Below are 72,089 nucleotides of genomic sequence, written 5' to 3'. Positions count from 1 at the left end.
ACTGTGGAATCAATGATTAACGTGCCGCGTCAATAGCGATTTTGACGGGTCGTTACAGTTGGTATCCGAGCTTGAGGTCATAGGGAACCAGAAATTACATTATTGTGTTTAACTGGTAATTGTTAGGATGCATTAGTGAGTCTGGACTATGACCATATCTGTTTTTCCTGATTTCTGCTTATTATTTGGTCAAAAACATTATATGTGATATATTTATATGCTAACGTAATTATTGTTTCAATTATGTGATAGATGACTTCTTCTAATCCTATCATTTTGTATGACTCGGAATCGGACACTGAATCTATTCTATCCACAACTGAAAAGGGCGTTCCAATACCTATTAAAGAAGAAATTGTGTTAGCCGGGGAATCTCAACTCCCGGTAAACCCAGAGGAGGTTCCAGCTCCACCCAGCTTTAGTTTTCCGGAGCCACAGTATCGTTGGCATGGACCCATGATCCCTGGAGTAAAAGAGGATCGTCCATTTCTAAACAAATATGGACATTGGTCCAGATATACCGCCGACGGGCGGGTTGTGCCGATTACGCCTGGCAGATTTCGGTTCATGATCACCGGTACATATTCTTGCAGTTCGTCATCATATTCTCCTACACATGACTCAGACAGTTCGTCATCAGACGAGATCAGTAAGGAGGAGGATTTCGCTAATGAAATAAAAGAGATCACTAAGGAGAAATTCCAACTTGCTATAGATAATAAAAACAACCACAATAATAAAATGTCCTTAATTATTAAAAAAGAACAGGACCATTCGATCCGTAACCACCCTTATTGTATTAAACCCACTGAGGTAACGGGTACCTCAAAACCCCAACTAAAAATAAAATACACTGCCAGAATGTCTGTCGGACCATGTGCACACAAACAATTGGCAGAGAGAACCAAATGGGAAGAAGTTTCTGATAGTTCTGAATGAACGACCTCGCAACCATAAATCTTCCATGCGCTATTTTATTGCTTATGTGTGCTACTCTATCTTGTTATGTAAAATAAGCATATGTAAAATATCAGTATTGTATGGTATTGTATTATTTTGGTTTATTAATAATAAATGCATGGAATGATTATTTGTATTATTACTATTTCTTATTATTATTATTATTACATAATAATGTAGTAACTCGCTATAATTTTTTATAGTGGAATATTATTAGGATTTTAGTAGTTAATTCCTTGTACTAGCTATTATGTATGAACTTAACGGGTAGGTAATACCCTAGAAATAATTATAAAATGCTAATAAGAAGAAAAGGCTTTTATAATAATTGGTTCATATTATTAATATGCTACGATTAACTATTGACAACTCATTTTACCGATAATATTCTATATGATTAAATTATATCTGTTGTGTTTATTGAAGAAACATGTCTCAAATGTCGGATGCTGAGTTTGAGCAACTAGTCGAGAAACGTGTGAATGAAAGAATTGCTGCAACCGAAGCAGCAAAAGCAACAGCCGAAGCAGCAGCCAAAGCAGCAGCCGTAAACACAAACTCACGAAACGGATGCTCATACAAAACTTTTCAAGGATGCAAACCACAGACGTTTAGTGGAACCGAGGGACCAGTCGGTCTAACCCGATGGTTTGAAAAGATGGAGTCCGTTTTCAAAATCAGTAATTGTGCGAATGGAGACAAGTCAAAGTATGCTTCGTGCACGTTGCAAGATGGTGCACTTACTTGGTGGAACAATTATGCTAAAGCAGAAGGAATAGATACGGCATATGATATCTCTTGGGAAGAACTGAAAAAGATGCTAATCGAGGAGTACTGTCCTCGAAACGAGATCAGAAAAATGGAATCTGAGTTACGTAATCTGAAGGTTATCGGCGCGAATCTCAATAACTATGAAAAGCGTTTCATGGAACTAGCCTTGTTGTGTCCTGAATTGGTGCCAAACGAGAAACGAAAGATAGAAATGTATATTGACGGTTTATCGATCAATATCAAAGGAAATGTTACATCGTCCAAACCAAATACGATGCAGGAAGCCATGACAATGGCACACCAACTCATGGACCAGATCACAGAGAGTTCGATTAAGGCACCAATTACCGAAGTCAAGATAACTGAAGGAAAGAGGAAATGGGAAGACTATAAGGGCAAAAGTACTCACCTGAAGAAACAAGAAACTTTTAAAGGTAAACAAGATGGGGCAACTGCAAGTCCAAACTATAAGGGACCCCATCCGTTCTGCAAAAGATGTTACACACATCATGCAGGTTATTGTCAAGTGGTCTGTGATAAGTGCAACAAGAAAGGACATGTGGCGAAAGATTGTTATGCCACCGTTTCTGAAGTAAAGACAAAACTGACCGATGTCAAGAAATGTTTTGGATGCGGGAAGTCTGGTCACTTTATAAATCAATGCCCTGATAAGGAGAAGAACAAAGAACCCGCGCGTGGGAGGGCATTTAATGTTAGTGCCAGTAAAGCACGTGAGGATCCTAATCTTGTCACGGGTACGTTTACCATTAATAATCAACTAGCTTCTATTATGTTTGATACGGGTGCTAATAGAAGTTATATGTGTAAAGACTTTAGTTTTAAACTAAAATGTGCATCATTACCTCTAGACGATAAATATACTATTGAATTAGCTAATGGTAAACTGATAAAAGCCGATAAAATTTGCCATGGTTGCGAAATGAATCTCGCTGGTGAAACCTTCAAAATTGATTTGATACCCGTAGAATTAGGAAGTTTTGATGTAATCGTTGGCATGGACTGGATGTCCAAAACAAGAGCGGAAGTTGTTTGCGCTGAGAAAGCAATCCGCATCCCTCGTAAGGATGAAACGTCATTAATGATTTATGGGGAGAAGAACAACTCAAAACTGAACTTTATCAGCTGTATGAAGGCCCAGAAACTTATAAGAAAAGGTTGTTATGCTATTCTGGCACACGTAAAGAAGATCGATACTGAAGAAAGAAGCATTGATGACATGCCGGTTGTAAGAGAATATCCCGGAGTATTTCCAGAAGAATTACCGGGGCTACCTCCACACAAATGTGTAGAATTCCAGATTGATCTCATACCAGGAGCTGCACCTGTAGCCCGATCTCCATATAGACTTGCACCTTCAGAAATGCAAGAATTACAAGACCAGTTGCAAGAATTATCGGACCGTGGATTTATTCGTCCTAGTTTTTCACCTTGGGGTGCTCCTATTCTGTTCGTCAAGAAGAAGGATGGATCTATGAGAATGTTCATAGATTACCGAGAATTAAATAAATTAACGATCAAGAATCGGTACCCATTACCGAGGATTGATGATTTGTTTGATCAATTGCAAGGATCAAGTGTTTATTCTAAGATTGATCTACGCTCCGGATATCATCAGCTGAGAGTGAAGGAAGAAGATGTTCCTAAAACAGCGTTCAGAACCCGTTACGGTCACTATGAATTTTTAGTCATGCCTTTTGGATTGACTAATGCTCCAGCAGTATTCATGGATCTAATGAATCGCATCTGTAGACCGTATTTAGACAAATTTGTCATTGTTTTTATCGACGACATATTGATTTACTCGAAGAACAAGGAAGAACATGAGCAACACTTAAGACTGGTACTAGAGATACTCAAGAAAGAAGAATTGTACGCAAAATTTTCGAAGTGTGATTTCTGGTTACAAGAAGTACAATTTTTGGGCCATGTTGTCAGTAAACATGGAATTAAAGTTGACCCCGCCAAGATCGAAGCCATTAGTAAATGGGAAACACCGAAGACTCCAACACAAATCCGCCAATTCTTAGGTCTTGCTGGTTACTACCGAAAATTCATTCAAGATTTCTCTAGAATCGCCAAACCCTTAACTACATTGACTCAAAAGGGAAAGAAGTATGATTGGTCCACGGAACAGGAATCCTCATTCCAGTTATTAAAGAAGAAGTTAACGTCTGCACCCATTTTGTCATTACCGGAAGGAAATGATGATTTCGTGATCTATTGTGATGCTTCACGCCAAGGTTTAGGATGTGTATTAATGCAACGCACAAAAGTTATCGCATATGCCTCACGACAACTAAAAATTCATGAAAAGAACTATACGACGCACGATTTGGAACTTGGAGCAGTAGTTTTTGCACTCAAAATATGGAGACACTATCTATATGGCACCAAGTGTACAGTGTACACCGACCATAAGAGTCTTCAGCATATTTTTGATCAAAAACAACTCAATATGAGGCAACGTCGCTGGGTAGAGTTATTAAACGATTACGATTGTGAAATCCGTTACCACCCCTGAAAAGCTAATGTTGTAGCTGATGCCCTAAGTCGAAAAGAAAGAGTAAAACCTCTTAGGGTCCGAGCTTTGAATATTACAATTCGTACTGATCTCACAAAGCAAATTCAAGCAGCACAGTTAGAGGCTTTAAAAGAAGAAAACGAAAAAGGCGAAATAAGCAAAGGGTTAGAAAAACAACTTGAAGAAAAAGCCGATGGAACCCTGTATTTTGCTGGTAGGATATGGGTACCAAAACATGGTAACCTAAGGCAACTAGTACTGGATGAAGCACACAAAACGAGGTACTCAATTCACCCAGGAAACGGAAAAATGTACCACGATCTCAAGAAGTTTTATTGGTGGCCTAATATGAAAATAGAAATTGCTACTTATGTAAGCAAATGTTTAACGTGTGCAAAGGTCAAAGCTGAGCACCAAAAGCCTTCAGGATTACTGCAACAACCAGAAATTCCGCAGTGGAAATGGGAAAGAATAACCATGGATTTCATTACGAAATTGCCAAGGACTGCAAGTAGTCATGATACTATTTGGGTGATAGTTGATCGTCTAACTAAATCAGCTCACTTTCTACCAATAAAGGAGACAGACAGTATGGAGAAATTAGCATGCCTATATTTGAAGGAAATAGTTTCCAGGCATGGTGTACCCATCTCTATCATATCTGATCGCGACACCCGATTCACATCACATTTCTGGCAGTCATTACAAAAAGCATTGGGAACTCGATTAGATATGAGCACCGCTTATCACCCACAGACAGATGGTCAAAGTGAAAGAACAATACAAACATTGGAAGACATGTTACGGGCATGCGTGATTGACTTTGGAACCAGTTGGGATCGACACTTACCGTTGGCAGAATTTTCATACAATAACAGCTATCATACGAGCATCAACGCAGCGCCATTTGAAGCACTTTACGGTAGAAAGTGCAGATCTCCTATCTGTTGGAGTGAAGTAGGAGAAAGACAACTTACTGGACCAGAAATTATTCACGAAACCACCGAAAAGATCATTCAAATACAACAGCGATTGAAAACGGCCATGAGTCGCCAAAAGAGTTATGCTGATGTAAGAAGAAAACCGCTAGAATTTCAAGTGGGCGACAAAGTCATGTTGAAAGTGTCACCCTGGAAAGGCGTTGTACGATTCGGTAAACGAGGAAAGCTAAGTCCTAGGTACGTAGGACCCTTTGAAATCACCGAAAGAATTGGAACAGTTGCTTATCGATTAAAGCTACCGCAAGAACTTAGTAGTGTTCACAACACATTTCACGTGTCAAATTTGAAGAAATGTTTAGCTGAAGAGGATGTCGTAATTCCTCTTGACGAAATACGAATCAATGATAAACTCCATTTTATCGAAGAACCTGTTGAAATCATGGACCGTGAGGTCAAACAATTAAAACAAAGCAAAATACCGATAGTTAGGGTTCGTTGGAACGCAAGACGAGGACCCGAGTTTACTTAGGAACGTGAAGATCAGATGAAGCAAAAGTATCCACATTTGTTCACTGATACTACTCAAAATTTCGGGACGAAATTTTCTTTAAGGGGGAGGTACTGTGATGACCCGAAAATTTTTGACTTATTTAAGCCAATTCTCTATACGATTTATTATTTTAACACGCTAAACAAAGTCTGTTAGATTGAGTCTCAAAATTTTAGAACTGTTTCATATATACAATTACCTTTGATTACTCTCGACGATTCATGAACAATTATATGTAAGTATATATATATGTACAAGTAAAAACGACTTTCCTACAGTAAAACCCTATTTGCTACAGTAAAAATTACTTTGCTACAGTAAAACACAATTTGCTACAGTAAAACACTATTTGCTACAGTGAAACCGTATTTTGCTACAGTACTACAGTGAAAACGAGTTTGCTACAGTGAAACACTATTTGCTACAGTAAACACTATTTGCTACAGTAAACACTGTTTGCTACAGTAAACACTATTTGCTACAGTGAACACTATTTGATGTCGACGAACTAGCAAACAAAAACAGAAAAGGCGGCCATGCGATCGCATGGCAAAAACACTGAAAACTCATGCGATCGCATGAGCTACAGTAAATCGAAAAGTACTATAAAAGGTCAGTTTTGCTCGACGATATTTTTCATAAATATATCTGTAATAAGTTTTAATTTATAATTATAATTATAATTTAAGTTTAATAATAATAAAGTATATTCGAGGGTGTTTTAATTCGGGTTTCAAACCGCTTTAAGCTAAGGAAATATTGGGTATTGTTCGGGGTATTGTTCTTGAATCCAAGGCCAACCATACAGTCGTCTACCATCATTACGTCTACGCAATTTGCCAACAATATTGAGTCTCAATATTGAACTGTGAGTTTATAGTCCCCCTTTTTAAATACTTTAAATATTTTTGGGCTGAGAATACATGCAATTTATTTTAAACGCAATAAGACACAAGTACATACAAAATTCTACACTGAGTTAAACCGGAAATCCCTTAGCTTTGGTAATTAGTAGCTGCCAGTACATAGGATATGGACTGGTGGGCGCAAATAATTGTATATGGATCCATAGGGCTTGACATCCCCGTCCGAGCTAGAGCACTAGCCTTTTAACGGACGTATGTTATTTGAGTTTAAGACACGTTGGTTTGCGTGTATTAAAACGAATGGGGTAATTATCACTATAGCGTTAAGTTTAGTTACCAGGGTGCTCTGTTACGTAGAATCTATTGATAAACTTTTGATGAAATCTTGTGGTCTATCTTTATATATGTTTATGACTCGAGCAATTGAACCTATAACTCACCAACATTCGTGTTGACTTTTTAGCTTGTTTTATTCTCAGGTCCTTAGAATGCTTCCGCTGTGATGTGCTTGTTGCCTGCATGGAGTCTCTCATGCTTTGTACAAAGTTTATTGCATTCAAAATAAAACTGCGTTGTGTAATAAATAATTGGACTGTGATGTCAACCTGTAAATTAAAGACTTATGTATTTCGGGGTTTTGCTTATACCTAAGCACTCGCCCACATGTTTATAACTTTCTATGTTTAGAAAGTCACTTATTTTAATGAATGCAATATTTTATCAAAACGTATCATATAGAGGTCAAAACCTCACTGTGGAATCAATGATTAACGTGCCGCGTCAATAGCGATTTTGACGGGTCGTTACATAAACCATTACTTGTTGTACTTAAAGTCGAGAAGAGAAAACAAAAGCATGGAGCTTTAAACTATAAGGGAAAATATAAAGCCCGATAACAACACAGAAATTACAAAGCGTGTATATCAATGCGTATAGCAATATAAAGACACGGGAGAACTAAAAACACTATAAATCCAAGAGCATAGTAAAAGTAAATAGATTCTTCTGGCGGCAGATGGAAAAGAAGAACGGCAGATATGGAAGTTAGTAGTATATCAAGAATCAAAACTGGATGGAGCATATTGACGAATGTTTTGGAAGTATGAATTAAGTAAGAAAGTATAGAAGGTGGGAGATGTGGAAAATAACAAAACGAAGGGGGTGGATTTATAGTGAAATATCAGACAGAGCAATCGAGATAGATTGCCGCATTAAATCGAAGATAATCGTAATTTCCTTAATCACCGAAGAATCAAATCTCGTATAGATTACGAAGATTTTCTTTAATCCGGAGATCAACCGTGATGACGTCAAAAGTTAAGATGAATCCCTATTTTCTTCATTTCACTCTTTTACGATAGCTTCACTCATACTCTTCACATAAACGAATTATTTTATCCATACTACTCACTGATGATAAAGCTCTAATTTTCAACTCGTATTCGTCATGGAAACATACTTATTGTCAGCCATGACGATCCCAATCAAATTTTGGGACGAAATTTCTTTTAACGGGTAGGTACTGTCATGATCCGAAAATTTCGGTCAAATTAAAACTCTGATATTTATGACAAGATAAGCAAATTGATGTGTTGCATTAAATTATTTTTATATATTTAATTATCCATTGGACTTTACCCTACGATTCACGAACAAATTATAATTTAAAACTTGACAACCTGATAAGAAATATATTACGTGATTTACTTTCTTAAATGAAAATGTTTTACGATATAATGTTTTCTATTATAAAAAAAACATTTTTAAATATATATATATATATATATATATATATATATATAAAGTAATTTAATATAATTATTTTTGAAAAACTTGATGTATATTATTTAAAATATATTTTTAAATATAAAACGTTTTGAAGGTATTAAAGGAAAACATTATTCATTTTTTTTCTCTAATTATATATGTATATATATATCGAATTAAATAAATAAATTATTATATATTTAAATATATATGAGACAGGGGTTGTGTAACTTATTTTAAAACTTAAATTTTGTTAAAGATATAATTATATTTTTAATTATAAACTATACACTTTATATATTACATTTTGAGTAGTAAGTCCTCCTTAAAAACGTTTATAATCCAACAATTGAAATCCTTAGACTTTAGTCATTTCTTGGATTCCTAAAGTCATATTAAACGAACTAGAACATTATTTTATCAATAACGCCATAATGTATTTCAATTATTTATCATGTTGATATTGATTGAAATCAATATAAGAAAACACATACGTCAATAAGTTTAAGCCACGAAACATCTATATTTTCATTGTTGGCCACCCTATTTTTTTGGTTATTGTATTGTTATGATAAATTGTAACAACCCTGATTTTTCCGTTACTTCCGTTAACCTTCCGTTAGTTATTTAACGGTGATTATTTAACTTTTATGCGTTTACGTGTATTAAATGCGTACTTGATCTTTGGAGGGTTTCGATAATTAATATGGTTTGATATTAATTCAAATAAATTTTTCGGATAATGAAATATGATAAAAACGATACGATTTTGATAATAGCTTTTTGAGCAACGAAACACTCGGGTTTATTTTAATAATTAATTTATTAATTATTAACTTTTTAAAATATTTAATTTATTGGGTTTTTAATAACATAAACGATTGGTTGCGTTTAACGATCGGGTTAGCATTCCGGGCGTTCGGTACGACTAAACGACAATTAAAACGGACCACGATTACACGGGATTGCAAAACGAGAGCCCGGGAACCCCATGAGGTGAAATGTCCCGTTCTTATTGATTAAAAACGTTCCATATTAATTGATTTCGTTGCGAGGTTTTGACCTCTATATGAGACGTTTTTCAAAGACTGCATTCATTTTTAAACAAACCATAACCTTTATTTCATCAATAAAGGTTTAAAAAGCTTTACGTAGATTATCAAATAATGATAATCTAAAATATCCTGTTTACACACGACCATTACATAATGGTTTACAATACAAATATGTTACAACAAAATAAGTTTCTTGAATGCAGTTTTTACACAATATCATACAAGCATGGACTCCAAATCTTGTCCTTATTTAAGTATGCGACAGCGGAAGCTCTTAATAATCACCTGAGAATAAACATGCTTAAAACGTCAACAAAAATGTTGGTGAGTTATAGGTTTAACCTATATATATCAAATCGTAACAATAGACCACAAGATTTCATATTTCAATACACATCCCATACATAGAGATAAAAATCATTCATATGGTGAACACCTGGTAACCGACAATAACAAGATGCATATATAAGAATATCCCCATCATTCCGGGACACCCTTCGGATATGATATAAATTTCGAAGTACTAAAGCATCCGGTACTTTGGATGGGGTTTGTTAGGCCCAATAGATCTATCTTTAGGATTCGCGTCAATTAGGGTGTCTGTTCCCTAATTCTTAGATTACCAGACTTAATAAAAAGGGGCATATTCGATTTCGATAATTCAACCATAGAATGTAGTTTCACGTACTTGTGTCTATTTTGTAAATCATTTATAAAACCTGCATGTATTCTCATCCCAAAAATATTAGATTTTAAAAGTGGGACTATAACTCACTTTCACAGATTTTTACTTCGTCGGGAAGTAAGACTTGGCCACTGGTTGATTCACGAACCTATAACAATATATACATATATATCAAAGTATGTTCAAAATATATTTACAACACTTTTAATATATTTTGATGTTTTAAGTTTATTAAGTCAGCTGTCCTCGTTAGTAACCTACAACTAGTTGTCCACAGTTAGATGTACAGAAATAAATTGATAAATATTATCTTGAATCAATCCACGACCCAGTGTATACGTATCTCAGTATTGATCACAACTCAAACTATATATATTTTGGAATCAACCTCAACCCTGTATAGCTAACTCCAACATTCACATATAGAGTGTCTATGGTTGTTCCGAAATATATATAGATGTGTCGACATGATAGGTCAAAACATTGTATACGTGTCTATGGTATCTCAAGATTACATAATATATAATACAAGTTGATTAAGTTATGGTTGGAATAGATTTGTTACCAATTTTCACGTAGCTAAAATGAGAAAAATTATCCAATCTTGTTTTACCCATAACTTCTTCATTTTAAATCCGTTTTGAGTGAATCAAATTGGTATGGTTTCATATTGAACTCTATTTTATGAATCTAAACAAAAAAAGTATAGGTTTCTAGTCGGAAAAATAAGTTACAAGTCGTTTTTGTAAAGGTAGTCATTTCAGTCGAAAGAACGACGTCTAGATGACCATTTTAGAAAACATACTTCCACTTTGAGTTTAACCATAATTTTTGGATATAGTTTCATGTTCATAATAAAAATCATTTTCTCAGAATAACAACTTTTAAATCAAAGTTTATCATAGTTTTTAATTAACTAACCCAAAACAGCCCGCGGTGTTACTACGACGGCGTAAATCCGGTTTTACGGTGTTTTTCGTGTTTCCAGGTTTTAAATCATTAAGTTAGCATATCATATAGATATAGAACATGTGTTTAGTTGATTTTAAAAGTCAAGTTAGAAGGATTAACTTTTGTTTGCGAACAAGTTTAGAATTAACTAAACTATGTTCTAGTGATTACAAGTTTAAACCTTCGCATAAGATAGCTTTATATGTATGAATCGAATGATGTTATGAACATCATTACTACCTTAAGTTCCTTGGATGAATCTACTGGAAAAGAGAAAAATGGATCTAGCTTCAATGGATCCTTGGATGGCTCAAAGTTCTTGAAGCAAAATCATGACACGAAAACAAGTTCAAGTAAGATCATCACTTGAAATAAGATTGTTATAGTTATAGAAATTGAACCAAAGTTTGAATATGATTATTACCTTGTATTAGAATGATAACCTACTGTAAGAAACAAAGATTTCTTGAGGTTGGATGATCACCTTACAAGATTGGAAGTGAGCTAGCAAACTTGAAAGTATTCTTGATTTTATGAAACTAGAACTTTTGGAATTTATGAAGAACACTTAGAACTTGAAGATAGAACTTGAGAGAGTTCAATTAGATGAAGAAAATTGAAGAATGAAAGTGTTTGTAGGTGTTTTTGGTCGTTGGTGTATGGATTAGATATAAAGGATATGTAATTTTGTTTTCATGTAAATAAGTCATGAATGATTACTCATATTTTTGTAATCTTATGAGATATTTCATGCTAGTTGCCAAATGATGGTTCCCACATGTGTTAGGTGACTCACATGGGCTGCTAAGAGCTGATCATTGGAGTGTATATACCAATAGTACATACATCTAAAAGCTGTGTATTGTACGAGTACGAATACGGGTGCATACGAGTAGAATTGTTGATGAAACTGAACGAGAATGTAATTGTAAGCATTTTTGTTAAGTAGAAGTATTTTGATAAGTGTATTGAAGTCTTTCAAAAGTGTATAAATACATATTAAAACACTACATGTATATACATTTTAACTGAGTCGTTAAGTCATCGTTAGTCGTTACATGTAAGTGTTGTTTTGAAACCTTTAGGTTAACGATCTTGTTAAATGTTGTTAACCCAATGTTTATAATATCAAATGAGATTTTAAATTATTATATTATCATGATATTATCATGTATGAATATCTCTTAATATGATATATATACATTAAATGTCTTTACAACGATAATCGTTACATATATGTCTCGTTTAAAAATCATTAAGTTAGTAGTCTTATTTTTACATATGTAGTTCATTGTTAATATACTTTATGATATGTTTTCTTATCATAGTATCATGTTAACTATATATATATATATCCATATATATGTCATCATATAGTTTTTACAAGTTTTAACGTTCGTGAATCACCGGTCAACTTGGGTGGTCAATTGTCTATATGAAACATATTTCAATTAATCAAGTCTTAACAAGTTTGATTGCTTAACATGTTGGAAACATTTAATCATGTAAATATCAATCTCAATTAATATATATAAACATGGAAAAGTTCGGGTCACTACAGTACCTACCCGTTAAATAAATTTCGTCCCGAAATTTTAAGCTGTTGAAGGTGTTGACGAATCTTCTGGAAATAGATGCGGGTATTTCTTCTTCATCTGATCTTCACGCTCCCAGGTGAACTCGGGTCCTCTACGAGCATTCCATCGAACCTTAACAATTGGTATCTTGTTTTGCTTAAGTCTTTTAACCTCACGATCCATTATTTCGACGGGTTCTTCGATGAATTGAAGTTTTTCGTTGATTTGGATTTCATCTAACGAAATAGTGAGATCTTCTTTAGCAAAACATTTCTTTAAATTCGAGACGTGGAAAGTGTTATGTACAGCCGCGAGTTGTTGAGGTAACTCTAGTCGGTAAGCTACTGGTCCGATACGATCAATAATCTTGAATGGTCCAATATACCTTGGATTTAATTTCCCTCGTTTACCAAATCGAACAACGCCTTTCCAAGGTGCAACTTTAAGCATGACCATCTCTCCAATTTCAAATTCTATATCTTTTCTTTTAATGTCAGCGTAGCTCTTTTGTCGACTTTGGGCGGTTTTCAACCGTTGTTGAATTTGGATGATCTTCTCGGTAGTTTCTTGTATAATCTCCGGACCCGTAATCTGTCTATCCCCCACTTCACTCCGACAAATCGGAGACCTGCACTTTCTACCATAAAGTGCTTCAAACGGCGCCATCTCAATGCTTGAATGGTAGCTGTTGTTGTAGGAAAATTCTGCTAACGGTAGATGTCGATCCCAACTGTTTCCGAAATCAATAACACATGCTCGTAGCATGTCTTCAAGCGTTTGTATCGTCCTTTCGCTCTGCCCATCAGTTTGTGGATGATAGGCAGTACTCATGTCTAGACGAGTTCCTAATGCTTGCTGTAATGTCTGCCAGAATCTTGAAATAAATCTGCCATCCCTATCAGAGATAATAGAGATTGGTATTCCATGTCTAGAGACGACTTCCTTCAAATACAGTCGTGCTAACTTCTCCATCTTGTCATCTTCTCTTATTGGTAGGAAGTGTGCTGATTTGGTGAGACGATCAACTATTACCCAAATAGTATCAAAACCACTTGCAGTCCTTGGCAATTTAGTGATGAAATCCATGGTAATGTTTTCCCATTTCCATTCTGGGATTTCGGGTTGTTGAAGTAGACCTGATGGTTTCTGATGCTCAGCTTTGACCTTAGAACACGTCAAACATTCTCCTACGTATTTAGCAACATCGGCTTTCATACCCGGCCACCAAAAATGTTTCTTGAGATCCTTGTACATCTTCCCCGTTCCAGGATGTATTGAGTATCTGGTTTTATGAGCTTCTCTAAGTACCATTTCTCTCATATCTCCAAATTTTGGTACCCAAATCCTTTCAGCCCTATACCGGGTTCCGTCTTCCCGAATATTAAGATGCTTCTCCGATCCTTTGGGTATTTCATCCTTTAAATTTCCCTCTTTTAAAACTCCTTGTTGCGCCTCCTTTATTTGAGTAGTAATGTTATTATGAATCATTATATTCATAGATTTTACTCGAATGGGTTCTCTATCCTTCCTGCTCAAGGCATCGGCTACCACATTTGCCTTCCCCGGGTGGTAACGAATCTCAAAATCGTAATCATTCAATAATTCAATCCACCTACGCTGCCTCATATTCAGTTGTTTCTGATTAAATATGTGTTGAAGACTTTTGTGGTCGGTATATATAATACTTTTGACCCCATATAAGTAGTGCCTCCAAGTCTTTAATGCAAAAACAACCGCGCCTAATTCCAAATCATGCGTCGTATAATTTTGTTCGTGAATCTTCAATTGTCTAGACGCATAAGCAATCACCTTCGTTCGTTGCATTAATACACAACCGAGACCTTGCTTTGATGCGTCACAATAAATCACAAAATCATTATTCCCTTCAGGCAATGACAATATAGGTGCCGTAGTTAGCTTTTTCTTCAATAACTGAAACGCTTTCTCTTGTTCATCATTCCATTCAAATTTCTTCCCTTTATGCGTTAATGCAGTCAAGGGTTTTGCTATTCTGGAAAAGTCTTGGATGAACCTTCTGTAGTAACCAGCTAGTCCTAAAAACTGGCGTATGTGTTTCGGAGTTTTCGGGGTTTCCCACTTTTCAACAGTTTCTATCTTTGCCGGATCCACCTTAATACCTTCTTTGTTCACTATGTGACCGAGGAATTGAACTTCTTCCAACCAAAATGCACACTTTGAAAACTTAGCGTACAATTCTTCCTTCCTCAATACTTCTAACACCTTTCTCAAATGTTCACCGTGTTCTTGGTCATTCTTTGAGTAAATAAGTATGTCATCAATGAAAACAATGACAAACTTGTCAAGGTATGGTCCACACACTCGGTTCATAAGGTCCATGAACACAGCTGGTGCATTAGTTAAACCAAACGGCATGACCATAAACTCGTAATGACCGTAACGTGTTCTGAAAGCAGTCTTTGGAATATCATCTTCTTTCACCCGCATTTGATGATACCCGGAACGTAAGTCAATCTTTGAATAAACAGACGAGCCTTGTAGTTGATCAAATAAGTCGTCGATTCTCGGTAGTGGGTATCGGTTCTTGATGGTAAGTTTGTTCAACTCTCGGTAGTCGATACACAACCTGAATGTACCATCTTTCTTCTTGACAAACAAAACAGGAGCTCCCCACGGTGATGTGCTTGGTCGAATGAAACCACGCTCTAAAAGTTCTTGTAATTGGCTTTGCAGTTCTTTCATCTCGCTGGGTGCGAGTCTGTAAGGAGCACGAGCTATTGGTGCAGCTCCTGGTACAAGATCTATTTGAAATTCAACGGATCGATGTGGGGGTAATCCCGGTAATTCTTTCGGAAATACATCGGGAAATTCTTTTGCAATGGGAACATCATTGATGCTCTTTTCTTCAGTTTGTACTTTCTCGACGTGTGCTAGAACAGCATAGCAACCTTTTCTTATTAGTTTTTGTTCCTTCAAATTACTAATAAGATGTAGCTTCGTGTTGCCCTTTTCTCCGTACACCATTAAGGGTTTTCCTTTTTCTCGTATAATGCGAATTGCATTTTTGTAACAAACGATCTCCGCTTTCACTTCTTTCAACCAGTCCATACCGATTATCACATCAAAACTCCCTAACTCTACTGGTATCAAATCAATCTTAAATGTTTCGCTAACCAGTTTAATTTCTCGATTCCGACATATATTATCTGCTGAAATTAATTTACCATTTGCTAATTCGAGTAAAAATTTACTATCCAAAGGCGTCAATGGACAACTTAATTTAGCACAAAAATCTCTACTCATATAGCTTCTATCCGCACCCGAATCAAATAAAACGTAAGCAGATTTATTATCAATAAGAAACGTACCCGTAACAAGCTCCGGGTCTTCCTGTGCCTCTACCGCATTAATATTGAAAACTCTTCCACGGCCTTGTCCATTCGTGTTCTCCTGGTTCGGGCAATTTCTAATAATGTGGCCTGGTTTTCCACATTTATAACAAACTACATTGGCATAACTTGTTCCGACACTACTTGCTCCGCCATTACTCATTCCGACACCATTTGTTCCTTTCGTTCTATTAACCCCTGGTCCGTAGACCTCACACTTCGCCGCGCTATGACCATTTCTTTTACACTTGTTGCAAAATTTGGTGCAGAACCCCGAGTGATTCTTTTCACACCTTTGGCATAGTTGCTTCTGATTGTTGTTGTTGTTGCGGTTATTATTGTTGTTGGGATGATTGTTGTAGTTGCTGTTGTTGTTGTTGTTGTTGTTGTTGTTGTTGTTGTTGTTGTTGGGCCGTTTGTTGTAGTTGCGATTGATGTTGCGATTGTTGGGATAATTGTTGCGATTATTTTTGTAATTGCTGTTGTTGTTGTATTGGTGATTCTTATCACCGTTTTCCTCCCACTTTCTTTTGACTTGCTTCACATTGGCCTCTTCAGCAGTCTGTTCTTTAATTCTTTCTTCAATCTGGTTCACTAGTTTGTGAGCCATTCTACATGCCTGTTGTATGGAGGCGGGCTCGTGTGAACTTATATCTTCTTGGATTCTTTCCGGTAATCCTTTCACAAACGCGTCGATCTTCTCTTCCTCATCTTCGAATGCTCCCGGACACAATAGGCACAATTCTGTGAATCGTCTTTCGTACGTGGTAATATCAAATCCTTGGGTTCGTAACCCTCTAAGTTCTGTCTTGAGCTTATTGACCTCGGTTCTGGGACGGTACTTCTCGTTCATCAAGTGCTTGAATGCTGACCACGGTAGTGCGTACGCATCATCTTGTCCCACTTGCTCTAGATAAGTATTCCACCATGTTAACGCAGAACCTGTGAAGGTATGCGTAGCGTACTTCACTTTGTCCTCTTCAGTACACTTACTTATGGCAAACACCGATTCAACCTTCTCGGTCCACCGTTTCAATCCGATCGGTCCTTCGGTTCCATCAAATTCCAAAGGTTTGCAGGCAGTGAATTCTTTGTAGGTGCATCCTACACGATTTCCTGTACTGCTAGATCCAAGGTTATTGTTGGTATGTAGCGCAGCCTGTACTGCGGCTATGTTTGAAGCTAGAAAAGTACGGAATTCCTCTTCATTCATATTCACGGTGTGTCGAGTAGTCGGTGCCATTTCCTTCAAAATAGTTAAATGGAACAAGTTAATCATACAGAATATTAAGAGTAGTTAATAGTATTTCGTAGCATAATATGAACTCATTTATAAAAGCTTTTTCTTCATATTAGCGTTTTATAAGTTTAAATTCGGGTAGTACCTACCCGTTAAGTTCATACTTAGTAGCTAATATACAATTCAACTACTACAATTCTATATGAACAACTGATTGTAATAATATTTCGCGTTCAAACTTTTATACAATATTTTACAAACTTACAATACCGCTTATTTTACATAAAGCATGAAATATAGCACACAATAACTTTGATACAAGATAGTTGTGAAGACAATTCTAGCTAGTACACAAGTCGTTCGGCAAAGGCAATAAAGACACGTAATTCATACGTCCAGAAACAAGTCATGCATTCTGGTTTTACTAGGACTACTTCCCATCCTTGGTCTTGTGCAACATAACCGTTATGGCCGTTGATAAGACAGCGTGTTGTAACGTCATCAAAGGGACGAGGGTTACGTAATGTCCAACAGTCCCGTAATAATCTAAAAACCTCATTTCTTACCCCAATTACCGACTCCGTCACTTGTGGAAACGTTTTGTTTAATAGTTGTAGCCCGATGTTCTTGTTCTCACTTTGGTGAGAAGCGAACATTACTAATCCGTAAGCATAACATGCTTCTTTATGTTGCATGTTAGCCGCTTTTTCTAAATCACGAAGTCCAATATTCGGATATATTGAGTCAAAATAATTTCTTAACCCGTTGCGTAAAATAGCATTTGGGTTCCCCGCAATATATGCGTCAAAGTAAACACATCGTAACTTATGGGTTTCCCAATGTGATATCCCCCATCTTTCAAATGAAAGTCTCTTATAAACCAAGACATTCTTGGAACGTTCTTCGAATGTCTTACAAACTGATCTCGCCTTAAATAGTTGTGCCGAAGAATTCTGGCCGACTCTAGACAAGATTTCATCAATCATGTCTCCGGGTAGGTCTCTTAAAATATTGGGTTGTCTATCCATTTTGTGTTTTTAAACTGTAAAATAGACAAGAGTTAGATTCATAAAAAAAATACTTATTAATACAAGCAATTTTTACATATATCATAAAGCATAAGAACACTATATTCCATATATTACACCACACGAATACAACTATCTTATTCCGACTCGCTCGTTTCTTCTTCTTCGGTTTTGGTTCGTTTTGCCAAGTTTCTAGGGATATATGATGTTCCCCTAATACGAGCCGTCGTTGTCCACATTGGTTTAGAAAAACCTGGTGGTTTAGAGGTTCCCGGGTCATTGTTACAACTTAAGGACTTCGGGGGTTGACGATACATATAAAGTTCATCGGGGTTGGAATTAGATTTCTCTATTTTTATGCCCTTTCCCTTATTATTTTCTTTTGCCTTTTTAAATTCAGTTGGGGTAATTTCTATAACATCATCGGAATTCTCGTCGAAATCCGATTCATCGGAGAATTGGTAATCCTCCCAATATTTTGCTTCCTTGGCGGAAACACCATTGACCATAATTAACTTTGGTCGGTTGGTTGAGGATTTTCTTTTACTTAACCGTTTTATTATTTCCCCCACCGGTTCTATTTCTTCATCCGGTTCCGATTCTTCTTCCGGTTCCGATTCTTCTTCCGGTTCCGACTCTTCTTCCGGTTCCTCTTCGGGAACTTGTGAATCAGTCCACAAATCATTCCAATTTACATTTGACTCTTCATTATTATTAGGTGAGTCAATGGGACTTGTTCTAGAGGTAGACATCTATCACATAATATCAAACACGTTAAGAGATTAATATATCACATAATATTCATATGTTAAAAATATATAGTTTCCAACAAAAATGTTAAGCAATCATTTTTAAAGAAAACACGGTCGAAGTCCAGACTCACTAATGCATCCTAACAAACTCGATAAGACACACTAATGCAAATTTTCTGGTTCTCTAAGACCAACGCTCTGATACCAACTGAAATGTCCCGTTCTTATTGATTAAAAACGTTCCATATTAATTGATTTCGTTGCGAGGTTTTGACCTCTATATGAGACGTTTTTCAAAGACTGCATTCATTTTTAAACAAACCATAACCTTTATTTCATCAATAAAGGTTTAAAAAGCTTTACGTAGATTATCAAATAATGATAATCTAAAATATCCTGTTTACACACGACCATTACATAATGGTTTACAATACAAATATGTTACAACAAAATAAGTTTCTTGAATGCAGTTTTTACACAATATCATACAAGCATGGACTCCAAATCTTGTCCTTATTTAAGTATGCGACAGCGGAAGCTCTTAATAATCACCTGAGAATAAACATGCTTAAAACGTCAACAAAAATGTTGGTGAGTTATAGGTTTAACCTATATATATCAAATCGTAACAATAGACCACAAGATTTCATATTTCAATACACATCCCATACATAGAGATAAAAATCATTCATATGGTGAACACCTGGTAACCGACAATAACAAGATGCATATATAAGAATATCCCCATCATTCCGGGACACCCTTCGGATATGATATAAATTTCGAAGTACTAAAGCATCCGGTACTTTGGATGGGGTTTGTTAGGCCCAATAGATCTATCTTTAGGATTCGCGTCAATTAGGGTGTCTGTTCCCTAATTCTTAGATTACCAGACTTAATAAAAAGGGGCATATTCGATTTCGATAATTCAACCATAGAATGTAGTTTCACGTACTTGTGTCTATTTTGTAAATCATTTATAAAACCTGCATGTATTCTCATCCCAAAAATATTAGATTTTAAAAGTGGGACTATAACTCACTTTCACAGATTTTTACTTCGTCGGGAAGTAAGACTTGGCCACTGGTTGATTCACGAACCTATAACAATATATACATATATATCAAAGTATGTTCAAAATATATTTACAACACTTTTAATATATTTTGATGTTTTAAGTTTATTAAGTCAGCTGTCCTCGTTAGTAACCTACAACTAGTTGTCCACAGTTAGATGTACAGAAATAAATTGATAAATATTATCTTGAATCAATCCACGACCCAGTGTATACGTATCTCAGTATTGATCACAACTCAAACTATATATATTTTGGAATCAACCTCAACCCTGTATAGCTAACTCCAACATTCACATATAGAGTGTCTATGGTTGTTCCGAAATATATATAGATGTGTCGACATGATAGGTCGAAACATTGTATACGTGTCTATGGTATCTCAAGATTACATAATATATAATACAAGTTGATTAAGTTATGGTTGGAATAGATTTGTTACCAATTTTCACGTAGCTAAAATGAGAAAAATTATCCAATCTTGTTTTACCCATAACTTCTTCATTTTAAATCTGTTTTGAGTGAATCAAATTGGTATGGTTTCATATTGAACTCTATTTTATGAATCTAAACAAAAAAAGTATAGGTTTCTAGTCGGAAAAATAAGTTACAAGTCGTTTTTGTAAAGGTAGTCATTTCAGTCGAAAGAACGACGTCTAGATGACCATTTTAGAAAACATACTTCCACTTTGAGTTTAACCATAATTTTTGGATATAGTTTCATGTTCATAATAAAAATCATTTTCTCAGAATAACAACTTTTAAATCAAAGTTTATCATAGTTTTTAATTAACTAACCCAAAACAGCCCGCGGTGTTACTACGACGGCGTAAATCCGGTTTTACGGTGTTTTTCGTGTTTCCAGGTTTTAAATCATTAAGTTAGCATATCATATAGATATAGAACATGTGTTTAGTTGATTTTAAAAGTCAAGTTAGAAGGATTAACTTTTGTTTGCGAACAAGTTTAGAATTAACTAAACTATGTTCTAGTGATTACAAGTTTAAACCTTCGAATAAGATAGCTTTATATGTATGAATCGAATGATGTTATGAACATCATTACTACCTTAAGTTCCTTGGATGAATCTACTGGAAAAGAGAAAAATGGATCTAGCTTCAATGGATCCTTGGATGGCTCAAAGTTCTTGAAGCAAAATCATGACACGAAAACAAGTTCAAGTAAGATCATCACTTGAAATAAGATTGTTATAGTTATAGAAATTGAACCAAAGTTTGAATATGATTATTACCTTGTATTAGAATGATAACCTACTGTAAGAAACAAAGATTTCTTGAGGTTGGATGATCACCTTACAAGATTGGAAGTGAGCTAGCAAACTTGAAAGTATTCTTGATTTTATGAAACTAGAACTTTTGGAATTTATGAAGAACACTTAGAACTTGAAGATAGAACTTGAGAGAGTTCAATTAGATGAAGAAAATTGAAGAATGAAAGTGTTTGTAGGTGTTTTTGGTCGTTGGTGTATGGATTAGATATAAAGGATATGTAATTTTGTTTTCATGTAGATAAGTCATGAATGATTACTCATATTTTTGTAATCTTATGAGATATTTCATGCTAGTTGCCAAATGATGGTTCCCACATGTGTTAGGTGACTCACATGGGCTGCTAAGAGCTGATCATTGGAGTGTATATACCAATAGTACATACATCTAAAAGCTGTGTATTGTACGAGTACGAATACGGGTGCATACGAGTAGAATTGTTGATGAAACTGAACGAGAATGTAATTGTAAGCATTTTTGTTAAGTAGAAGTATTTTGATAAGTGTATTGAAGTCTTTCAAAAGTGTATAAATACATATTAAAACACTACATGTATATACATTTTAACTGAGTCGTTAAGTCATCGTTAGTCGTTACATGTAAGTGTTGTTTTGAAACCTTTAGGTTAACGATCTTGTTAAATGTTGTTAACCCAATGTTTATAATATCAAATGAGATTTTAAATTATTATATTATCATGATATTATCATGTATGAATATCTCTTAATATGATATATATACATTAAATGTCTTTACAACGATAATCGTTACATATATGTCTCGTTTAAAAATCATTAAGTTAGTAGTCTTATTTTTACATATGTAGTTCATTGTTAATATACTTTATGATATGTTTTCTTATCATAGTATCATGTTAACTATATATATATATATCCATATATATGTCATCATATAGTTTTTACAAGTTTTAACGTTCGTGAATCACCGGTCAACTTGGGTGGTCAATTGTCTATATGAAACATATTTCAATTAATCAAGTCTTAACAAGTTTGATTGCTTAACATGTTGGAAACATTTAATCATGTAAATATCAATCTCAATTAATATATATAAACATGGAAAAGTTCGGGTCACTACATGAGGGCTCCTTTCGGCCGAAACCCCCTCCCCACCCCCTTTTATTTTAATTTTTGTAACTTTAGGAACTTATGTGTTAATTGTGGATTTAGGGCTTGGTATAAATTAGAAGGTTAAACCTAAATTAGATAAAATCCTCACACACAAAAAACTGCGCCAGTCGATCCTCTCCCTTCCTTTTGGCCATCGACCACCATCACCACTACCACCATCAATTTTTGATTTTTAGAACAAGCCTTGAACACGAAAGTTGCAATTCTCGATCTCCTCTACGCGTTGATATAATTCTTTTAGCAATCAAAGGTATAATTGCATGAACCTTAATTCTTAAAATCTAATTTTCATGTGAGTTTCATAGTTATGTTGTCAATTGCTCAAGTCTATACACGTACGTGTTAATTGTAATCGTTAATTTGATTGTTTGATGCGCTAGGGTTTAAAAATGAATTTGTATTTGCTTGATCAGAAAAATTAAGTTTTTCAAATGTTAATTATTATGTTATATTCAGATTCCTTACGAAAAACTATTGATTTTAGGCTTTGGATTCGCTTGATTTCGTTTCCGTATGATTAAGTTATGTCAATTTGAATTATCGTTGTGTTTTTGTTGCTTGATCAGAAATCTGGTATTGATAGACAAAGAATTGGAATGTGAGACTTATACCAATGGAAAGATAATTTAAAAACACTCAATTTAGACTAGGATATCATGTCGTTTGCTTATGTATAGCCCGAGATATGCTTGAATTAGTGTAAAAGTAGTTTTATACAGCACTTGCATGAAAATAACGTTGTATGATAAAATGTGTTAACTTCTGTGATTAAAGCTTTGCATATTTGAAAAGTAGACAAAAATTAATTCATCTTTCATGTGGATATCATAGGATAATTGTATCTAGATCTTCGGATAATTAAGTGCGAATGTGACTAACTAAATGAGAATCGAATCTGTAAATTTCAAACGGTTTTGTACTCTGTGGATTATGTGAATTGCATGAGCATGTATTATTCTGGAAAATAAAACTTAACATGATATGTGACTTATTGTTAGTTTATGTAAATCTCTGAAACCTTATGCATTGGGCACAATAGAGCCATACTTTATGTGAATTCTTATTTGAGCTGAAAACTGAATGTTCAACTTGCACAAATAAACTGTACAAATTGGCTAAACAAAAGTTGCTAGATTTTTTATATGAGTTACTTTGATTTGTCCTTGAACTATATTCACTGGTCTTGTATCAATTTCATGTTCCTAACTCCAGTTATAGCCAAAATGAAATCAGTGCGCGGTCAGAAACTGACTTGGCAAACCCCAAAAGTATCCCTTCTGATTCCTGACTTTTAATTGTCGTATGAGTTCCTGGCTGGACTTTTTGGAATATATTTTAAGTATATTTATGATCTGGAGTTTGTCATATTTACTTGAATTTTGTACTATGAGATAATGTGCTAAGTATGCTACGTGTTCATAAACTTTGTGCATGACGATAAACTGAAATTGTGAAAATGATCATTCATGACCTAAAACGTATTGTTTGACTTAGGTTTGACATGTTGACCAATATTTGACATGAATCTACTGATGTTGACTTTAGTTGACTACTTTGACCAAGTTTGACTTTCGGTTTGACTTCGGTTGACTTTGTTTGACTTGCATGATATAGTTGACTTTTACTTTGAAACACGTCGAGTCGAGCAATAAGACAACGTACACTATGAAACCACACTTATTTAAGATATATATATTGACCAACCTACATACGTATACTTAGGTTGCATTACTCGGCTATAAACCGTACAAGTTAATTGTTCACTTTTCAATCCGAGCTTTATTCAAAGGTGAGTCTACAGTTCCGCTTTTTACATGTTTTCAGGGATGAGAATACACGCTGTTATATTTACATTTTCAAATACTTTGTATTGACATGAGTACTACACATATACATAATGAGTTTGTTCAAAAAGCCTCTAGCTTGAATACTTTTAATACCATCGGTGTAAGCACAATTTAGATGGACGGATCCGTTAGGTTGACAACCTCACCCGCTATAAAAACTGTGGTGCATTTACTTTGAACATTAAATACATTTGAACAAGTGTATAACATTTTACGAGGTAAGGCGGGTATAGTAGCTTCTGTACTCGGGTCATTGCTAGTATTCAGGTGCTCAGTTTATGCAGACGATAGAATCTCGTGGTCAAGGAAACTAAACTATTTTTCTGATAACTATTTTTCAGATACTGTTACATTACTTTAAACCTGTAGATTCACCAACATTATTTGTTGACCTGTTTTTGCGTGTTGTTATTCTCAGGTCCTTAAGAGGTATGCTTCCGCTGTGTTTGCTGCATGACTGGCCGTGGAGTCAGCATTTGATTTTAAAGAACATTATTTACTTTCGCATTTAAAACTTTTATACTATTTAAATATTGTTGGCTTGTGGTTACGATTACAACAGTGTTTCTATTTCGGGATTATTGACATATGTTTTTGAAAGTTAATTTTTAAATTAAATTAAATGCGATTGCTTTAAACGTCTCATATAGAGGGCATAATTGTTAACTGTGGGACCTGGATTAACACGCCGTCAGATGGTAATTTAGCGGGGTGTTATAGTTGGTATCAGAGCTAACGGTTCGTAGGGAAACTAGGACTTGCATTAGTGTGTCTGATTTGGTCATTAGGACACCATGATGAGTCTAGACTACGACCGGGACTTAGTCATTACATGAGTACTTTGTGACTAACGTTATTTACGTGACTAATCTGTTTCGTTTGTGTTCTTGTACTATGAGTTAGATGTCACAGGATTCAGGAAGCAGTGACAGCAACTCCAGTGTGACTGAGGTGAATGCTCCTGCCCCAGCACCAGCACCAGCACCTACTCCGCATCAGATACCTAACCATCCCGTGAACCTTTATGCATTGGATTTGGTTCATACCAACCGTAACAGGGATATTGTTGATCGTGTTAACACTTTGAGCAATATTGCTAGGACATATTCGCACCCCGATGATCTTGAGAGGATGGAGGAAAGAGTCACAAGTATAAATACTTATACGTACGAGGCTGAAGTGAGGTTCGTTGAGATGGCGGGATTGATAGCAGCCTTGACTGCCATGGTTGTTGCGCTAGAGGCGGAACGTAATAGGCCGATGAATGATGGACCTGCCTCCCGTACCCGACAGAAGAGGAAGTGAAGGGTCGTTGACCATGAGCTTCTTTTCCTTTTTCATCTGCCATACTTTCTTTAATTGATTATATAAGACTTACCGGGTGTTATAAACCAGGCTATTAACACATTATGTTTATTGTTTGGTTTACTACTTTGGAATTTGGTTTATCACTTTCGGATTTTATTTATATAATAGTGGATTATGCTATTAGTAACTATTATCTTTTATTGCATGCGGTATTATTCTATATTTAGTAACTTTGTATGATCATAATACTTGTGTTATGTTATACTACTACTATTGCCATTAATGTTACTACTTAGTGTTACTACCACTACTATCACTACATGACACTAGTACCACTACTACTACCACTAGTGTTACTACTAACACTACTATCAGTACTATTACTACTTACACTACTTCTCACTACTAGCGAATCTTTTCGTATTATTATTTACTAGTCTTCAACACTCGTTGCTAGTATATTTTTAATAACTCTGTTTTTCCTTGATCTTACTTCGATGTATCATTTATGTAGAAGGAGACCATGTTTACTACAGAAATGCTCGAGGCTCAAATGGAAGAACTCGTTAACCAGCGTGTGACGGAATCTCTTATAGCTGCAGGTTTTGATTGCACAATTGAGAAATACTGTCCCAGACGAGAGCGGATAAGGTGGGAAAATGAACTTCTGAACTTAAGGGTCATTGGAACTGACATTACTAGTTACACTAACCGATTCCGGGAGCTATCGTTGCTTTGCCCACATTTGGTCTCATCAGTGGAAAGAGAAATCGAGAGGTACATGTCGGGATTGCCGATGGAAGTGTTTGGTTTTGTCCTTTCCCATCAACCAAAGACAATACTCGGAGTCATCAACATGGCGATAAACAGGATGAAGCAAGTTAGCCGATCGGAAGGAAAAGAGATGCCTGTTACTGGAAATGAAGTTAATGGAAAAAGGAAACGAAGTGAGAATATTGTTGGAAGTCTCACATAGAACCGAGGTGAGAGGCAAGGGATGCCCCGTAACTTCGAGAAAGGATCTTCATCCAACACGAATTACAAGGGAAAACTACCATTGTGCGGAAAATGTGGAAGGCACCACCATAGGGGATGCAAAATGCTGGTTTGAACCAAGTGTCAAAAGAAGGGTCACCTGGCCCTAGATTATAAGGTCAACATCAATAAAAATAGGTGTTTTACGTGTGGCAAAGCAGGCCATTACGTGAAGGACTGCCCGAGGAAGAAGAAAGATGGACCCACTCAGGGAACTGCAACCACCCATCACCCCAGTGGGACATGCAATGACCTTAACTCAGTTAAAGGTACATTCTCGCCCAACTATTTTAATGTTTATGTTTTGTTTGATACTGGCGCTGATAGAAGTTTTATATATAAGGATATTTGTCACAATGTTAAGAATCCTGTTTCTTCCTTAGATAATGTGTATTCCATAGAACTAGGAAATGGTAACTTGATGAGAGCTGATAAGATTTATCATGATTGTACTTTGACATTAGAAAGTAAGCGTTTTAGCATTGATGTGATACCTATTAAACTGGGAAGTTTTGACCTTGTGGTTGGAATGGACTAGTTAGCTGATAACAAAGCCGAGGTGGTCTGTGACCTAAAGGATATTCGTATTCCTATTGCTGACGGTGAACCTATGATGATTTATGGTGAAAAGAATGGCTCACAATTACATTTCATTAACTGCTTGAAAGGCCAGAAGTATGTGAGAAAAGGATGTATCGCGTTCTTGGCTCATGTAAGCCAAATTGTATCAGAAGAAAGGAGACCCGAAGACGTTCCTACAGTTAAGGAATTTCTTGAAGTTTTTCTGGAGGAATTACCTGGTCTCCCACCGCATCGAGAAATTGAGTTTCAAATAGACTTAGTCCTAGGAGCAGCACCGGTGGCTCGCGCACCGTACAGACTCGCACCCCCAGAGCTTCAAGAGTTATCTAGTCAATTGCAAGAGTTGTTAGACAAGGGATTTATTAGACTGAGTTCTTCGCCTTGGGGAGCTCTGGTCCTGTTTGTTAAGAAGAAGGATGGGTCGATGAGATTGTGTATCGACTACAGAGAATTGAACAAGCTGACCATCAAGAATCGGTATCCGCTACCGAGGATTGATGACTTATTTGATCAGCTGCAGGGATCCAGTTGTTATTCGAAGATTAATTTGAGATCCGGGTATCACCAATTGAGAGTCAAAGAAGCTGATGTCCCGAAGACAGCGTTTAGAACACGGTATAGACATTATGAGTTTACAGTGATGTCGTTTGGCTTGACGAACGCACCAGCAGTGTTCATGGACCTCATGAACCTTGTGTGTAAGCCATACCTAGATAAATTCGTCATTGTGTTCATTGATGATATATTGGTGTACTCCAAGGACAGAGAAGAGCACGAGCAGCATCTACGTTCGATATTGACTATGCTTAGAGAAGAGTAGTTGTATGCAAAGTTCTCTAAGTGTGACTTTTGGTTACCCGAAGTACAATTTCTTGACCATGTTGTAGGGGCCAATGGAATACAGGTCGATCCAGCAAAGATTGAGTCGGTTAAGAATTGGGAAACTCCAAAGACACCAATGCAGATTAGGTGATTTTTGGGTCTAGCTGGTTACTACCGGAAATTCATTGAAGGATTCTCTAAGATATCCCGACCATTAACTGCATTGACTCATAAGGACAAGAAGTTTGAGTGGTCAGAACTGCAAGAGACTGCATTTCAGTTGTTGAAGGAGAAGTTAACAACTACACCAGTATTGTCTCTACCCGAGGGAAGTGAAGATTTTGTTGTTTATTGTGACGCCTCACGTCAAGGAATGGGTTGTGTGCTTATGCAACGAAACAAGGTTATTGCTTATGGATCACATCAGTTAAAGATTCATGAGCAGAACTACACTACGCACGACCTTGAGTTAGGAGATGTTGTCTTTGCACTTAAAATGTGGAGACACTACCTGTTTGGAACCAAGTTCACTATCTTCACTAATTATAAGAGTTTACAGCACATATTGGATCAGAAACAGCTCAACATGAGACAACGACGTTGGATGGAACTACTTAAAGATTATAACTGCGAACTCCAATACCATCCGGGCAAGGCGAATGTTGTGGCGAATGCCTTAAGCAGGAAGGAGCGAGAGAAACCTCTTAGGGTTAAAGCTCTTAACATAGTTGTCCGTACGAATCTCACATCACAAATCCGCGAAGCACAACAAGAAACCATGAAACAAGAGAATGTCGATGTTGAATTTCTCAAAGGGATGGATAAGAAGTTTGACATCAAGGAGGACGGAACACGGTACTTTGCTAACCGAATTTGGGTACCAAAGTTTAGTGGATTGAGAGAACTAGTGTTTGAGGAAGCACACAAGTCGAGATACTCAATTCATCCTGGATCAGATAAGATGTACCAAGATTTGAAGGCATTTTATTGGTGGCCGAATTTGAAAGCTGACATTGCTACCTATGTCGGGAAGTGCTTGACTTGCGCTAAAGTCAAGGCTAAACATCAGAAGCCATCAGGATTATTAACTCAACCAGAGATTCCCCAGTGGAAGTGGGAAGGTATTTCCATGAACTTCATTACAAAACTGCCGAGAACGGCGGGAGGTCACGATACTATTTGGGTTATCGTGGATCGTCTCACTAAGTCCGCACACTTCTTACCGATAAGAGAAACCGATAAAATGGAGAAGTTAGCTCAGATCTACATTAAGGAAGTCGTCTCTAGGCATGGAGTGCCTATATCCATTATATCCGACCGCGACAGCAGATTTACTTCCAGGTTTTGGCAATCATTACAGAAAGCAATGGGGACTCGTTTAGATATGAGTACAGCATATCACCCCCAGACGGATGGCCAGAGCGAACGAACTATTCAGACTTTTGAGGACATGTTGAAAGCGTGTGTCATCGATTTCGTAAATGGATGGGATAAATATTTACCACTGGCTGAGTTTTCATACAATAACAGCTACCATGCGAGCATTAAAGCTGCACTTTTCAAAGCGTTGTATGGAAGGAAGTGTAGATCTCCCGTTTGTTGGAGCGAGTTGGGAGATAGTCAGTTGACAGGTCCTGAGATTATCCAGGAGACAACTGAGAAAGTCCTACAGATTCAGGAACGATTGAGGACGGCTCAAAGTCGTCAAAAGAGTTACGTCGATGTTAGGCGAAAGGACATAGAGTTCCAAGTTGGTGAAAAGGTTATGCTTAAAGTATCACCTTGGAAGGGCATTGTACGATTTGGGAAACGAGGTAAACTGAGTCCTAGATATGTTGGACCGTTTGAGATAACTGAAAGAGTTGGACCAGTAGCTTACAGATTAGAACTGCCACAAGCACTCAGCGGTATTCATGACGTTTTCCATGTATCCAATCTAAAGAAGTGCCTAGCCGATGATAATTTGATTATTCCTTTATAGGAACTACGTATCGACGACAAACTTCATTTCATTTGAGGAACCTGTTGAAATCTTGGGCCGTGAGGTCAAACAGTTGAAGCAAAGCAGAATTCCTATCGTAAAAGTTCGGTGGAACGCGAGAAGAGGACCAGAGTTCACGTGGGAGCGTGAAGACCAGATGAGGCTGAAATATCCGCAACTGTTTCCCGAGGAAACTACTTCAGCGGACGATCACTAAAATTTCGGGACAAAATTTTCAATAACAGGTGGGTAATGTAACAACCCTGATTTTTCCGTTACTTCCGTTAACCTTCCGTTAGTTATTTAACGGCGATTATTTAACTTTTATGCGTTTACGTGTATTAAATGCGTACTTGATCTTTGGAGGGTTTCAATAATTAATATGGGTTGATATTAATTTAAATAAATATTTTGTATAATGAAATACGATAAAAACGATACGATTTTGATAATAGCTTTTTGAGCAACGAAACGCTCGGGTTTATTTTAATAATTAATTTTATTAATTATTAACCTTTTAAAATATTTAATTTATTGGGTTTTTAATAAATTAAACGATTGTTTGCATTTAACGATCGGGTTAGCGTTTCGGGCCTTCGTACGACTAAACGACACTTAAAATGGACCACGATTACACGGGATTGCAAAACGAGAGCCCGGGAACCCCATGAGGGCTCCATTCGGCCGAAACCCCCTCCCCACCCCCCTTTTATTTTAATTTTTGTAACTTTAGGGACTTATGTGTTAATTTTGGATTTAGGGCTTGGTATAAATTAGAAGGTTAAACCTAAATTAGATAAAACCCTCACATAAAAAAAAAAACTGCACCAGTCAATCCTCTCCCTCCCTTTTGGCCGTCGACCACCATCACCACTACCACCATCAATTTTTGATTTTTAGAACAAGCCTTGAACACGAAAGTTACAATTCTAGATCTCCTCTACGCGTTGATATAATTCTTTTAGCAATCAAAGGTATAATTGCATGAACCCTAATTCTTAAAATCTGATTTTCATGTGAGTTTCATAGTTATGTTGTCAATTGCTCAAGTCTATACGCGTACGTGTTAATTGTAATCGTTAATTTGATTGTTTGATGCGCTAGGGTTTAAAAATGAATTTGTATTTGCTTGATCAGAAAAATTAAGTTTTTCAAATGTTAATTATTATGTTATATTCAGATTCCTTGCAAGAAACTATTGAGTTTAGGCTTTGGATTCGCTTGATTTCGTTTCCGTATGATTAAGTTATGTCAATTTGAATTATCGTTGTGTTTTTGTGGCTTGATCAGAAATCTGGTATTGATAGACAACGAATTGGCATGTGAGACTTATACCACTGGAAATATAATTTAAAAACACTCAATTTAGACTAGGATATCATGTCGTTTGCTTATGTATAGCCTGAGATATGCTTGAATTAGTGTAAAAGTAGTTTTATACAGCACTTTCATGAAAATAACCTTGTATGATAAAATATGTTAACTTATATGATTAAATATTTGTATATTTGAAAAGTAGACAAAAATTAATTCATCTTTCATGTGGATATCATAGGCTAATTATATCTAGATCTTCGGATAATCGCGTGCGAATGTGACTAACTAAATGAGAATCGAATCTGTAAATTTCACACGATTTTGTACTCTGTGGATTATTTGAATTTCATGAGCATGTATGCTTCTGGAAAATGAAACTTAACATGATATGTGACTTATTGTTAGTTTATGTCAATCTCTGAAACCTTATTCATTGGGTACAATAGAGCCATACTTTATGTGAATTCTGATTTGAGCTGAAAACTGAATGTTCAACTTGCACGAATAAACTGTACAAATTGGCTAAACAAAAGTTTCTAGATTTTTGATATGTGTTACTTTGATTTGTCCTTGAACTATGGCCACTACTCTTGTATCAATTGCAAGTTCCTAACTCCGGTTATTTCCAAAATGAAATCAGTGCGCGGTCAGAAACTGACTTGGCAAACCCCAAATGTATCCCTTCTGATTCCTGACTTTTAATTGTCGTATGAGTCCCTGGCTGGACTTTTCGGAATCGATTTTAAGTATATTTATGATCTGGAGTTTTTCATATTTACTTGAATTTTGTACTATGAGATAATGTGCTAAGTATGCTACGTGTTCATAAACTTTGTGCATGACGATAAACTGAAATTGTGAAAATGATCATTCATGACCTAAAACGTATTGTTTGACTTAGGTTTGACATGTTGACCAATATTTGACATGAACCTACTGATGTTGACTTTAGTTGACTACTTTGACCAAGTTTGACTTTCGGTTTGACTTCGGTTGACTTTGTTTGACTTGCATGATATAGTTGACTTTTACTTTGAAACGCGTCGAGTCGAGCAATAAGACAACGTACACTATGAAACCACACTTATTTAAGATACAGATATTGACCAACCTATATACGTATACTTAGGTTGCATTACTCGACTATAAACCGTACAAGTTAATTGTTCACTTTTCAATCCGAGCTTTATTCAAAGGTGAGTCTACAGTCCCGCTTTTTACATGTTTTCAGGGATGAGAATACACGCTGTTATATTTACATTTTCAAATACTTTGTATTGACATGAGTACTACACATATGCATAATAAGTTTGTTCAAAAAGCCTCTAGCTTGAATACTTTTAATACCACCGGTGTAAGCACAATTTAGATGGACGGATCCGTTAGGTTGACAACCTCACCCGCTATAAAAACTGTGGTGCATTTACTTTGAACATTAAATACCTTTGAACAAGTGTATAACATTTTACGAGGTAAGGCGGGTATAGTGGCTTCTATACTCGGGTCATTGCTAGTATTCAGGTGCTCGGTTTATGCAGACGATAGAATCTCGTGGTCAAGGAAACTAAACTATTTTTCTGATAACTATTTTTCTGATACTATTACATTACTTTAAACCTGTAGATTCACCAACATTATTTGTTGACCTGTTTTTGCGTGTTGTTATTCTCAGGTCCTTAAGAGGTATGCTTCTGCTGTGTTTGCTGCATGACTGGCCGCGGAGTCAGCATTTGATTTTAAAGAACATTATTTACTTTCGCATTTAAAACTTTTATACTGTTTAAATACTGTTGGCTTGTGGTTACGATCACAACAGTGTTTCTATTTCGGGATTATTGACTTATGTTTTTGAAAGTTAATTTTTAAATAAAATTAAATGCGATTGCTTTAAACGTTAGATGGCGTAACTGTTAACTATGGGACCTGGATTAACACACCGTCAGATGGTAATCTGGCGGGGTGTTATATAAATAACTTGGCTTGTTGGGATATAACATTTTTAAATTTACTTATATTTTAATTTTAGTTGGGACGGAAGACATGAGATGGACAAATCTTTTTATAACTAATTTTATAAAGTTAAGATTAAAATATGAATATTTTTATAAAAGATGGTTTTTTTTTTTTACTTTTACCCGTCAATTATCAGTACATAGTATAATATATATTAGTCTGTCAGTAAACTGTGGATAAAATAAAATTAAAAATCACGGACTTTGTTCTTTCATCTCACGGACTAATTAAAGTACACACACCAACTTGCTTTATTAAAGTATCTTTTGTTTTCCACGACACTAGCACACCATATATGTGCATATCTACTCCACATTGTTTTTATCATTTTTGAACACAAACACTTAATTATATCACTTCGTATTATTAACATTATTATTATTATTATTATTATTATTATTATTATTATTATTATTATTATTATTATTATTATTATTATTATTATTATTACAAAAACATCGGCAAGTTACTTACAAATAACATTTCACGGACCAAGCAAATTTGACTAGTTTGTTATGTTTTTATTACGCAAGTTGAAAGACAATATATATATATATATATATATATATATATATATATATATATATATATATATATATATATATATATATATATATATATATATATATATATATATATATATATAGGTTTGAGCTGCAGGAAGAGACACATAGTCACCTTATGATTTTTTTCTCTCTTCTTTGCTAAGCCGAGAAACAAACATATGCACTATATATTTTTAATTTTTCAGCCAAATTCACACCTAAATACATGTTACACTCCGAATAATTTTTGTTTTCCTCTCTTGGAACTAATCACGCACACACACAACTATATTTATACTCCAAATATATATTTTTTATGATAGTGATAAATACTAAATAAGTGATACACTGGTGTTTTAAATTCGAGTTTCAAACCGGTTTAAACTAAGGAAATTATGGATATTGTTCGTGAATCCGAGGCCAACCCTGCACTTGTCCAATGCTGTCATATGCATAATTGCTATGAAATGCTGTATAGTGAGTTTATAGATCCCTTTTTAATTACTTTTGCAATCTATATTTTTGGGCTGAGAATACATGCACTTTATTTTAAAAACAATGGACACAAGTACATACTTAATTCTACAATGAGTTTGAACCGAAAATCCCTTAGCTTTGGTAACTAGTAACTGCCGGTTATAAGAACTGGTGGGCGTGAATAGTTGTATATGGATCCATAGGGTTTGACATCCCCGTCCGTTCCAGGTATAGAGACCCTAGCCTGAACTATAAATCGAACGTATGCTATTTTAGTTTAGTACATGTTGGTTTGCGTGTATTGTACATGTTGGTTGCATGTATGTTAAAACAGGGGTACTTATTATATATACATTAAGTTTAGTTACCAGGATGCTCAATTTCAAAGAATATTTTGATAAACATTTTGGACGAAATAACTGAAATCTTGTGGTCCACCTTTATATACAAAGTATGCGCAATATTAAAACTATGAACTCACCAACCTTTGTGTTGACACTTTTAAGCATGTTTATTCTCATGTTCCTAGAAGTCTTCCGCTATTTACTTATACGTTATACAAGCTATGTGCATGGAGTCATGCATGCTTTATTCGAGAAAACTTTGCATTCACAAAATTATCACCATGTATCTTATTTTGACTGCATTGTCAACGGATGTATTATTGTAAACTATAATTTACGGTGATTGTCTATATGTAGAAATCATCAGATGTCAAAAACCTTGGAATTAGATATTCATTTATGGTGTGCCTTTTCAAAAGAATGGAATGTTTACAAAACGTATCATGTAGAGGTCAAAACCTCACTATGAAATCAATGAATAACGTACCGCGTCAAAAGCGATTTTGACGGGTCGTTACATCTGGTGTGGTTCCAATCGTCTCTGCGATTCCTTCAAAAGACTTTACATGCTCGAATGCAACAAATATGCCACAATAGCGAACATAATCACTTGCACTGATTCATCTTCTTCCGGATGTTCGAATTGGTCCTGTCCTATTCGAGGTCGTACCCTAACTGACATAACCGAACTTACTAACTTAATTTCTTCTTGTTTGTTATCTAACATGTCAGACTCTTGGAAATGGACTCTCGACCTATCCGGTACCTTCACCACAAAAGCTCTTGCAACTATCATCGACAACCTAAAGCTCGGACAATTCGCCTCAACCGTAAAGACACCTTGCAATAAAAGTATACCACAAAAAGTTAACATATTTACTTGGAGATCTATGATGGGAAGAATTCCTACAAGGGTTGAACTAGACAAACGTGGAATAGATCTCGACTCGATCCTTTGTCTATTTTGCAACTCTCACGTTGAAACTATCGAACACATACTAACTCAATGCCCCGCCTCCGCAAATATATGGTTACTTGTCCTAAAATGGTGAAATATACAACAACAGTCGATCACTAATCATGAAGAAGCTCTATCATCTACTCAACCTTTTGCAAATAACAAACTTGGCTCCCTCATTTGGCAAGCTACAAAGTGGTCATGTAACTACATATTTTAGAAACATAGGAATCTCAAAATATTATGTAAGAAAGAATGGAATCCTGCCGCTATCCTAACCGAAATACAATCCTAAAGTTTTTGTTGGATATCCAAGCGATGCAAAAAGATATCACTCGAATGACATCAATGGTTAATAAATCCATCATCATATGCTTCAGCATCTCATCAACGTGTAGGGATCGGATAAATCTTATGTATATCGCATTCCTTGGTAGTCAATGATTAAATGGGACCGTTAGGTGTTAGCTTTGTTGCCGACCGATCGACACTTCTTCCCCTTTCTCCTCAGCTTGGTTTTCAAGTTTAATTTGGCACTGTATTTCCTCTTGCTACCTATCTAACTTCGTTGTAATTTACATTTAGCTGTTGATCCCTTGTATCGTTTATCATAAACACAATATGTAATTATTTGTAATATCAATAAAAAGTTTTACTTACTTTAAAAAAAGTAATAACAGTAGTTGTATTATTATCAGTTATAGTATTTTTATTAGTTTTATTACGAGTGTAATATCTATTAGTATCTTTATTAGTATTGAAGTCTTATTATTATTTTTATTAATATTATTATTTGTATTGTTAGTGTTATTATTAGTATTATAATTAATATTATTAGTATTATTATTAAATTATCATTATTAATATCATTAATACTATTATTAGTATTTTTATTAATATTAATATTAATATTATATGTATCATTTCTATTTTTATTTTTTTCGTATTAATATTAATAATATTTATTTTATTAGTAATATTTTTATTAGTAATATTTTTATTAGCAGTATTAGTATTATTAGTAGTCTTATTAATGATAATATAATTATTATAAGTATTATTCATATTATTGTTGGTATTTTCATTATAATCTAGTATAAGTATTAGTATTATTAATATTTTTTTAATATTATTAGTATGTGAAGTTTTTAGTTAGTATTTGTATTACTCTTATTATTAGTATTATTATCATTTTTTATTAGTATTATTAAAAATTTAATATATATTACTAGTATTTTTGTAGTATTTTTAAAAGTAATTTGTTAGTATTATAATTAGTATTATAAGTAATATTTTTAGTAATATTAGTATTTTATTAGTATTCTTTGTATATTTGTATTATTGGTATTATTATTATTATTAGTTATTAGTAATTTTTTTGTATTATTACTGTTTTTATTAGTTTCAATAATATTTTTATTAGTATTATTAACATTTTATTTAGTATCATTAGTATTTCTATTAATAATAGTATTATTAGTATTCTTGTCAGTATTATTAGTATTTTTATTTATATTTTTACTAGTATTATTAGTATTTTTACTAGTATTGATAGTCTTTTTAGTATTTTTATTAATATTATTAGTGTTAGAATTTGTATTATTAGTGTTATTATTAGTATTATATTTAATATTGTTAGTATTTTTATTATTATTTCTATTACTAGTTTTTTATAAGTATTATTAGGATTATAATTTATTTTATTAATATTTTTGTACTATTTTATAAGTATAAATATTAGTATTATTTGTATTATTATTAGTATTATTAATATTATCGGTATTATTGTTAGTATTATTATTAGTATTATTAGGGATATTATTATTATTATTATTATTATTAGTATTATCTGTATTATTGTTAGTACTTTTATTGTTATAGATTAGTATTATCATTAGTATTAGTATTAGTGATATTTTTAGTATTATTAATATTATTTGAATTATTTTTAGTATTTGAAAATTTTTAAAATAGTATTTGAAGTTTTTTAATTTGTATTATTTGAATTATTTTTATTAAATTATTAGTAATTTTCGTAGTATCATATTAGTATTGTTATTATTTTCATGTGTACTATTAGTATTTTTATGTGTATAATTTGTATTTTTTGGTATTATTATAATTTTTATAAGTATCTTTATTAGTAGTTTTAGTAGTTTTAGCAGTATTTTATCATTATGATTAGTAATATTAGTATTTTTATTAGTATTATTATTAGTATTATTAGCATTATTATCTTTTTATTTGCATAATTAGTATAATTAATATTTTTGTTTGTATTATTAGTATTACTAGTATTTTTGTTAGTATAATAAGTGTTATTATTCATTTTAGTATTAATATTGGTATTATTAGTAATTTATTAATATTATCAGCATTGATTTACTATTTTATTAGAGTTGATATTAATATTATTTTTATCATTATTAGTATTTATATTTATATTAGTAGTATTAGTATCATCAATGACATTAGTATTATCATTAGTACCATTAGTATTATCACTATTATTCTTAGAAATATTTTATGAGTATTAGTATATTAGTATTATTAGTTTTACACGTAGTATAATCTGTATTATTTTTTTTTATTTTTATCACTATAATTTAATTTTAAAAGTAGTAATATTAATATTATATTATATGTTAATATTATGTGTATTATTATTAGTATTTGACGTTTTTTAATTAGTGTGTGTTTATTAGTATTTTTTAAAAAAATTAGTATTTTTTGTAATATTCTATTAGTATTATTAAAATTTTTGTTAGTATTGTTAGTATTTTTCTTAATATTAGTAGTATTAGTATTTTTAGTATTATTTTCCTTATTATTAGTATTTTTATTAATTTTATTATGAGTATTATTATTTTTAGTATTATTAGTAATGATAGTCTCATTAGTATTTTATTAGTATTCTTAGTATTATAATTTGTATTATAATTGTTATAATTAGTATTTTAATTTATATTTGTGACGACCCGAAAATTTCCGACCAAATTTAAACTTAATCTTTATATAATTCCGACTTGATAAGCAATGAATTTTAATAAGTCTTGAACCTCCGGAAAGAGTTTTACACAAGCTTTTGGTCACCCTTTTATTCCGACGATTCACGAACGTCATAACTTGATTTAATTGCTTAATTGTTTAATTATTGTGTATATATATGGATTTATATATATTTAACTTGAAAATATGATAATTAAATATTTCATTAAGTATATTAACAAAGTATTATATATATATTTTCATACTACTAATTTAAAGAGTTTTTGAACAATATATATGTTACTATTTAAACGACGTAATTAACTTATGTTAAAATGTATTTACATATAATGTATTACGAGTGTAAATACATCCTTACAAGTATTAAATACACTTTATAATATACCAATACATATAAAGGATAGCTATACTCGTATTTTCGTTCAATTTCCTCAAGAATTCTACTCGCATTCATACGGCATTTTTACCCGTATTATACACAGCTTCTAGAAGTATTTACTATTGGTATATACCAATAGAAATCTGCAATTATTTGTGTAATATGTAATCCATGACCTAATCAATTTAATATGTGATCCATGACTTAATACATTTTAACTTATCTTAGATATTTTCACTAAAAACCAAATTTTCAAGCCTATAAATAAGCACCATTTCTAACTCATTTTTACACATTCATTTTCCAAATTTTACTTCCAATTTTCACACACACTTGCAAGAACTCTCTCAAGTTTTGTTCTACTACTTCTTTCCAGCAACTTTACATTCTAAACTTGAGGTAAAAACTCTACTTCAACTCTTGTTCAATTCATATGTTTATAACTATCTATATAAGAGTTTATAAACTAGAACATAGTTTAGTTAATCCTAAACTTGTTCGCAAACAAAGTTAATCCTTATAACTTGAATTTTAAAAACAACTTAACACATGTTTTATATCTATATGATATACTAACTTAATGAGTTAAAACTTGGAAACACGAAGAACACCGTAAAATCGAACATATGGCGTTGTAGTAAAACTGGGGCCTGTTTTGGGTTGGATAATTAAAAACTATCATAATATTTGATTTAAAAGTTGTTCTTTTGGGAAAATGATATTTCATATGAACATGATACTATATTCAAAAATCATGGTTAAACTCAAAATTGAAGTATGTTTTTCAAAATGGTCATCAAGATGTCGTTCTTTCGACGGAAATGACTACCTCTTTCAAATATGGATTATAACTTGTAACTCCGACTATAAACCATCACTTTTTCAGTTTAGTTTCACAAATTACAGTTCGTTATAAAACCATAGTAATTTGATTCACTCAAAACGGATTTATAACGAAGAAATTATGGGAAAAAAAATATTGGTTAGAAATGGATAATTTGATTACGGGATTAGTTCATTAAAATCTATACTAACCATATCCTAGCTAACTTTTCTTGTATTATACATGTATTCTAACATGTCATGGTTACACAATACGTCGGATAAATCAAAAGACACCACATACACAATACGTGTAACTACAATAGCGGTATTGTGGGTCATGATTGAGTCTTATACAACACGTGTATACTATGTACTACTAATTGTGGACTACTAACTGTGGACTACTAATTGTGGACTACTAACATTGGACTGCTAACTTGACAACTTAAACAATCACACGTGATTGAAAATATAAACTTAAACAATCACACGTGATTGAAAATATGAACTTAAACAATCACATGTGATTGAAGATATGATATGAATAATAGTTGTATTACATTTTGATATACATATATATTTGTTACAGGTTCATGAATCCAAGGACGACGGCTATATTTTTAATAAGTTGAAAACTTATTATTAATATACTTTTACTACTGTGAGTATATAGTCCCATTTTTAAACTCTAAAAATATTTTGGGATGAGAATACATGCATTTTATGTTTTACGCCATGGACACAAGTACTTAAAATATATTCTACGTTGAGTTGTACCACCTTGCATATCTTCCCTAATAGCTTGGTAACTAATATTTACATGTTGTAAGAACATGTAAGCGCGAATCCTATTGATAGATCTATCGGGTTTGACAACCCCAACTGGGCTAGTCGCTCGAGTATCGTAAACAGTTGCATAGTACTTCGTTTTTACTACACTTGGTACAGTGTATGGAGATTTCATAATAAAGGGAATATGCCACATTAATGGTTAAGTATGGTTACCGAAGCTCTCAACAACTTATAGAATATCTTTATTGAAATGTTTGTAACTACGAAATCTTGTGATCTATATTTATATCGATGCTAGCTTTAAACCTATATATCTCACCAACCTTTGTGTTGACTGTTTAAGCATGTTTATTCTCAGGTCCTTAAAAAAAGTCTTCCGCTGTTGCATTATCTGAACAAGCTGTGCATGGAGTCTCATGCTTTTGTTTAAATGAAGTGTTGCATTCAATAAAACCTTTGTCATGTATTATATTCGACTGTTATGTCACGTGTGTAGTATTTGGAAACCGATAACTTATGGGGATTATTTCTTAAATAATTGCCCACTTGTTTAAAACATGCATTATGTATAATAATAATGTGCTTTTTATGAAACGAATGCAATATTTTCTAAAACGTATCATATAGAGGTCAAATACCTCGCTATGGGACCAATGAATAACGTACCATGTTTATAATAATATGGACGAGTCGTTTCAATATTATTAGTATTAGTATTAGTATTATTACTATTCTTAGTATTTTATCTATATTAATATTAGTATTATTAGTATTTTATTATTATTATCATCATTAATATTAGTATTATTTTATTATTATTAATAATTAATATTACTATTATTTGTATCATTATTAGTATTTTTATTAGAGGTGGTAGTATTATTAGTGATATTAGTATTATTATTTATGTTATTAGTATTTTATTAATATTTTTATTATTATTATTCATATTATTTGTATTATTATTATTAGTTTTACTAGTATCATTGTATTACTATTAATATTATTATTATTGTTAATATTAATATTATGTGTACTATTATTAGTCTTTTTATTTGTATTATTAATATTGTTATTAGTACTTTATTATTTTTACTAGTATTAATATTAGTAGTATTCATTATTATTATCAGAAGTAAGTTATTGTTATTGTTAGTATAGTTATTACTCTTATTTTAGTATTATTAGTATTTATTGTTAGTTTTACTAGTATTATTATATCAATAGTATTGTTAATAATATTATCATTGTTATTAATATTAATGTTAATATTATTTGTACTATTATTAGTCTTTTTATATGTATTATTAATATAATTATTAGTATTTTTATTATTTACTAGCATTATTATTAGTAGTATTAATTATTATTATCAGAAGTAAGGTATTGTTATTAATAAGTATTGTTATAACTTTTATTTTAACATTACGAGTATTTTTAATAGTATTACTAGTATTAATAAAATTATTTATATAAATTACATTATTATTAATATTTTTATTACTATTATAAATATTATTATTAGTATTATCAGTAATTTTATTTATTTATATAAGTATTATAAGTATTATTATTAGTAATATTATTAGTGTAATTTGTATTATTTTTAGTACTATTTTATTAGTATTATTCTTTGTAATATTAGTATTTCTATTAGTATTTTAATATTATTAGCATTATTAGTATTATGATTAGTTTCACTAGTATTGTTGTTAGTATTATCACTATTATTAGTATTTTTATATTATTATTATTATTATTATTATTATTATTATTATTATTATTATTATTATTATTATTATTATTATTATTGGTATTATGAGTATTTCTTACTAGTATTAGTATTATTGGTATTATTACTATTTTTATTAGTCTTATAAGTATTATTAGTATATAGTTACTATTATTATTTGTATTTTCATTAATATTATTATTAGTAAAAAAGAGTATGATGAAACATTGGGTGAAAATGTATGATGAAATTCTTGAGGATGTGTACAAGAAACGACATGAAGGATATTATAATAAAGTTTTAAACTTATAAAGTCTCTTTATTGGTTAAAGCAAGACCCAAAGAAATGAAATTACAAATTGACCGTTGTTATTAATAAAAATGAGTTTATTCAGTATGTGAATGACTATTCTTTTTTTGTTAAATACCTTGATGTTTTTCATGATTTGCTTGCTTATGTTGATGATGCAATCAAAATCGTTTATCTGAAAATACGGATCTACGAGTAATGCTACTTGTGAAGTGATGTGGATATTGAAACTTTTTGATGAGTTCAAAGTAAAAACTAATAAACTATTTTACATGTTACTTTATATTGTGATATTCGGATACCTGCTAATATAGTGTTTCATAAAAGAACTTTACACCTTGAACTAGATGTTCATTGTATCATATAAGAGGTAAGTAAAATACAAGTATAATTAAACAATTATATTCTCTTCTAATGATACTACTTCGCTGCCTTTCTCTATCGAGACAAGTAAAGTACCTTAATTCACTTACAATAAGATAGGGCATTTCAAGCGGGTGAAATTATAGACAAAGTTAGAAAAGTTGGTTGACATTCAAGCAAGAGAGAAAGAAGTCCCGATGTGACTAACAAAAATTGCTATCAAGATGCTGATATTTTTACCAAAGGGTTATGCGTGAACAACATAATTGGTTTTGTGAAAAACTTGAAGTGGTTAAATTGTTATTGAAATATGTACATATATTAATTAACAATCTAATTTATTTGTGAATTCGTTCTTAGTATTTTCTCCATTTAACAATTTTAATGAACAAATAATTTACGTTCTAATATTAGTATGTTACGATTTAGGATGACTAAATATTGAGTCTCTAAAGTGGGAAAAATCGAGCGCTCTTAGATAAATGGTGATAACATTTTAAAATAAAACAAAACTCGTTATGAACTAAATTTATAAAGAGCATCATACATGGTTGCCCCATATGTCTGAATATGAAAACGAATCCAAGACGTTTGGGGCACAAGGGTACCAGTTGAAATCCAGTCATAACAAACGGGGTGAGGCTGAATAATATGGTAATAGACTTCACTAAACCTTTCAAGAAAGAATCTGAGGATGGGGACACGAAAATTTAGGATTACTTGTGACTTGGACATGTTCACAATGCTATTTGCACTTAAAAAAAAAGGATGATAAAGTTGAAGATAAAATCACATGGAACGGGTCGGCTTGGACCACGCAATGGAATTGGAGTAGATCACTAAAAAGAAGATCGAATGATGAACTGTTGGAGTTGAATTTGGAGATCATTAGTTTTTCAAAAACTAAAGATGAGCGAAGATAAGTAGTTGTGAACAGTTGATGTTAGCGGCAAGTTCTCTACAAAAGGCTTGATTTCTCTCATAGATAGTGAAACTCTCTCATAAATAAGGAAACATGAGTGAAGATAGATGGTTGTATACACCTGATGTTAGCGGCAAGTTATCTACAAAAGGCTTGATTTCTGTCATAGATAGTGCAATGTTGTCCGAAAATAATGAAATCAATGAAACAATGCGTAATAAACTGCTTCCACATAAACTTGGAATTCTCATGTGGAGGGCAAAGCTAGAAAGACTACCGGTAAGACTTGATTCCAATAAGAGAGTAATTGACCTTGGATCGGTTCGTTGTCCGAATTGTGATGATGGATTGGAATCGACTGATCATACTTTGATCTTTTACAAACATTCTAAGGAATTTTGGGACAAAGTATATAAGTGGTGGGGTGAGGGCAATGTAAGCAATATAAATAGTGAGGATTTATACGCGGAAAAAAATCATAAATAAAACCGGATTGAAGTTCTAGTTTATGCCAATCAATTGAGTGGGTGAAAGGATACGTCATTTGAAAAAATTATAAGCAAAAAGTTTTCGGGAACAAATGGTAAGGCATATCGGTTGATATAAATGAGATAGAAGTATAAAGTTTTGAATGGATATCGGTTCGAGTAAAAAAGAGGAAGCTAGTTGGCAACAATGGCTTGTAGATCCTGATGTATATTTGTATATTTAGACCATTCACTACGATGAACAACGGAGCACCATTGTTGAAAAACAACGACCACAACGGGCTATGTGGGGCCGTTGTGGTCCACTTCGTTGTGTTGCAGTGATTGGTTCTAGTATAGTTGGCCGAGCGTGATTGGTTCTAGCCTTTGACCCTTTGCATAGTTGAAGAATTTGTATTAATTTTTAAAGCATCATGTTATTTTTTTGTTGTTAAAATTCGAAAATGGTGATGGTTAATAAGAAAAAAAGTTGCAGGTTGAATGAAGGGTGAAGATGGAGTGAAGATGTGTATCTATTTATTTTAATTATGGAGTTCGCCACAACTTAAATGTGTGGCTAGAAATGAAGTATAAATGTTTATCTTTTCTATCATTATTTAATATTTATCAAAATAAAAAATACAAATATTACAAATCAAAATACAATAGTACGGAGTAAACTAATACGAGTAATTAGTGAAATGACCCGTGAAATTACGGGTTTGTTTAAACGAAACAATTTAATGACACGTTTTAGATATTAAGTGAATGTAAATGCTAAAGTCATTTATTTAAATGACCCGTTTGACTAAGAAACTTGTTTTTACAAATATATAGAGACATGTATTTTCGCATACATATGTATCGTAATTAATTTCGTAAAAACAATTCATATTTGAATATTAATAATATAATAATTATAATTATAATTATTATATTAAAAGTAAATAATAATAATAAAGTTCGCTCAAAATTGAGTATCTATATTTTTAATAATAATAATAATTATTAGTAATAATAAATGTCTTTTAATTTTTTTTAGAAATTAAAATTAAAATTTAGGAGAGATTAGTATTTTCTTTTATAAAAAATTTCGTATTATTTTTTTAATTAAATTAATATATAATTATGACATCATCATTATAAAAATTAAAGAGTAATTAGGTTAATGTTGACATTATCATTTTAGAGCTTTATATGACTATATAGATAAGTTTATTAATCTAAATTTGTTATATTTTTTGTTTTAATGTGTTATATTTTTCTGTAACCAAATTTTTTTTAGTTAAATATAAATAAAATAAAAAAAATATGCCACATCAGCGCCTACAACATCACAACAAAAAATTTACCATAGCACCACCCCCATCTCACAACAATGCCATGTCTGCAAAAATCTTTCTCACAACACCACATCAATTAAGTTTTGCGTAGAGAATGGTCTTAGTGAGGTCCAGTTTGTATATTTTTATTATTGCTGTTTTTTTTTTCTTTTGTTATAGTTAGTTATTTGTTGTACATGCATTATGCACGGATGTAGTGTTTTTTAAGGCGGTTAAAAGTCAATGGTGGGAGTTCAAACGCGATGCTGGAGCCCACTCACCGATCATTTCTTTGAACGAAATATTACAGCTCTACCGCCCCTCAAGAGAAAACTCTCAGGGCAAAACCATATAAGCATCACGTGTGGTAAAACCCCATCGAGTGAGGCGAACACAAGACATCTAAGCCCTCCAAAGCTCGCAAAATGGGCGGGTAACCTCAAGGAAAATATTTTGCAGCTCATGAGAGTTGAAATCCTGACCTCCCTTATGTGAAGTCAGATCACCACCAATACACCAATTACCTTGACTTTGTGGATGATGTATGTATATTTGTATGTATAGATCATTCTTATTCATATGGTAATATAAAATATATCATGTTCCTTTTCTCTATAAAGGATAAATTATTCATTACTCAGTATACTATACTAGTATACTATGCTATGCTAGTATACTAGGTAAAACATTCTAATCTCTTGGATTCATAAACTTCCCAGAATGAACAAAAATGCTTTGTAAATGGAAGCTAACAAGTATTGCAACCAACCTTGAGACCCAAACATTACATTACTTAATTAATAAAACATTGTTACAACTTACAAAAACTATAACAACATTGCTTTATTTAGCTATTATAGGCAGTACCATTGGCAGAATCACTCAAAACCAGCACATAATATTTGATAGATATATATAAGTAATGAAGCTAATTAAGACTCTTGTAACCCATCAATTATAGAAAGCCTTTAGATTTGCTTTTAGAGCTTTGATGATCCTCTTGGATGATGAACAACAATATGATTGTACGCGTTTAACGTCAGGAAATCATCGAGTACAAGCGTTGTACATTGCCGAGTGAAGATCTTACATGCTTCCTTGTACATTCCCTTCATAAACTTAGGCCGACCCACTTCTCTTTCGATCCTAGCCATTTCTTCTTCGACCACTTTACCAAAAAGTTCCGGGTTAACCCTGACACCAAGCCCGTCACCATCCAACTCAACTCCGTATTTCAACCACTGCCAGTTTTGGACTCGACTTATTTCAGCAGTAGCTGCATCCTCCATGAGGTTATAAAGTGGGACCGAACCTGTTCCCGTGAGCCATGCTGCTACGTACTGGATTCCGACCCGCGTGTTTAGTCTAAGACCCTCGATGGTTCGAACACCTCTAGGAATTTGTAAGAGGTCTTCTTCAGTTAAACCTGCAGCATCTTCCCGTTTCATGGTTTTAATCAAGTTTGGAGAGTTGCCCATGTTGTTAGTGAAGACTTCCATGATGGCTGGAATTAGGCCCGGATGGGCTGCCCATGTCCCATCATGCCCGGCCCGTACCTCTCTTAGCTTGTCTTTCTTCACTAGCTCGAGCGCTGCTTGGTTTGCTTCCGGATCATCTCTTATTGGAATCTGGGCAGCCTGTTCATCAACCATAAAGTTTAATCAGCATGACCTCACTTACGTCAGCAAGATGTCAGGGAAATTACCAGAATACCCTCACCGGTAAACAGTATACCAGGAGAATTGTAGTCATTTAAACATGGCCAGTTTTAGTATACTGAGGTAATAACAATATCAATACCAAAGATTTAACCGAAAATCTTCTATATTTAGAGATTTTGGCCCGAACGGGCAAATATGAGAAAATACATACCATTCCTCCCATGGCGTGCACGCCACGCCTATGGCACGTTCTGATGAGAAGGTCAGAGTAGCTTCTCATGAAGTGTTGGCCCATACCGACCAACACTCTGTCTGGTAACAAACGGTCAGGGTGAGCCTGGAATGTTTTAACATAACTAAAAATGTAGTCCCATCTTCCACAGTTCAAACCAACCGAATGGTCTCTTAATTCGTACAAAATCTCATCCATTTGAAACACTGCTGGTAGTGTCTCAATTAGCACAGTTGCCCTGATACTACCTTTTTCTATTCCCACCATTTTCTCAGCGCGTTCAAACACATTGTTCCAAATCCTCGCTTCCCTGCCACATAACGTTAATTAATACCGATTATTATTCAATACGGGAGATCAAAAATATATGTGTACCAAGCAGTATTGTTAAAGACTACCTTGAATTCTCCATTTTAGGAAGATAAAAGAAGGGCCCGTATCCTTGGCCTTGCGATTTACGGAATGCTGCATGATTGTGATGGAAGTAAAGCCCAAAATCAACAAGGCAACCGATTGCTGGTTCACCGTCGATAAAGATGTGGGACTCGGGTAGATGCCAGCCCCGGGGACGAACAAAGAGCTTGGCAATTTGATCATTGAGTTTGTACTCCTTGTTTCTAGCTTTGTCATGAAAGCTGATTGTGCCATTAACTGCATCCTTCAAGTTTACTTGTCCCTTCATTAAGTTCTCCCATGTTGGTGATAGTGCATCCTCAAAATCAGCCTGTTTTCACCAATATCCATAAAGAAAACATGTATGGTTCATTTTTGTTTATTAAGTGGACAAATTCAATAATACACCAAAACTGTGCATTATTTATATATATAAAAACTACTCTTATATTGTTTATCTATAGAAAGTACTAATGTAAGTATCACGATATTACTCCGTAATATTTTAGTATCATATGAGAGTTAAAATATGAACAGTTGTGAAATTGAAAACACAAGAATGCGCTAGTTTGAAATCTTTTTAGCTATGCGCTCACATACATTTTTACTGCGCACACTGTTTATTTTTTGTAGACATAAAATGAAATAATATCGACTTATAAATATAAAATATATTTATGTTGCATAAAGGATTAATCTATTTTGCAGAGATGCAAACCAACAGTTTTTGATCCCGAGATCTTCCGACAAAACATGTTTAAAAGCAAACAACACGTAAGTCAAACTGTACAAATAGATTTGGAAAATTGAACTAAAAAGAAGGTTGAGCAATTGAGTTTTGAATTGGGCTACTAGAAATTCGTAACCTTATTATCCTTTTTAGGCCCGTTGGCCCAACACTAATTATAATTATTATATTATTAATTATATCTCTTGGGTCAAGTAATCCAAACGTGAGCATGCACTGTTTTCCCATCTAACTTAACTGGTTGGCCCAACAAGTTAAAGCATGCACTGGTTGGCCAAACAAGTTATAGCATTTCTATTTCTAAGAAATATTTATAATAATAAAGTTAATACGTTATACATGGGTAAGTCCGGTTGTCACATGTAAGCAATATTTAGGCATTTTCTGAATTTTAAAATACCTCACATATGAGTTTAATTAATTTACATATATAGGTTTGAATCCTATTTAAAAGTAACATAATGAGTAAAAATTTAAAAGTATATGCATATAAATCGATAATGACCCTTATTGCTGGTTTGCTATTTACATGCAAGTTTCATGCAAAATGCATAGACTAACAAATACAAAAAAGCTACTACGTAAAAATTATATACGACATAATTATTCAACTATAGTTTAGGGTCTGCATAAAGCATGGCGGTACAAATAAAAAAAATCCTAAAATTATAAACGGGTCATGCTCATGCTATATACAAACCCTAAAGTTTAGTCTAATAATTAAAAATGACTCACCATGAAAACCTTAGCTCCAGAATTAAGCGCATTAATAATCATCTTCCGTTCGACCGGGCCCGTTATCTCGACCCTCCGGTCCGCCACAGCCGGAGGCACTTCCGCACACATCCAATCCCCATCTCTTATGTATTTTGTAGCCGGGTCAAACCCGGGTAACCCACCCGAATTATACCTCATTTTAGCATCTTTCCTACACTCCATTGCATACTTAACATGATTCCTAAATTCTCTTTGTAAACCAGCCACAAATATCAAAGCATCTTTCGTAAGAATTTTTGCAAACTCTTCATCGTATCTTCCCCTAATGTCGACACCGTCCGGAACATCGTAACCGCCACAGACACCGCCGCCCTGAATCTTTTTCATGGCGGTGTCGCCGTAGTAACCCATACTCGGTGACATTTTTAAATATTTTTTTTCTTGATAGAAAGTTTTTTTTGGGGGAGTGTTATGGTAAAGTTTACGTTTTATAAAGGAAAAATGATGATGTGGGAGTATGGGATAAAGATTCAAATGGGTCGGAATTGGATTTATGTGCGTAAGATGATTGTTTTGATAAGATTACGGAATGGTGTGATGGATCAGTTTGGTCTCTTGATACATATTGAAGTTTGGGCCTATTTCCGGATAAAGCATAATTTATTGGCCAATAAGAAAATTAACATTATTTTGTTAATACAAAAAATCCTTTAAGATTTTTAATAATAATAATAATAATAATATTTATGGAGTAGTATTTTATATAATATTTTTAAGGTAAATTATATAAAACATGGTCCAATTAATATACACAGAAAATTTACAATCACCACATCCGCCTTATTTTTTTCAGCCAATTTCGGATGCCTAAATTGATTCATTATGTATTTACTATTTTCTTTAATTGAAGTTTAACACAGTCATCCTTTATCAAAGGACCTCTAATTTAATGGAATTAAATATAAATTTTAAAATTGGAGTTTGAGTCTTATAAAAAAAAAATGTTTGTTTGATGATAAAAAACATGTCATTCTCTATCAGTTTTGTTATATAATATTTATTTATTATTTATTTATATACGTGATCCAATAAATGAATATTCATCCTACCTTGGGAAGTGTACCATTCTATTTTTGTGTATTCTGGATAAGTTCATTACCGAGTATCGAAGTTTTTCTAATCTTTTACGGAGTATATCTTTCTAGTATTTAATATAATGTTTATCCCATATATATGTTATTGAGTTGTTATCAAGTAAAACTAGTTTTCTGAAAATAACACGAAACTTCTTTTAATTATTCCATTTATTAAACACGTTATATGCTTTTCAAACAAAATTAAACACTTTATACAACATTTGAACAACATAACAATAACCACAATTAATGAAAATGAGTGTCTAAGTACACCTCAAGCGCCACAATCGATCGCCATTACGTCATGACTATTTTACAAGCCCGTAGTGTAAAAGTAGGATGCGCCCATAAGAATAATCTAAGCATGTGAGAGACTTATATACATAATGCATAATACATAACACTTATCAACGCTAGAATTTTTTTAAAATTTTAACACCCCAGCCCAGGATAGAAGGACACTTATATACAGTGCTAGATTATTTCTTTTCGATAATGGGCCTAACGGGCTTGCTACTGTTTGTTTGGGCCTTGTTTACTGAGGAACAGCCCTAATCCTGTTAAAATTACCCAAAAGCCCAAAAAGGGTTCTCTGTACACTTCTAAATAATCACACCGAGTTCGCATTTAACGGAAATAACAAACCTACTCTGCCGCTGCCGTCGTCTGCTCCGCCGCACCGTCACCGTTGGTCACAAAAATGCCACGAACAACAACAGTTGAATCCGCCGGGTGTCCACCACTACGTGCCCTAACTTTCGATGTTCTCGGTCTCATTAAAGGTATAATTAATTCATCTGTACTTTTGCTAATTCATGTTTTAATCGTTACTTGATGTATTTTCATCGTTGTGAAATTAAACTGCAAAGTATAAATTTCTGAATTAATTTAGTAAATATACGTTCCTCGTGTATGTAATTATATGTATTTGTGCTTATAGTTACTGAAGCTAGGAGTAAGCTAGGAGGAGCTCCTAAGGTAGTAGAAAGATGGGGAGAACCTGATTCTTCGAAGTGCGTGCTTGCCGCTTCGATGATCGATCGTAAAGATGATCCTGTATGTTCTATATTTCTTCATATAATTAATTTATGCAATATTAAAAATGTGTAATACTTGTATATGTATGTATTTAGAGACTCATATATTTGAATTACATGCTTCTGATCATACATTTGTGATGTGTACTGTTGGTTATCAGCTTCTAATTGTATTATATTTAAAATTTTAATAATTTTATTGTTTATTCTAATTTTAATTTTGTACTTTTTTGACAGTTGTTAGCTGTTGCAAGGAAAAGTGGTGTGGTAAGTGTTTAGTGTTGTTATTGCATATTATGCTAATTGGATAATTTTTTGCTTTTTTGAGAAATCGTGTGGCCTGTTGCCTAACTGTAGACCTATCTGTACAAAACAGGTTGAGGTGCTTTCCCCTATTGATGGTGATCTTCGAGTTTCGTTTCCTAAGGACAATCAAGCTGAAGCGCAGTCTAGTGAAGATAATAATATTGTTGGGTTGCATTTGTTTAAAAAACAGACATCTGAGTCATCATCGAGGTATTTGTTACCAATTGCTTCAACATGTTTTATTGTTTATACATAAATTAGCTGGGTCAAACTTTTGATTCTTGTGGGTTGCAGATGAAGAGAGTAATTGGTCATATGCGTTCAATGTATTTCAATTAGGTTTTATGGTCCTTTGAATGTTTGTGCTCCTGTACCTCAATTTGGCTTTGTGTTCTTTATTGGTCAAGTTAAACAATAGGAAAGATCAAAGCTTTTTCTTTATATGTTGTTAAATAGTATGCTCATATTTTACACTGATGTGCATGTTTATATGTGTGGAGTTTCTAATTTGCAGAATGTTGTTTTTCTTTTTGTTAACTTGTTTAGGAATGATTACTTCACTTACTTAGGGTGTTAATTTATTTTATATTCAAGTAACATGTTGTGTTTCAAATTAGGTCATGCACCTTGCTTACATGCACATCAAAAGGACTTACAAATCTGAGGTCTGTTATTATTCCAAAATCACTAGGGGAATCTACTTGTGGCGATACTCCAACAACATGGAATGTGTGTGCAGCTGGTAATGTATTGTGTTGTAAAGTTGATGAAAATGAAAACTATGCCTTATTCGGAGGGTGAGTATTTACTTTTTATAAATAGGAATGTAGTTGCTTTTTATAAACTGTAACGTGACTACTTTATTGCACCTCAGGAAGGGAGTTGAGGTGAATATTTGGGATCTTGCAACACATACTAAAATCTGGACAGCAAAATCAGTAAGTTCATTCATTTATCATTCATATGTTTACGGTTGTAAAGTCAAAGGCTTTCTATATCAATTTGTTTATCCCGTTTTTCTTGCAGCCTCCTAAAAACAACCTCGGTATATTTACACCTACTTGGTTTACTTCAGCAACATTTTTGAGTAAAGATGATCACCGCAAGTTTGTGGCAGGCACCAACAGCCATCAGGTCATTTACAAACACCATATTATCTTTTTCATTTATTAATATTTGGTAGATTTGGAAACCCTTTAAACTTTAAATATGTTTTTAGGTACGTCTGTATGATATGTCTGCTCAGAGAAGACCTGTGATGTCATTTGATTTTCGTGAGACCCCAATTAAGGCTGTTACTGAAGATCTAGATGGTAATACGATATACATTGGGAATGGGTCTGGTGACCTTGCATCTGTTGACATTCGCACAGGTATATAGTTTTCTCAGTGTCAGAATTTTTTTAAAATTAAAAGTCATTTTCAAGTTATGAATTTTTTTGAACTTTTTTGTTGGTTGAAATGTTGAAGGGAAATTATTGGGATGCTTTTTGGGGAAATGCTCTGGAAGCATCAGATCGATAGCCAGGCACCCAACTCTGCCCGTGATTGCTTCTTGTGGTGAGTATTCGTTTATATGGATGTTTTTACTAAGAAGAATTCATGGTTTCTATTTGATTTGAAAGATCTATTAAATTTATTTTAACGTTCACACTTATTTAGGTAGGCGTATGATTCTTTCTTCCCTTTTGCTCTATATCTTGTTCATATATTGTTTCGATGATTATATTTCTTTTAGGATCATGAATTTAAATAAGTTAACGTTTTGATGGTAGGGCTCGACAGCTATTTACGTATCTGGGATATAGAATCAAGACAGCTACTCTCTGCGGTAAGTTGGTATACTAACACATGAGAGTTAAATTTTAGTCTGAAGTAAACCATAGTTTGGTTTGGGAGTTTACTGGGACAGCATACTTTTTAGCTACTAATTTGGTTGTATTCTAACACATATTTTGACGACGAATGTAGGTCTTTTTAAAGCAACATCTTACAAATGTGATCTTTGATTCTCATTTTGAAGAGGAAGGTTAGTCTCTATATGTAATTGATGATCATATTACCTTTTTTCATTTTTAAGCAAAAAGGTGGAAATTTTGACTTTTTCTTTTGAATGGTCAATTCTGATTGTGTTAGTTCTTAATGTGTGATATAAGAAAATATCAACAACTAAAATCTTCACCCACAAAGGTTAGCTTATTAATGAAATGATATGATTTTTGTAATCATATATATGTCACACAAAGTATCTATACAAAATGCTAATATAAACCCAAGCACCTCGCCCATTTTGCCACCTCTGAGAATGATTCTTGACAATGGGATGTTTAATATATCAGAAGCTTACATCAAATATTTCCACCCTTATTGTTATCTGCCTTTTAGCCTAGGATTTTGAACACTAATATGTCTGAACAGAAGTTGCAGGTTCCATGGCACATTTGCCTCCAACAGAAGAAACAATTGATGATGAGCCAGTTGACAGAAATGATGACTCACCACAACACATCAAAAAACGGAAAAAGAAAATGACATTCACACCAAACACTGTAGACGGAGATGAGGAAGTGTCGCACTCTGCCAAAACTAAAAAGGCCAAAAAGTTACAGAATTTAGATAAAGTTGAGGAAGGGTCACACTCTACTAAACAAAAGAAGTTCAAAAAATCACAACTTGGAAACGAGGAAGAATCTATCTCGCTTGAACAGGAACATCACAAAACAACCAAGGACCGAAAGTCGAAGAAGAAGACTAAGAAATCCAAAGGTGAAAGCGTGGATGAATAAATGGTGATTAACTTACAGTTTTGAAGTATTTGATACAACCAGGTTCTTGAAGAGTGCAGAAATTTTTTGTGTTGTTTTCTATTTTGTGTATGATTTTTGAATTTTTCTTATTTATGGAACAGATGCACCATCTATTTACTAGTGTAGAATTTTTCTTATTTGTTTGTTTCAAATATATGAGGCAAATTAGCAGACAAAACTAAAACGGTCATTTACTCATAATTGTTTCTGTTGGCGAACGACTTGCAACTTGTGAGATTGTAGGCAGAATGCTTTGATGAGCTTATGATCTGTTATGTTTTGCTTAATTGTCGTACAACTTGAAATTGCATATGAAAGTGATCTTTTTCTTCAAGGAAATGGAAATTAGGTTGGAACTGAACTTCAAAAATGGAACTAGGGCTCTCGGCGTTTCAACCTCCCAAGTTTTAGTTCAACGTCAGTTTCGCCCCAATTTCAGACTGCAAACCACTTGGTTATGGTATTAGAATAATACAAATCTATAAGAGCGCTCCCAAGTTCATTCTTCCGAGCTGTCCACAAGTCCGCCCACCTAGGCGCTGTTGGCAATGCGCCGCCCAGGCCTCCGTCCGTCCAACCGCCCTCTTCCATTTCTTTTTCAGTCATGTTGGTTCCATTTCTTTTTCAGTCGTGTTGGAGGACGGGAGTACATGTATATTTAACTTGTATTTTTTGCTTGTATACTTGTACATTTAATTAATTAATTAATATAGTGAGTTCCAATTTTTATTATAAAGTGTGTTTGGTAGTGTTTAGTCATGGGTTATTCTTGGTAAAGAAGTGCTGATGCGGCAGCTAGTCCTGGGGAGGAAGTATGTCACCGTTGGGAGCACACTCTGACGACATCAGAATCTGAATATATCAATATATATATGTAAGCATATCTACTATGTTGTGGATTAATAATCTTTCAACGAGTCTAGAAACTTAAGCACCTATAAGTCCCAAAAATAGAAACACACCCTAGTTTTGCATAAACGAAGTGCAGACGTGCATGCAAAAATATCAAAATATTAGATAAATCTGGAAGGGCAATGCCCGATTTATGATTAACAAGAACAGGTGTAATGTCTAAGATGAGAATGCATAAGATTATGATAACCAATTTTATGTGCATGTCACTGATCCATTAAATTGCTCTTGTTATTTGACATGATGTCTAAAGATTAATGTAACTCATGACATGAACATATTGTTAAACGATAACTTTAAAACTAAATCGTAAAGTACTTCTGCAACAAGCAATTGTGCATCTATGGTGCCTTTATGTTTATTTGTGGACTCGGTAAAATGGCTAAAAAGGGGCGATGCCGATGGTTAAGTTAATTCCTGCATGTCCTTGATCTCATGATACAACATTTATGAGTTCAAATTCAAATATAAAAAAAACCAAAAAAGTAAAAGGGAAAAAAGACCCAAGTCTGCAAACATCTGATCCAATACCAGCAGTAAACTGATAATGGACATGGTGTGGTCTTATAAATTATGATAGCACTTTCTGGACCTCAACTGTGACCTCTTTTGGTGGTTTTTCTGCATGAAGGTTTGCAACAATGTTCTTCTTGTTGTAGTAATCAATAACCTACAAATACAAACCAAATAGCACTACATCTCAACAAAACATGTCATGAATGTTGAAGAGAGTAAATAATGTAGCTGTGTCAAAACAAATGGCTACAAAGCCACGGGTTGGGTAAAACATAACATATCGAGCTCTGGTCAAAATGGTAACTTTAATTTGTGTGAAAAATGTCATAACAGGTTCTGATCTACAACTTATTTTGTCCAATTCTTCTAATTTTTTATTAAAAAAAATTGATAAAGATCTTTTATAGCATTTTTGCTAAGATAATAATCTAGTTTATTCCAAAATTCAACCAATTCAAGATTAATAAAAGGACATTACACATGGAATTAGAAAACTAAAGTAAGCAATGTCATTCAGCCATTCAGGGGGTGTTTGTTCGGAGGGTTTAAGGGAATGAGAAGAGGAATCATAGATAGTGTTTGCACAATGTCTATGGGAATTCAAAAATGAGAATTAAACCCTTATAACAAAGGAGTTTTTCAAACCCGTTAAAAGAGGTGGGTTTGAAAAACTATCCCAATTCCTATAATTATTATACATATTTATATTTAATCTTAATATGCAACTCTTGGCACTAGCGAAGAGCAATTGGAAAGAAGGAATACCGGCTCAGTTTGTTTATGGAACGCTTCAAGTCTTGACTTGAGAACAGCTGCGGTGTCATCCTTACGTTGAACTAAAGGTTCTCCAGTGACCTTCAACAAATTAAGAAACGTACAAGGGAAAATTGAATGTCATTAGGACAAATAAGACATGACTTCAATATAGTTGCATAACAGTAACAGAAAATCAGTTGAAGACCAAAAGAATTTCTAGGAAGACAAAATCGAAAAAGTCAATCTATAAGACTGGAATTTGAAGCATCAACACAATAAATTACTATTCGAACATATAGAACATGAGAATCATACATCATCTCTGCCAGGAACTTTAGGGGGAGCAAATTTTGAGTGGTAACTTCGACCACTAGGTAGATGGACCCAACGACCAGTAATTCTTTCCTCTAAGATTGCATCATCTATTGCAAAGTTAAGCACCTTGTCAACTTTAGCCCCTCTCTTTTCGAGCATCTCATCGAGCTGTGTAAAAAGAATCATATAAGCACATTCAAAACAATGATGTGTGACATAAGTAGGAAAAAAGCAAGCATTTGGATGCAAAGAAAGCAAATACCTTTTCTGCCTGAACAACTGTCCTTGGAAAGCCATCAAGAATGAAGCCTTTTTGACATGAAGGCTTCTTCAATGCATCATCAATTATCCCCACAACTAAGTCATCCGACACAAGTTGTCCCTAAGAAAATACAGAGAATGAGAATGGCGAAATAGATTTATTTTTAAAAAAAATAAACATTATACATATTGATATATTTACATATAGCAAATAGAATAGCAAATATATACATTGTCCATAGCCTCTTTCGCCTTGATTCCAAGAGGGGTTTTAGCAGCAACAGCAGCTCTTAGCATATCACCAGTAGCCAAGTGGCACAAACAGTATTCATCTTTAATTATAGGTGACTGTGTGCCTTTTCCAGATCCAGGGGGTCCTGCAAAATATGACATATTTTAGTAAAGCAGATTTAAAGCATTCACAAACTAAAAAAGAACCACCATTCAACTCAGAACCTTAAAATAAACAATTGTTCTGCATAGTTGCAAAAGCTTGGTATATTGCTTAACCAATAACGATTCCACAAATCCGAAATAGAACATTAACTTAAGAACTTGACGACGTTCAGCCGATTATGACCAGTTCCATTTAAAAGTTAAAGCCAAGCATGATGTAGAAGGAGTCAAGACTCATAAGCAATATGCTTATTGGGATTTCTGTAGCTAATGAATATGAGCAATATATAAAAAATCTAATCCCTAAATAAGGTTGACAGAAGATAACATTCCAATAACCACAAAAGAAAGCAAGTCACTTGCATCACATTTAACCTTAGTACATATAAAAATTCACCCAACACAAATAACAAGCTAACAAAGTATGCACCTTTTGTTTCTTATCCCATTCAGTTACCATTCTATGACATGTCCACAATCACTTCCCTCATCTTAACATGTAAAATTGAAAATATACCAAGCTAATCATTGAATCATTTCAAAAGATTCTAAACTTTAAATTCCATAATCCTCCAATTTCAATAATATTGCATACATGCAGCAATTTTAATACAGAAATCCAATAAATCTTACATATATAAATAAAATTACATCGGATCTGAGCAATTTCAAAGACTTTGTAAAACAAAATTCAGAGAGATAAATACTTATATATCTATGCATGTGTATGAACTGGAAGAGGAAAAAGAGGTAATTTTTACCGACGAGAATGAGGCGTTTGTCAGGTTTAGTAGAACATTTCATACGGCGGAGAAGTTCCGTCATTAGATCTACCGATTGAACATCCTCTAAATTCACCGCCGCAGAGCTTGCCATAGTTTTTAGGGTTTTGCGATTTCAAATTTTTTTTTTTCAAGTGAAAAATACAAATCGATGAGTGAATCAAAGAACTCTGTTAAGAAATAGTCACGCTTGGATTTTAAGCATTTTAGTTTAGTTGACTGAAGTAAAGTCAGTAAGTCACCTACAAAGTTCTTATATTGCCCTTTAGTTTAGACAACATTTTGTCGCTAGTCCCTGAACTTTGTACTAAGGTGACCTTAAATTATTTTTTTGACTTCGTTAACCCCGATCTTTGAAAATATTCTACGATGACCCTCAAATTAATAATTATTATATGATGTGCGTAGAGGTGTATACGAAATAGTTATATATTTACTACAAAATACTATTAAATACGATACAATTTTACACAAGTTATTTATTTAATTATAGAGTCGATATACTTAAACCTTGCTACAACACTTATAGGCAGTGTACCTAATCGTACAGTAGTGTAATTTTTAGTAAGTCTGGTTCGTTCCATAGGGAGCTAGCCAAGTTTAACGCTATATTTTTAAAAACTATATTTGTATATAAATATATATATAAATAAGTAGTTTTATTATTATAAAAGGGGATTTTTACCGTTTAATGACCGTTTTGTCGATTTTAAAACTTAAGTTGCAGTTAAAACCTAATGTAAAATATTAAAAATAAATATAACTTAATTTTAAGCGTAAAGTAAATAACGATAATGAAATTGCGATAAATAAAAGTGCGATAAATAAAAGTACGATAAATAAAATTGCGATAATTAAAAAGTACGATAATTAAAATGACAATAAATTAAAGTGCGATAATTAAAAGTGCAATTAAATATTAAATAAATGAATTATGCTTATTTAAACTTCCGTAATCATGATGTTTGACGTGTTGATTTTAGTTTATTACCATGGATTAATTGTCCTTTGTCCTGGATTATTCAATATGTCCATCTGGTTTTTGTCCATAACAGTCCATCAGTCATAAATATAAAGTGCGAGTGTCCTCGTCAAATTATTCTTATATCCGAAGTCAAATATTTCAACTAATTGGGGACTTAAACTATAATTACACCAATTTTCCTTGTATGTAATTCACCCCTGTTTTAATAAGTCCATTGACTATTAATCCATTCTCGTGTCCGGTTAAATGAACGATTATTAGTACTTATAAATATCTAGCCCATCGTGTCGATCGAGTGTATATGGTTATTTATATGTACGTCCAATTGTAAATCTTTATATTAAATTAACAAACTATCATTTAATTAAATAAATATAAAGCCCATTAATAGCCCATAGTCTAATTTCTACAAGTGTCGTTCTTTTGTCCAAACCCCAATTATGGTACAAAGCCCAATTACCCCGTCTTTAATATTTAGCCCAACATCATGATTACTTCAATTTAAATAAGCATAATAATAACTTAGCTACGAGACATTAATTTAAAAAGGTTGAACATAACTTACAATGATTAATAATAGCGTAGCGTTACACGGACAGAATTTCGACTTAAACACTTACAACATTCGCTAACATACCCTTATTATTAAAATTAAAATTAAAATTAAAATTAAAATTATAATATATATATATATATATATATATATATATATATATATATATATATATATATATATATATATATATATATATATATATATATATATATATATATATATATATATATATATATATATATATATATATTACGTTGAGAGATAGAGAAGAGAAAAAGATGTGTTAATTTCGTTCGAAAATGCTGAAATTTATAGATGTGGCTAGGTTTCTGCTGCCATGCGATCGCATGGAAATTGGTCTTGCTGGCCATGCGATCGCATGGCCTGGGATTCCAGATCACATTCGTTTGTTTTCTTGTTTGCCTACGGTTTTATATATAATATAATATATATAATTTTAAGAATTAATTATATATTATATTATATTCATGTGCATAGTTGACTTGTAATTTTTAGTCCGTTGCGTCGAGCTTTGAGAGTTGACTCTGGTCCCGATTCCGGATTTTCGAACGTCCTTGCGTACTATTTAATATCTTGTACTTTGCTTTTTGCGTCTTGTACTCTTGTAATTTTGAGACGTTTCTCATCAATAAATTGAACCACTTTAATTGTACTTTGTACTTTTGAGCTTTTTGGTCATTTGCGTCTTCAATTCGTCGAATCTGTCTTTTGTCTTCACCTTTTATTATTTAAACGAATATTACTTATAAATAGAACAATTCTAACTAAAAGCTTGTCTTTCTTGAGGGATAATGTTATGAAATATATGTTCGTTTTTAGCATTATCAAATATTCTCACACTTGAGCGTTGCTTGTCCTCAAGCAATATAGTCTTAAAATAAAAATACTAGAATCACTTCTTTATTCTTCACACTTTGTACATCAGTGATTTCTATACGACGGTATGAACAATGATAGTAACGTTGTGGTTTACAGTCTCATATGACTATGAAAATTTAGATCCTTAAGGAAATTGGATCTTTATGAAAACATTTGATCTTTTGAAAATTTAATCTAGCTTTTACCCTAGATAAGTTTTCCGAAATAACCCTTCACCGGTGTTTGCAAATTATTTTTGTGGGTTTCGTGGGTTTCAGATTTGAAAATTTTAGCTCAAAACATTTTTGTTTTGTGTCACCCACTTGCTAACCTTGTATTGGGAAAGTAACACGTCCAGTTAGGGATGGCAATGGATATTCGATCAAGTGGATATCCATCCGATCCACCTGATTATTCGTGGATATGGACGATTTAAATGGATATGGATATGGATATGGACGTAAAAATTTCATCCATGGATGAACCCGCTTCCACCCGAAATAACTAAATATATAAATTTATCACTCAAATTAGTATCATTTATGTAGTGATATTTCATTAATTATATTCATATTCATCTTTCGTTATATTTTCTCTAAAAATATAACTTTATTCTTATATTTTGTTTTGTTTAATTTAAATGTATTTATCGTACTTTGGTGGTTTAAATGTGATTTCATGTAATTAAAAGTATCCAACTTACATGTCGATATCTTTACACATTTAATAAGCTATTTATTGAATATTTGTTATATAGATTAGTAAAAATGTGACTTTCGGTCGCATAAACTATTAAAAAATATTACTTTTGATCATATATAATGAACCACCGCTTATAATTGTTAAAAATAAGATAAATTTAAACGGATATGGATAATTATCCATTAACCCGCTTCACCCGACGGATATGGATATGGATAGATGAAAACTAAAAAAAATAAATGGATATGGATATGGATACGGCCTCACCCGATCCATATCCGATCCATTGCCATCCCTACGTCCAGTATACTTGCTCCGTATATTACCTTTCGATAAACTAACGTCCGGTTGTAAAGGAAAGCGTTGAACAAGCAACTGTTAAGGCAATGTCCCGTGACATGCTTTTAATTATGGTCTATAACGTGTCGGATGCAATTACTATCCTTTGTAGGAGCAATAGTAAAGATCACCCTATAGTTTTTTGGTCTGGCACAAAGTCCTGTCTTTGACCATGCTCTGCAACCACCGTTCTTACGGTTGACACCCGATTTGGTTCAGGTGACCTAATGAATTTAAGGTGAATTCCTAGGATTTTACGTTCAATGGTAATGAACGCATTAAAAATGGATTTTTAGAAAACAAATCGGTTTGTAATTTTATCAAAATATTTTCTCGTTCAAGCTCGAGTTTAGATATCATCGAATTCCATGAGTTTGAATTCTCAATCTTTAAGGTCAATCTCAAGGATTGAGTAATATCAGTCTTAAAAGCTGATTTTTGATCTTTAAGGAGATTATCCTTTCTGGGGATCTGATTCATTAGTCTTATAAGCTAATTTGCACGGTGCCCCCCATTGTACGAGACAGATCCTCTCATGGTTAGGATAAGTCTGACCACTTGGTGACCCTATTTGATGCTGAGGTCCGTGGATTTCCAGTTGATTTTCGAGAAAATTTTTCAAGATTTTTCGTAGACTCTACAACTGGTCTGGATGACAACTTCCTGACCTAAATCAAGAAGCGCGTGTCTTTTTCGGAAGACTTTACTTCCTTTTAATGATGGAATTGATTCATCGTGTAGATCCATCTTTCTTTCAAATATATTACAATTTACCTGGTAAAACGGTTAATTTTGTCCAATACAAAAGTATCTTCAATTATTTGTACAAAAATATGTGATATATGTTTTAAATAACTTGGTAAATTTTTCTCACACTTGGCTTTTATTTTTCTTTCTTTGCCTTTTTATTGTCCTTTATTCCATTTTAAATGAATTCTAACATTTTAAGTTGTTTCTCAATTTATGTCCTTTACGAGGTAACAATAATTTCGGTGTTAACACCTAGTTTTATCGCTCATAAATATGTATAAACATGATTTTGAGTTCATTTAATTAAAAATTTTGAAAATTTTTACTAGAATTGGGTAGTCAGTATATAAGACTAGGGTTGTTCTTTATTATCAGAGAGCACTAGATTCTAATACAACTACTGCGTTACTAGTATTTTTAATGGTAACCAAGTGTATAAGTCTAAATTTTTTTAAAAATCCGAAAGAATTTAACCCCTTCCCACACTTAAGATCTTGCAATGCCCTCATTTGCAAGAAATCAGTAACAATTTAAATTATTGAGGGTGATTAGCGTAGAAAAATGATTAAATTTTACCAAAGTTTCCAAACATATTGGCGTTTGTTTGCTGAATGATAAATGGTGCACATCATTTGTTCATTCCGTCTTGTTGTTACATCACATTTGTTTTTTGTTTTGTCGTCAAAATTAGTAGCTTTTGCTGAACTTAATGCCAGTCTTTGAAAATGCGCTGTTTTACCCTGTTGTGTACAATTGACAAAATACATACATACAAATAATAACATGCATGGTAATTTGAAATGGGACTTAACATCCCACTTTCAAATTAAATATGAAATATTAGTACAAAATAATAAAAATATTAAACATTACATTAAAGTATCACAATATCATATGTTTTAAACATAAGTAAATAAAAATAATAAAAAGATAAAAATCACCAACGGGAACTATATCAATTTGGATAGGGGTTCCAGTTCATGTCATCGGGCGGGTTCCATGGTTTGTTATAGGTGTACTGATAGGTCTGGTTAGGGTCGTAGAGAGTAGATGGTGGTCGCATATCGGGCTGGTGTGGAGGATAGTAAGCAGGTCGGGTCGGTACGTAGTGATCCTGAGGTGATAGCTGGCTCATGATCTGATGCTGATGATAGTACCATCTATCATGCTGTCGTTGCTTAGAATGTTCGTACACATCCTGGGCGTGCCACTGCTCGTATCGACTATGTCTATCCTCTTTTGTCATTTCTACCTCATCTATACACTGGTAGACGTCAGTCATAGCCTCCCTAATGACATCCCTAATGTCATCTGCTTCCTCCATTTTCTCATCTGGACCTCTCTCTACCTGTGGATGATTACCATCATATGGTGCTGCCTGATTGCGTCTGCTCTTAATACCTTAGCACCCTGATAGACCTTCAATCCTAAAGTATCATCTTGTTCCTTACATACCATAAGTAGACCCCCTTGATCCCTATCTACACCCAAATACTCTCCAATGAGAGTAACAAAAATACCTCCTCCTATTTTTTCCCTTCCTGTATTCCTGCTACCACTTTGGATAGATAAAAACCAACACAGTAGGGGATATTAACAAAGCTTCTAGTGTTTCGAATACACTTAAGGTAAAATAAGTCGTGTAAGGTCATCTTCTCCTTGTTTTTACCTCTTTGTGTAATCGAATTAGCTAAAAATCTATGTATAATACGTAGCTCTGCTTTGTTAATATCTAAATAGGAATGTCTTCCTCCCAGTGAAAAAACATTATAATTTGACATACACCTCCAGATGGCGTTCGTGTCAAAATTCCTATCTACCCGCTCTCTATGATAAATCAAATTTGTACAATCGGGTAGTAGTAATTCACCAGGAGTGTAAATCTGTAAAGCCCTGGCCATGTCCAGCATGGACATCCTGTACATCCTACGGCCAAGTATAAATCTAAGAAAACTTCTATCATCTAACCTATTTACATCTGCATTAAGTGAAACATACTCATAAGCTCAAAGCACCACTCTTTATATACATGCCTACGAATGGTGAATAAACGTTCCCAATCGGGAAAAGAAGAGCTGCCATACCTTTGGATCAGATGCTGCCTAACTGAGTTAACTAGTTGGACCCTTTCCAAAGGCTCCCAATCGATTACCCTCGGTACTTCTACATTTTTCAGTATCAGTTTAAATTTGTTACTTTGATACGTCGGGTAATCTCTCCAACTTCGATCAAATCTCAAATTAGGATGCAACTGTTCTTCATGAATCGTTAGGTGTGCTATTATCGGATGAATTGGAAATTGTACGTAGGCATTAACATATTCTTGCTACGGATCATAATATGGTACGTGTTGATCAGGTTGTTGTTGTTGTTCCTGTTGTTGCTCCGGTTCATATTGTGGCTCATATTGCATTTCTGGTTCAGGTTCTGGAGCAGGTTGCCTAGATGATGATGATGCACCATCAGTATAGGTATCTTTCTGCAAAACACATTAAAAACAAAATTTGTGCATTCAAATATGCATTAGTGTTAGCAAAATAACAACTTGAAACAATTACAATAATATGTTCAATCAAAATTAAACTTATACACATTTTCACAATTTTCACAATTCTACACTTTTTCAAATAAGCATATACGAAAATGTTTACAAAGTTCATAAGCATTCAACTCAAATAACATGTTAAAACAAACATTACTAGCAATTAAACAAGTTTCAAATGGCATTTACATCAATTTAATCAAGTTCATGAATTTTAGACCTAAAAAGTCCACTTTAATTCTCAAAAATCATGTTTAGGATCAAAGTTTGGATCATTTAGCTACCTAAACATGTTACACTACTTAATTTAGCAATAATTCATGACAAAAATCGGCCATAACCTGTTTATATCAAAAAGCCCCAAATTGCTCAAGAACACAAACCCTAGATTTCTAAAAAATTTGAAGTTTTTGGCTTCAAATCATGTTAAATAGCATCAATCTAGGTTATACATGCATAATATACTAACAATTTAACTCTAATTACACTAGAAATTAACAAAATCAAATTAGGTAAAATATTGGTAATTATCACAAAAATTAAGAAATTTAAGAGTTTAAGGGTGTAATTTTTACCTTCTTGCTAAAAAATCCGAACCTAGGCATGATTGTAGCGAAGTTTTGTGAGAAATTTGGTGAAATTTGGTTAAAAATTGCGAATTTTTGAGTGTGTTTGGGAGTAGGTTCTTGTATGTGTGTGTGTTTGTGAAGAGCAGAAAGCTCGACTGAGTATATGATCTGCCCAGTTTTTTCACTCCATGCGACCGCATGGATTTTGTGAAGGAACCCCATGCGATCGCATGGGGTCTGTTTTTTTTTTTTTTTTATATAAAAACCTTATACTTTTAAAACATAAATCAATAAATTTTATGATCGTTGTCCGTCTCTCAACAAAGTTTTAAAATTTGTTACTTTTTAAGCGTCGTTTTTAAAGCAAAGATTTTTGAGTTTTTTAAATGTTTTTGGCATACTTTAATTCAATAAGATTAAAAATAATGATAATAAAAGTTCTCGTCCCGCCCTCGGGTAAAGCAATTTCGGTTCAACGACCTAGTTTTCAACTTACGACGAATTTTAAAAATCATATTTTTAACTTAGTGAAATAAATTAAAAAAAAATTTAAATTCACACCAAACTTAAATTTAAAATGCATAAAATTAAAAATTCATATTATTAAAATTAAAAATTTACACCAAATTTATATTATATTTTTGTTTTTATACATACAAACTTATATTAAAAATATTAATTTTTCAAATATTTACAATCTTAAATATATTGATTTTAAAGATTTACATTAATAATTTAATATTTATATATTAATTTAAAAAAAAAACATGGTAAAAATTAAAAATAAAAAAAATCTGTTTGTCTTTTATCCCACTTTAATCAATCAAGTATTATCAAAAATATACGCCACTCTTTTCGGTAAAGTAATTTCGGTTCCATAACCTAGTTTTACTCCTGACGAATTTTTGAAATATTTTGGGTTGATTGATTAAAGATATTTATACCTTAAGAATAAATGGTAAATTTCGCAGTGATGTAATAAATTTTTGTATGATATCAATAATTTCGATTACGCATACCTAATTTTATTGAATACCAATTTAATACTTTATAGCGAACGATTCAGCGTTTATTATCAAAAGGTTAAAAGCAATAAAAATAAAAATAAAAACTGTACATACTTACCTGTGAGAAAGAATTCTCAGAGACCTGCTTTAGCCGACTCATATGAGAGTCGTGTGATTTGATTTTCCATAGCTACATAAGCGTAACCTCGATTCTTCAATATCTTTTCTTCTAAACATATAAACGGTCCTTCTCTGCATAGAGTAACAGATTCGGTATTTGAATATGTTTGATTATTTGAACATTTACCTTCGCGTGACCATTTTCAGCATTTATAACATCTTTCAAGATGTCGTGCTCTTCTTTTTGTTGCGGATTTTGATTTTCCTTTACCAAAATGTATCTTATGATGATCTTTCCTGAGTTCTTTTCTTACTCCGTCCATTTTGCCTCTTATGAAGGATACCAGTTCACTCAGAAGTGTGTCATTATTACGTTTAGTAATCATAACGTGTAGCATTAGACCATGGTTCAGATCAAAGGAATTCTTCATCTCGTAAAACCTAAAAAATAAATAAAAATTCAGAATGGAGGGGAGAAGACTAGTTCTTTAGGGTCTGCTAGGGAAAGACCATTCGGATTCCATTCTCGAGAACTTACACGAAAACAGAATATCTAACTCTAACAGAAATATATATTACCCTAAAAAGATTAGAACCTTCCCACACTTAGTTAGTTATGGTGTCGAAATTGTGATTAACTTCATCTTCAACTTCCATTGGATTATCTATGTAATGTTTAACTCTGTGACCATTAACCTTAAATTCAATTCCATTTGAATTTATTAGTTCTACTGTTCCGTACGGGAAAACTCTTTTGACTATGAATGGTCCAGACCATCTTGATTTCAATTTTCCAGGAAATAGCTTGAATCGTGAATTGAAAAAAAGAACTCTGTCTCCTTCTTTAAATTCTTTTGAACTTCTGATTCTTTTATCATGCCATTTCTTCGTTCTTTCTTTATAGATTAACGAATTTCCGTATGCTTCATGTCTTAATTCTTCTAATTCGTTTAGTTGACTTAACCGTAGACGTCCAGCTTCATGTAAATCAAGATTACATGTCTTCAAAGCCCAAAATGCTTTGTGTTCAATTTCTACTGGAAGGTGACATGCTTTTCCGTAAACGAGTCTAAAAGGTGTGGTTCCAATTGGAGTTTTATAGGCTGTTCTAAAAGCCCAGAGTGCATCCTCCAATTTCATGGACCATTCCTTTGGATTTGATCCTACAGTTTTCTCTAGAATACGTTTTAATGCTCGGTTGGTATTTTCAACTTGTCCACTTGTTTGTGGATGATAAGCGGTTGAGATTTTATGAGTTACTCCATATCTTTTAAGAACTTTTTCAAGTTGATTATTACAAAAATGAGTACCCCGATCACTTATTAAAGCTTTCGGTGTTCCAAACCTTGCAAAAAGACGTTTTAAAAAGTTGACTACAACTCGTGCATCGTTAGTTGGAAGAGCTTGTGCTTCTGCCCATTTAGATACATAATCAATGGCAACGAGAATGTAGAGATTATTATAAGATTTTGGAAATGGACCCATAAAGTCAACACCTCAAATGTCAAATACTTCACATACTTGAATGACATTTTGTGACATTTCATCACGTTGACTTATTTTTCCGGCCCTTCGACATGCATCACATGATTTGCAAAGAAGGTGTGCGTCTTTGAAAATTGTAGGCCAATAGAATCCAGCGCTGTAAACTTTTCTTGCTGTGAGTTGAGGCCCATAATGCCCTCCTGTTGGTCCTGTGTGACAATGGTTTAAGATTTGACTTGCTTCATCTCCGAATACGCATCGGCGTATTATTCCATCGGGACAACTTTTAAACAAATGTGGATCTTCCCAGAAATAATGTTTTATATCACTAAAGAATTTCTTTCGTTTTTGGTACAACAACCCTTTTTCAAGGAATCCACATACTAAGTAGTTTGCATAGTCTGCAAACCATGGAATTTCATTATAATCTATCTTCAAAAGATATTCATCAGGAAAGTTATCTTGTATGGCCGATTCATTTAGAACTTCTAATTCAGGATTTTCAAGACGAGAAAGATGATCAGCTGCGAGATTTTCTGCTCCCTTTTTATCTCGGATTTCAATATCAAACTCTTGTAAGAGTAAGATCCAACGGATTAATCGTGGTTTGGCATCTTGTTTCGAAAATAGGTATCTAAGAACAGAATGGTCGGTATAGACCACCGTTTTAGCTAGAACGAGATATGAACGAAATTTGTCAAAAGCAAAGACAATAGCAAGGAGTTCTTTTTCAGTAGTTATGTAATTCGTTTGTGCTCTTTGTAACATCTTACTAGCATAATAAATAGGTTGAGATTGTTTTTCAATCATTTGTCCTAAAACGGCTCCCGTTGCAAAATCACTTGCATCGCACATTAGTTCAAACGGTAGATTCCAATTTGGAGTTATCATGATCGGCGCATTAGTGAGTTTTTCTTTAAGAATATTAAAAGATTTGATGTATTCATCTGAAAAGATGAATGGAGCATCCTTTTATAGGAGTTTATTCATAGGAGTGGCAATTTTAGAAAAATCTTTTTTGAAACGTCTGTAAAAACCGGCATGCCCTAGAAAACTCCTAACTCCTCTAACATTGGTGGGATGTGGAAGTTTAGCAATTACATCTACTTTAGCTCTATCCACTTCAATTCCTTCCTTTGAAATCTTACGACCAAGAACGATGCCTTCTTTAACCATGAAATGTCATTTCTCCCAATTAAGAACTAGATTTGATTGTTCGCATCTAATTAGCATTCGTTCAAGATTAACTAGACATGTTTCAAAAGTATCACCGAAGACTGAAAAGTCATCCATGAAAACTTCCATGCATTCTTCTATCATGTCGTGAAAAATCGCCATCATGCACCTTTGAAAGGTTGCAGGGGCGTTGCAAAGTCCAAATGGTATGTGTGACAACCCGGAAATTTTTGACCAAATTTAAACTTTATCTTTAAATGATTTAACGTTTCCGATACGATAAGCAAAGTCTATGAAGTTGAATCTCAAAATTTTTGAACTACTTTTATATATTTAAATACCCTTCAGTTGTTTTCGACGATTCGCGAACAATTATATGTAAATAGATACATATATACTATAACTTGAAAAGGTAACAATGTATTAATTGTTTGATACCGTACATTAAACTTATTGGTTTAAATATCTATTTGAATATATATGATAAGTTGAAATATTTATTATTAAAATTTATTTATAAATAACTTCCAATGTGTATTTAAAAACTGATTTATGTATATTAAAAAGATATATACATATATATAATTTCAAGTTATTTAGTAAACGATAGTAACATTCGTTTATTGATTCGATTGATATTTAGATAAGTTAACTAAAGCGTTTAAGATGAACCAGTAAAACACTAATTTGCTACAGTATTTTCAAATTGCTACAGTACCCAAAATGCTACAGTGTTTTTGAAAACCACTATTTGCTACAGTGAAATTGACTTTGCTACAGTAAATTGCTACAGTAAACACTATTTCAAAATGAAAATGTATGTATTATATATATATATATATATATATATATATATATATATATATATATATATATATATATATTAACCAATAGCGAGACGATGATTTACAGAAGTAAATGACCAAAACACTCAAATGTATAAGTTATACCTCGAGTGGTATAGTTTATGGATGATTTAAGACTATATTTTGACAAAGGTACGATTCACAAAACGTAAATTACAAGTTTTCTCAGTATATGTCACGACCCTACTTTTTCCGTTATCTTTTTCAGTTAATTATTTAACGGCCGTTAACTGTTAGTGTGCCACGTCATTTCTATGACCTATATTATTATTTTTGTAATAATATATATGTATTAATTATTGTGTGTTATGTGAATATTTATATTCATATTTTAAATTTATACGTTTCTACGTCTCGCGAATTTCCATCCGGCGAATCTTTTTGGTTTTCAAACCAACGGTCGAGTTTTTGGGACATTTAAATCCTAAATATTTTAAATATGATATTTTAAGATCATATTATTATATAGTGTATTTATATTTATTTTTCGTCGCGCGTTTGTTATCTTTCCGGATTTTTAATCGCGTAAGTGCGTTTTCGCGTTTCGGGACTCGTTCGGGCTTTCGGGCCATCAGGAATTATATATTAAGTGAGATGGGCTAGTGGGGCCCACCCTACTCCCTTGGATCGTCCGAACCAAAGGGGGTATACCCCCTCTCTTTTTTCAAAACACCTCATTTTATCTTTTAACTCCAAAAATTACAAAACCTAAAACTTTGGTGCTCTCTCCTCCCTCTCCCTCTTTGTGCTGTTGCCATCCACCACCAATATCACCATCATCATCAAAAATTAAAGCTTGGATCAAGGATTGATTAGTATAAACGCGTTCCTCTCTTCGTTCTCTACGCGATTACATAGATTGTTTCTCAATTAGGGTATAAACCCTAACCCTAGAACTTTCATTTTTTTCAATTATTTTCTATATTTTGATGTTTATTTAGTAGTATGATGTTTGTGGATTATTGTAATGATGTTTGTATGCATAGATGTACTCAAAATCACATATTTTCGGTTTGTAAAATTCTGGACAGCAGCTAATTCGTGTATTATGAGTTTGTGACTGATATAAATGTTAAAATAAACTATTTAGATGAGTTCCTCTCATCAAGACATTAATTTTAGACACCGGATTCATGTCGTTTCGATTCCCGGAGCCCTAGTTATGATCAAATTAGTATTTTGTAAAGATTGAATTGTGATATTGACATGAACCAGGTTTG

The 72,089-nt window shown here is 33.3% G+C and overlaps 3 protein-coding genes across 3 annotated transcripts; 1 reads left to right on the top strand and 2 right to left on the bottom strand.

Annotated features, from left to right (window-relative positions):
• Nucleotides 1–46,688: 46,688 nt before the first annotated feature.
• On the bottom strand, nt 46,689–50,173 carry LOC139857097 (malate synthase, glyoxysomal). The gene is made up of 4 exons (XM_071845821.1): nt 49,688–50,173; nt 48,210–48,535; nt 47,791–48,121; nt 46,689–47,555 (listed from the first exon to the last, which is right to left on the bottom strand). The coding sequence occupies exons 1-4, from the start codon at nt 50,090–50,092 to the stop codon at nt 46,899–46,901; spliced, it is 1,719 nt and encodes a 572-aa protein (XP_071701922.1). The 5' UTR covers nt 50,093–50,173; the 3' UTR covers nt 46,689–46,898.
• Nucleotides 50,174–51,446: 1,273 nt separating this feature from the next.
• On the top strand, nt 51,447–55,196 carry LOC139857798 (uncharacterized). The gene is made up of 12 exons (XM_071846637.1): nt 51,447–51,587; nt 51,746–51,861; nt 52,080–52,109; nt 52,219–52,358; nt 52,766–52,945; nt 53,023–53,086; nt 53,175–53,282; nt 53,368–53,521; nt 53,619–53,708; nt 53,924–53,979; nt 54,120–54,177; nt 54,567–55,196. The coding sequence occupies exons 1-12, from the start codon at nt 51,506–51,508 to the stop codon at nt 54,932–54,934; spliced, it is 1,446 nt and encodes a 481-aa protein (XP_071702738.1). The 5' UTR covers nt 51,447–51,505; the 3' UTR covers nt 54,935–55,196.
• Nucleotides 55,197–56,269: 1,073 nt separating this feature from the next.
• Nucleotides 56,270–59,043, bottom strand: LOC139857652 (adenylate kinase 4). Its single transcript, XM_071846472.1, has 6 exons — nt 58,873–59,043; nt 57,947–58,092; nt 57,717–57,836; nt 57,455–57,622; nt 57,149–57,238; nt 56,270–56,537 (listed from the first exon to the last, which is right to left on the bottom strand). Exons 1-6 carry the CDS (start codon nt 58,985–58,987, stop codon nt 56,439–56,441), a joined length of 738 nt encoding a protein of 245 aa, XP_071702573.1. The 5' UTR covers nt 58,988–59,043; the 3' UTR covers nt 56,270–56,438.
• Between the last annotated feature and the right edge of the window lie 13,046 nt (nt 59,044–72,089).

Source organism: Rutidosis leptorrhynchoides, chromosome 7, assembly GCF_046630445.1.
Source record: "Rutidosis leptorrhynchoides isolate AG116_Rl617_1_P2 chromosome 7, CSIRO_AGI_Rlap_v1, whole genome shotgun sequence".
NCBI lineage: Eukaryota > Viridiplantae > Streptophyta > Magnoliopsida > Asterales > Asteraceae > Rutidosis > Rutidosis leptorrhynchoides.
Note: the sequence above shows the minus strand (reverse complement) of the source record. Positions and strands in the feature narration are given on the sequence as shown.

Coding starts and splice junctions, on each gene's coding strand:
- LOC139857798 (XM_071846637.1), top strand. CDS start 51,506: ATGCCACGAACAACAACAGTTGAATCCGCCGGGTGTCCACCACTACGT. Junction 53,087..53,174: donor AAATCTGGACAGCAAAATCA/GTAAGTTCATTC, acceptor TTTTTCTTGCAG/CCTCCTAAAAACAACCTCGG. Junction 53,980..54,119: donor CAAGACAGCTACTCTCTGCG/GTAAGTTGGTAT, acceptor CGACGAATGTAG/GTCTTTTTAAAGCAACATCT.
- LOC139857652 (XM_071846472.1), bottom strand. CDS start 58,987: ATGGCAAGCTCTGCGGCGGTGAATTTAGAGGATGTTCAATCGGTAGAT. Junction 57,239..57,454: donor AAGTTCCTGGCAGAGATGAT/GTATGATTCTCA, acceptor AATTTGTTGAAG/GTCACTGGAGAACCTTTAGT. Junction 56,538..57,148: donor TCCATAAACAAACTGAGCCG/GTATTCCTTCTT, acceptor TTGTATTTGTAG/GTTATTGATTACTACAACAA.
- LOC139857097 (XM_071845821.1), bottom strand. CDS start 50,092: ATGTCACCGAGTATGGGTTACTACGGCGACACCGCCATGAAAAAGATT. Junction 48,536..49,687: donor CTGGAGCTAAGGTTTTCATG/GTGAGTCATTTT, acceptor TGGTGAAAACAG/GCTGATTTTGAGGATGCACT. Junction 48,122..48,209: donor CCTAAAATGGAGAATTCAAG/GTAGTCTTTAAC, acceptor GTTATGTGGCAG/GGAAGCGAGGATTTGGAACA.